This window comes from Hippopotamus amphibius, chromosome 1, assembly GCF_030028045.1.
Source record: "Hippopotamus amphibius kiboko isolate mHipAmp2 chromosome 1, mHipAmp2.hap2, whole genome shotgun sequence".
Classification (NCBI taxonomy): Eukaryota; Metazoa; Chordata; class Mammalia; order Artiodactyla; family Hippopotamidae; genus Hippopotamus; species Hippopotamus amphibius.
The window spans coordinates 218,548,804-218,620,892 of NC_080186.1; positions in this window are offsets into that span (position 1 = coordinate 218,548,804).

Consider the following 72,089-nt stretch of genomic DNA (forward strand, 5'->3'; position numbering starts at 1 on the left):
AGTAGTGCAATCAGGCAACAATTAGAGGAAACTATCAATTGGGCAGGATAACAAGTCAGACACCTTAACAGATAAATCAAGGAAAAAGCAGTCAAAGAGAGCCTTGCTTAGATGACTGCTGTCCTAGGGTGGCTGTGCACGACCAAGGCTCCACCCTCTGAGAGGTGACATCATAAGGTTCATACTATGGGGGAAAAGACTTCCCTGCAAGGGGCCAGTCAAATAAACAAGTAAACAACATCAAAAAACAAGCCCCAGAGAAGAGGAGGAGATCAGTATCCCAGAGGCGTTATTTTCTCCCTCCTAAAATGTCCAGTTTTCAACAAAAGATTACCAGACGTGGAAGGAAACAAAGTATGACCCACACCCAGGGAACAAAGAAAGAAACAGAAACTGCCTGTGAGAGAGCACAGATACTGGATTTAACAAAGACTTCAAAACAAGAAAGGAAACCAGGCTCTAAAGGGAGGTGTGGTAACAAAGTCTCATCGATAGAGAATGTTAATAAATTATTTGGATTCTTTTGCAATGGAGCTTTGCCTCTTCTTCCCAATTATTTATTTATTTAAGCGTTTCTTTGTATTTGTATGAACACGTGGATATTTAATTTACTCTAGGCTTTATAATCCAATACTCCTACACTTTGCTGCTCAAATTCTTACAGTTTTGTCCATTGGAAGCTCTTTCAGTTGACATGTCCCCATGAACGTAGGGTTTGGTGGGTTTTGGTTTTTTGTTTTGTTTTTGTTTGTTTGTTCATTTTAGGCTTTCTTTACTTCCTGACACTACAAGATGCTCCAGGTTCATCCTATATATTTCCTACCCAGCCCTAAAACCCGTCATTTTCCCAAGGAACTCTGGTTTCTTTTACTGCAGAATGGTGTTGGAAACCACACTCTGGGCGCTAGCTCTTTTTCAGAGAAATGAAGGTGTTCTAAAATTGATTGTGGTGATGGTTACACAATTTTGTGAATGTACTAAAAAACATTGAATTGCACACTTTAAATGGGTGAATTGCATGGTGTGCGAATCTCAATAAAGCTCTCATTAAAAAGAGGGGGAAAAAAGAAAATTAGTCTGGGGGAGTACTCTTTCACAAGCAGAAGAGAACCATATAGACAAAAACTGTGCATAATAATTCCTTTTCCAACTAGATTCCAGCATGTGGCCCCAGGGTGCCACATCAGGAATTACTGCCTGCAAATAAAAAAGTCTTAAAAATCTCCTGGGCACTTTTTAAAGAAAATTGGACCATCCCAAATCATTCAAATGACTTCTTTCTTAGGGTCTTGGGGAGTATTACATGTGGCATTGTTTAATTAGAGCCCTGAAACAATAGGATGGAAAGAACAACAGCGTCAAAAGCTCCTATGTTCCAGGAAATACTACGGAGTTTAAACTAGTTGGTCTTTAATGAGAAACACTGCAGTGGCTTCTAGGCAGCTGCCATGAACTTTTAATGCATCCTGGCTGGTAAGAAGCCCCTGCACCCACCGTACTCAAAACAAAGGCCTGGGGCCATATTAGGCCCCTAAAGCTGTCAGAAAGCATAAGCCTAAACAGGTGTGAGAGCTGCTTGTTTCCTGAACGCACTGGCAAGCCCAAGGCTCCCTTCTCCCATGTGTGGGGCGTGATTTACTGGTATGGAAAAGAGTGGGAGAAAGAGAAGGAGATGAGAATTCAGACCCAAGCAGTTACACAGCCACCTCTTATGTTTATTTTCATAGTTCCCAGAGAGAGGCCTCGCTGACCTCCTTTCTTGTCCTCACTTTATAATTCGCTCAAGAACCAACGCATGCTCTTGGTATGAGCACGTGTAGATAGAAGCACAAATGTGTACAAGGAGTTAGATAAGGACATAGGCACATCCGTGCAGGTATATACACGTGAGAGACTGAAATGGAGTGTAATGGGTAAGTGTGTCTCTCTAGAGTGAGACTCGGTGTCTGGCTCGGTCACGTACCAGCAGAGGACTGTGAGTGTGCTACGTCTGTGCCTCAGTGTCTTCATCTATAAATGGGAAGAAAATAATATCTACCTCTGTGATCACTGTAACGATTAAATGAGATAATGTATGGAGTTGGCATACAAAACACACACGCCTTATGTACGTCTCCTTATCACTCATCCTGCATCCTTATCAGCATCCAATTTCAAATGTGCACATGATGCCCAGAGAAAAACACTTCCGACTGAGATGATGTTTAATTTCTTTTGAATATTTCCTCTACTTTGTGATCTTACTCTTATTTGAAGTTCTATAGAAAAGTATTTACTCTGATTACAAGTCTTTCATGTTCAGTGTGGACACTTGAAAACAAAAGGACTCAAGAGAAGCTAAAAATCACCATTATTTTATGTCAGCAATACAAATTTACATTTTGATATTTTCCTCCCTTTATTTTTCTATGCTCTTTAACCTGCTTGAGGTCACTTTGTTCATACCGTTTTCTTGGTCCCTTTATTTTGTCCCTTTATTATAATCTCATCTACGTTATCAAAATTATACCTAGACTTCTCATTAAATGTGGCATATTGACCACATGTGTTTCTCTCCTCTCCCTTCTAAAACCTACTTTGAAAGTAAAAGAATTTTTAAAATATGCAATCCCAGGGACAAAGAGTATGAGAGCCAGGTGAGAGCAAGGAAAAGACTGACAATTTTTTGGCAGATAGAGGAGCAATGTCATAAATTTTTAGAACAGAGGGGGCTACAGTCCTAAGGCCTGTAAATAGCCCAAGAAAGACTCTTCACCCTACAGAGCTCAGGCAGCCCTAGGACTTGGTGGCAACAGGTGTCACTGACGGGCAGAGTGAGATGCAGAGCTGGAAACAGGAGGATGGATTGAAGTCTTAACATGGAGCGGCTCGATTCTCTGCCCTGCCCCTCTGCCCCTTCTCTCCACTCCTGCAGGTAAATCTGATGTTTCGTCTCTGCATAAAGTGAGCAGAGATCATCTGGACTCAGGGATACCAGACACAGCAGGGATGGAAGAGAGGCACGCACATCACTTCAGGAGAATCGGTACAATTCTGTGTTTGAATTGTGAGAACCCCCAGCTCTCTTTCCCTTCTGCTCCAAAAATTTAACACCCAGGCACATACCCTGAGACAGAAGAATGGAAGATTCTTTCCTGCAAAATAAACAACACAATGCCTTGGAAGAAAAGAACTTCAGACAATGGTATTTGAGGGCCCTAAACAAAAAAGCTGGGTTGCTACCACTTCACCTTCAGTTAAGGAATGACATGTTTTGCCTACACACACACGGCTTCCAACAAGTTTTCTGGTGTCTCACTCTTCAAAACAGAAAACCAAAGATCATCACAAAACAAGGAAATCCTCTCTGGAAGAGGTTTCTAATGTTCTCTTTTCCTCGACAGCTGCTGGAGCACACTATCCAGCCCCTTGCTACTCGTGGGGCCGTGTGATGATTCTTCCCATGTTTGCAGAGAGGTTGACGTCACTTCCAGGCCTAGGAGTTTAAAAACAGATGTGTTTTCTTCATAGCAAGAAGGTATGGTATCTGCAAATACAAACAGGAAGTAAGGGAAAGGAACAATCAAAGAACTGGGGGTTTAGAAATTAGAAATATGAGAGTTGAAATTAGATATATTAGAAATTCAATAGAAGGGTTCTACAATGAAGTCAAGGAATTATTATGGACTGAATGCTTCTGCCCCAAATGTATATATTGACACTCTAATCACCAATGTGATGGTATTAGGAGGTGGGGCCTTTAGGAAGTAATTACATTCAGATGAGGCCCTGAGGATGAAGCCCCAATGATGGGATTAGTGCCCTTATAAGAAGAGGAAAGGACACCAGGGTTTCCTCCCTCTGCCAAGATACAATGAGAAGGCAGCCACCTGCAAGCCAGGGAAGGAAATTTGCCGGGGAACCAAATCTGCCAGCAAGTTGATCTTGGACTTCCTAGCCTCTAGAATGATGAGAAATAAATTCCTATTGTTTAAGCCAGCAGTATATGGTATTTCATTACGGCTGTCCCAGCTAACTAAGACAAGAATCTCCCAGAAAGTCAAGTAAAAGGCAAATAAATAGAAGAGAAAGTAAAGAAAATTAGAACACCAATCCAAGAGATCCAACACTTAAGTTGTTGCACTTCCAGAAATAATAGGAAAACAAAGAGGAGAAAATGTTCAAAGAAGTAATAAAATAATGAGTCTCCAGATTTAAGGGGATTATCAAAACGCCAACACTATGAAAGCAAAACACTCACACGAAAGAAGATCCCTATGAATGTTGAGAACACTAGAGATAAAAAGAAAATACTGAAAGTTTCTATGGAGGGGAAAAAAACGTAGGAATCATATTTACATGATCAATTTCACAAGATCAGTATCTGAAGACAGAATACACAGAAGAAGGACTTAAAAACTCTGAGAAAAAATTATTCCCTTTCTAGAATTAATTATACAATTGTGTGAGAATAAAATAGACGTTTTCAGACATGCAAGGTCTCAAAATATTTACCTCCTTTCCTTTCTCAGGAAACTACTAGAGGTTCTCCACCAAAATGAGGGAGTACATCAAGAGAAAGGAAACATGGTATCCAGGGAACTTAGAGACCCAATACAAGAGCCCACCATGGGGAAGTCCCCAACTGACACTGTCCATCGGGCGCGGAGGGCACTGGGTACAGATCAGAGTGAGGTAGGAGGTAGATGGGTCCCTGCGCTGAGCAGCTAGAGTGTGTCAAGTGGGGTAAATGGGAGCTTTCTTTTCCCCAGATACTCCAAGGACAAAGTTAATGGCAGGAGCTGAGCTCTGCTGCAGTAAAGAGAGAAAATGACCACATCTAAAACTCCTGAAGTCAGGGAAAACTCCCCAACTGCACACGTGCAGGAAGTCTCCTCGGTCAAAAAGGGAGGGCGTGTCACCCCATAATAGGTGCTGCCAAACCTCCCACAGGCCTCTGCACTGAAATGCACCTTGGCCAAAAGTTGCCCACGTACTGGGGTGGGTCCTGGGGCTGGTCAGACATGGGAAAAGGAGTGAGATAATTGGTCCGAGGTAAACAAAGACCCGGAAGAACTGCCATATATAAGTGATTTAACTGCCTCTTTACTGCACTCCTCCTCATTAGGGAGGACACACACATCCTTTCTCTGCCTTGTCTCTATCTTAAGTAAATAAACTACTTCTCTGTGTGCTCTCCCACTTGCTGCGCCGTGTCTCTCATAATAAACTTTGTACCTGTTTTTACAGCTTTTGCCTCTTTGAGAAATTCGTTTTTCAAATGGGGCGAGAGTCAGGGGAACTTTGCTTCTAGCCTCTGATGGTGGACTAGCACCTAGGATTCCTGGTTCTCTTCCAGGCTACCCAGGTTCAATTCCTGGGCAGGGAACTAAGATGTCGCTTCAAGCCACTGCTCACTGCTGTCTCTCGGAGATCAAGAGCAGATGGATGAAGGATGAGGGACTAAGTGAGGAGGTCTCCTAGGTGAAAAATGACCTCAAATGGTTTGGGGTGTTTGGAAAATAAAATGACATTTGAAAGATATGTCGGAGTTTTATTTTTTTAAATATAAATAGGCACATAGAAAACTAAGCAAAAGGAAGACAACGTAATAAGCAAAAGACAAATATTGTAAGATTTCACTTATATATGGACTCTAAAAATCAAAACAAATGAACAACAACAGCGACAGCAAAAAACAGAAACAGATTCATAGATACAGAGAACAAATTGACGGTCACCAGAGAGGAGGGAGTGGGGGGATGGGCGAAATAGGTGAAGGAGATGAAGAAGTACAAACTTCCAGTTATAAAACAAATAAGGCATAGCAATAGACAGAACAGGGAATGCGATCAATAGTATAGTCAATAATAACTTAAATGGTGGTAGAGGGTAACTAGACTGATTGTGGTGACCGCCTTGCAATGTATATAAATTTTGGATCACTATGTTGTACACCTGAAACTAACATGACATTGTACGTCAATTACACTTCAGTTTAAAATAAATTGGGGCTTCCTAGGTGGCGCAGTGGTTAAGAATCCGCCTGCCAATACAGAGGACACGGGTTCGATCCCTGCTCCAGGAAGATCCCACATGCCTTGGAGCAACTAAGCCTGTGCACCAAAAATAAATAAAATAAAATAAAATAAATGAACAAATAAACAATAAATTAAAAACAAACCAATGTTTCATTTTTAAAAGGTAATTCAAATCCAGTAAAATATTTCACACATGAATTTAAAATTTCACTTTAATTTCACTAAATAAAAATATTATACCTTACAGTCTGGCCTCTATTCCTGTTTTAAATTTTAAACACAAATAAAAACTCCAAGTGGTCACATGGAATAACAGAATTCAAGTAAGTAAAGTTTTGTTTCTCTGACTTACAATCACTATGTTTTCATTGTTTATTTCAAATCTACTGTTTAAATAGAAGCATGTGTAGTTCATAGGAGTTGGAAACCAAAAAAAAAAATAAAAAATGTGCTCTGGAGGCGGCTGAAAAGATCTTGAACCTTAAGGGGCTTGTTCTCAAAACATGTGTAGCTGAGTGTGAGTGCATAGGAGACAGATATAACTGGGAGAAGTGGCCTCTACTTCATTAATATGCAGTGATTATTAAAGGATAAATAATAAAAAGGTGTTAATCTGAAGTTTACATGTACTTTATTAAAACTGAAGAGTAACAGCAGTTAGACCAACAAAAAGATATTTTCCAGGAAGAAGTGTTTTATCACTGATGTTGTTTAGAATTGCTGGCATATGTTGATAATAAAAAAGCAGGCTGACTTACAATCAATTTTATTATTGTTTTTAAATTATCTGCAGACAATGCACCCACCCGCTTATTGCCTGCACTCAGGATGGCCACTCCCTCCAGCTACCCTGGGCTCACCACTGCCCCCAGCCATTCGGGAAAGTTCCAGTAGTTTCACAGCCTTGTCAACATTTGGCATCATGTCTTTTAAAATTTTACACATTCTAGTGGGTGTGTAGCATCTCATTGTGGTTTAATCTGCATTTCCCTGTGGATTCATGATATTGAAAATTTTTCATGTCCTTGTTGGTCATGTATATATCTTTCTTTGTGAAGATTCTGTTGAGTTTTTGTTAGAGCTGTTTAGCTTTCTATTCTTGAGTTATAAGAGTTCTTTTTATATTCTGGATTCAAGTTCTTTGTCAGATACATGTTTTGCAAATGCTTTCTCCCAGACTCTGTCTTTCCTATTCATTCTCTTTAGGTTATCTCTAAATAATGTCATTGCTCTCTGTAGTAATTTCTTCCTTTTCATTCTGTGTGTGGTATACTTGCATATTTTTTTCTTGATCTTTTATTGTAGAAGTCAATCAACATTAGGAATACGTTTAAAGAAACAACTGTGAGCTTGGTGAACCTCTATTTCTCTTTTATGAGTGTGTAAGTGTGTTTATTATTTTATTCATTTCTATATTTGTTTTTATTATTCCCTTGCTTCTTTTTTCTTTGGATGCTTTGTTATGCTTTTTCCAACTCGTGAGTTAAACCCTTGGCTAATTTTTGCTTTTAACCAATCTTATTTCCTGATAAATCTACCAAAAGCTACATATACCTAAAACCTGCTTTATCTGAGTCCCTTTAAACTCTTAAAAAGAAGCAGGATTGTTAGAAGGCAGCTTTTTAAATATGGGAGTTCACCAAATTTGGGGATTTGGAAAAAAAGGGAGAGAATAGATGTCCTTTCATTAACTGCTCTTCCCAGTAGGTTTTTGCTGCCTTGATATCGCTGGGATGTCAGTGGCCTGAGCTATAGGGTCTGCTCCTGCAGCCCTGGGGCAGGTAAGGATGATTCTGAGACCACACAGGAAAGCAGAGCTTTGTCTCCCCAGCCTATCCTCTCCCAGCGGTCTCTGTGGCCCTGTGTCCTGCCTGCAGCCACCACCACCTCCTCTAGCCCTCCACTCACAGCATGCGTGCACATGCACACACCCCCCACAGTGGGTTCAGTCTCCCCAACGGTGTCTCACTTTTTTTTTTCTGGAACTAACCAGAAATCCCTGCTTCCTTCCTATTCCAGGAATTTCTCTAGGGTTAATACTAGAAGATGCAGCCACAGGTCATGGCCATCCCGTGTCTATGCAGGATCCAGAAATGTTCCTCATTTTCAACATTTTCTTAGCTATTCGTTACTCACTACACCTGCAGGTTACTTTAAAAATAATTTCGTCTGTTTTCCCCCCAAAACCCCTCTGGGATTGTAATTCTGATCATCTCACAACTATAAGTTCATTTGTGAGGAACTAATATGTTTATAACAGTCGATACTGCCATTTGGCCATCTAGTGTGTGACTTGGGATATTCAAGCATTAATTTATGTCTCTCAATAAAGTTTCATTATTTTATTCATATAGGCCTCACACCTTCCTTTTAAGGTTTTCTAACTGTTTTATGTCTTTTATTGCTTTGGTGGGTGGGATATTTTTCCATTTTATTTTGTAACATTATCGCTGATCTACAGAAACGTCTACTGAGTTTGTAGACATGTTAGCTCTTCATGGCTCTACCAACCTCTCCTCTCAATTCTAATAATCAGGGAGAAATTGGTTTTAAAATTTCCTCTCCAAAGCAAATAAAAACTATACACACTTCCTTTTCATAGTCAATCAGGGAAGCTCATTTGTGTATTTATTTGGGGCTTTGTCCTTTCCTCTGAGAGTATATGTCATGATACTTAATGTCTTTTTCCCATCGTAAATGAACTATACGGTGGAAACTAAAGAGGGAAAATTTATAAGTTTTTTCAGATCGAGAGGGATCATAGCACTTCATGATACCCAATGTTTATATTTTTGTTTGAACACACACACACACCCCTACGTATAAGGAGATTGAATTATACCTGGAAAGTGTTCACAACATAACTAGAGGTGTCCACTAGCCTGGTAGACAGCAGCCAGACAGGATGAGTGAGCTCTTTCACAGTCATTAGTGGGCACGCACTGAGCAGAAAAAAACATGTCACCCAATGAACACCACCCCATCTGGGGTGAGTCAAGAAGACGCTGTGCCTTGTTTCAGCTCTCACACAGAGATGAGAAGAGGATGGAAGATAACGGATAGTGTAGCGTGGGGAAGAAAGTGCCGGCCCTCGGGTCATTTGAAGGGGGTTTGAATCCCAGCTCCACGGTTGGGAGTGGGTGTCTCAGGCATGGCACATCACACTCTGAACCTCATTTTCTCTTTTGTAAAATAAAGAAAATAGAATCCACCAGATGTCTTGTTCTTGGGATTTAAGACTATACTCTGTTTGAAGTGGGGGGCATGTGTATTTTCTGTAGGAGCAGTGGTTCAGTATTTGCTAATTCAGTGTTACTGCAAGTTCACAGAGAACATATCCTTAAATGATATCTTGTTAAATTGGCTTGATTTGGGCTTTAGAAAAATGGTAACATACTATATGCAATCTTGTAACACTTATTTTTTCTCTGCTTTACACAATATTAGTGTAGATCTAATTTATGCATTTTCACTGCTGTGTGGTGCTCGACTATCACTATCTATGCTTAAATTTGCATATTGGTGAACTTTTCGAGTGTTTAGATAATTTTTGCTCTTACAAACAGTGTGCTGTGACCACTTGTAGATGTGCCAGAAGTTACCTAGAGGATAAGTCCAGGACTAGAATTCCTGGGTGAGTCGATTAAGCCAAATCATTTTCTAGGGTCCTGGGAACACACTCCAGAGTATACAAGCAATCCTTTCATCCAGACTTGTGTCAGCACTTGATATTGTCAAACTTCTCAGTTGTTTGCCAATCTGGTGGGTATAAAACAGGTTCTCATTTGGGTTTAATTTGCATTTCCTGCCTATTACTGAAATTGAGCATTTTTTCCCATGTGTATCCATCATTTGTGTTTCCTTTGCCGTAAGATGTCTATTTCTGTCATTTACCTAGCCTTTTGATCTGGTTATTTATTTTGTTGTTGTTGATTTCATACCTCTTTTAATTCTTTACCTATTCTTGATACTAAACACTTGCTGGTTTTTGTGTTGGAAATCTGCAAATTTAGATCTTATCTCTTTGCTTTCTTTATGGTCTCATTTGATAAACAGAAAATGTTACCTTTCCTTTTACTACTCTTTATTTCTATGGTCCCAGCAGTTTCTCCCCATTCTGTGGTTTCTGTGTAATTACAATACAAACCAATATTTCCACCTCTCCTGTACCCTCTGGGAACAAACTGGAAGACAGCCCTGTGTGGGGAGACTGTCACAGTCTCCCTGCTCAGAGGGAAGAAAAACTTACTGGGCCCCAATGTACCAGAACAACAGGAAAATACATTTTATCCCCCCCAGAATTTCGAATCAGATTAGCAAACCCAGTTGTCTAGCTACCGTTAATAACCCCAAGCCATGCTGCATGAATCCCCTAATTCAGCTTCCCCCGACCGGCTCTCCCCTTCAGACGGCCCCTGCTCCCCGCGCCCCTGCTCTCCGCCTGTGTGCGCCGTCCTTCCAATCTTCCTCTTCGGGCTTTACTAATGAGGAATAAATGTGGTGAGGGTGGCTCTTTTCACTTAAGTTCTTTATCATTGTTTTACCCACAAGCTTGACACCATGAAGTTTCCCGGTCCTGAGAACAAGAGCAGTATTCTTTTTCGCACTTAGGTAGCCCTTGTATCCAGTCCTTATGCGTGTCATGTATGTGTTAAAAGAGGAAATCAGATTATTTTCCCACCTACTTGGCTTACAGGTTTCCTAGAATCTATAAGCAAGCTGCCCTAAAAGAGAATAAAAAGGGGCTGGAAAAGTAGGCAGAATAGAGGGACGGACCCCCTAGAAAAGAAAAAAAAAAAAAAAAAAAAGCCCCTTACTTGTTTTGACCACCTCCTCCCTTTCTCAGTGCAACTTGCTAAGGCAAAGGGAGAGCCTCCTTTCAGACCATTCCTTGCCCGGGATACCTCTGTGGTTCCTGTCCACGCAGATGAGTGTCTAAGTTAACCTGAGAAAGCCCCTCAGGATCCCTGGGCTTCAGTGGTTTGGAAACAGTTTTGCACAGAGCACTAAGGATGCTGAGAACGCGGGGGGGAAAGGTACAAAAACTAGTTCACCTTCTCCAAGGAAACCCACCATCTGAGAGGACGCGTCTCTTCTGGCTGCTCAGTGAGCTTGTGTTTTTAGAGGCACAGCCCTTGTTCCCCAGAAGAACAGACCATCCCCAGTCCTCTAATGGCCTCTCTCTTTGGAAACTCTTATTTATGGTCTGATGTGTCGAAACAATAAACAGGGGCGCCCGCGTCTGGGGCTGGGGCTGGGGGAGGCGGGAGCGGGGTTTCCCAGCTTTGTGTGAGACGTGAAAATGAGGTGGCAGCTTTAGCAGCCCCGTTCCGGGCCCTTTTCTTCCTGCCAGAGTGCAAGTGCCAGCTGAGGCCCGGCACCTTGGTTTATTGTGTGAAGACAGGAAAGAGATCTCTCAATTACCTTCAAATTAACTGCCTCTTGCCATTATCTGTTCCCCGAGGACCAATCAGAGCATGTGTTTGAAAAAGCTGGGAGTCAGCCTCCCACTTCACCCACGCCCCGGGATCCCTGCCCACAGACCCCCTCCCGGACACACGCCCAGCCACAGTCATCTTGGCTGCCATTTCTCATGACGGACTTGAATGCTTTAATTAGGAAGCATCTGTGTGTCCACTCTTCCCAAGCACCATATGGTGCTCCGTGCGAAGCCTGGTTCATTTTCATGAAGGCAAAGCCTGAGGAAAGGGCAGTATTTTGAATAGCGGTTGCTGTTCCCACACTGGGTGAAGAGCTCATCTGCGGTGCTTCAAACGGGGCAACGGTGTCTGGGAGAAGGAAGGGCTTGTTCTCTACCTGACAAAACCTGGAGGAAAAGAGGTCTCGTGTGAGAACACAGCAGAACTCTACTTTCAAGGCTCAGAAACTGAAAGCCCTTTACAAGTATATTCCAAGAATCCGCTCAACAGTCTAAAGATTTCAGATAAAAGATGTCCTGTTCTCACATGTCTGCATCTCTTATGTGATGAATCCAGAAAATCTGGGACCCAGTCCGAGAATGTCAAAAAGGCACCCACTTACCCCGCAGTCTGCCCGTTCTGCTCAGAAGAATGGCTCTCCAAGGGTGTCCTGTGTGGTGGGGAAAAGCAACTACTTTGCTTCTCTGACAGCCATAGACCAACTTGGGAAACATGACCCAACGGGATATGGTCTTTAGGTTTATTTTCTTTTCAAATATTGCATCCTTGAAATAACACATCTAAGCTTTCCAAAGTTCATACTTTTTAAAATTCAAGAGCTAAAACAAGGCCACGCTTCGAGATCTTTGCTCCAGTGAGAAACGGGGAGATACAGGCCAAATTCCAACATGGGCCTTTTCCTGCCTTTATGCAAATCTCTCAACATGCAAATGATTAAATAATTAAACCATTCTGGTGTTTCAATAAGCCATTTGTATTTTCTTCCCTGTGCCGTCAGCTCCCATTCTTTTGTAGGAGGTGACAGGAAAGGGTTAGCAAAATCCCACTGGAGGGTGAGGGATTGGACTGGGAAGGGCTATCATTACTCATTTTTGTTTTAAAATAAACAAAGCAGTGGATGCTGTGGAGTGAATGCCACCCCCCGGTGCCCCAGTGAGGGGACTGGTTTCTTTCTTCCTTGTCACAAGGGCCCCTGGTCCTCACTCCAGCACGGGTGTCAGTCACCTCAGTTTCCTCTTAGACTCGACTACATAATTATGAGCTACCACATGTGGCTTCTGAGACACAACTTTAATTATCCAAACTCAGAGCACACAACAGACTCTGAATTGACTGAACAAAAGCCTATTAGAAGGTGATCCCCTGTGGTCACATTGTAATTACTGTCAGGGGCGATGGCGGCTGTGGAATTATCTCAGCAATATCTCCCGAACCTTCTATGCCAGAGTCACGTGAATGATGATTTGTGCCATAATCTCATTTCCTTTAATGGTGTGACAGTGAACATAAAGGAGAGGCTGCCTGGCTCTGGCTCGAAACTCAATTCAGAAGGCCACCGCAGATGTGCAAACACAGCACATCCAGCCATTACTGCCATGATAGCATCTATCTTTACACCCGGTGAGCCTGGAGCTGGGAACCAAGGGGCTTTGCCATTCACAGAGTAGCCACCCAGGCACCCAGCAAGAGCAGCAGACGGCCCCTATAAAGAGAAATAAGCAGGAACCACCCGGCAATGTGGTTCAGTGCGTCTTTTCCAAGATGTTCAGAGAAACTTAAAGAGGTACTCCACTGCAGTGCAAAGCCTTGGAATACAGAACATCAATGTGATGCTCACGAGCCTTCTTTGCTGTCACTAAGAACTCTTTGCCCCCATGAGATGCTCATATTTTATCCTTGGGACACCATGAGAAGAAGTACACGACGCAATGCAACACATATTTTTCACTTCTTAAAAATGTGATGTCGGCTGTTCAGCTTCTGTTCAGAAACCCCAGGTCAGCTTAATCACACAGTTTTTAATGTAACACATAAAGAAAAGGCATTAAGTTCAAAGACTACTACTGTTTTAATTGCTTATTAACAAAACTGCATTAACGGCTTTCTCTGCACGTTATTGGCAGGGCAGATAGACTGACTTAGAGCACGGACTCCTATGTTACAAACGTAGGAGAATTCTGATTTGTCATCACAGAACTTAAAGACAAATTATATCATCATATTATCACAAGTTCTTTTTTCTTTCCTGTACTTCCAACTGTTCCCTTAGAACTATCATGTTTTTGGAAGATGGGCTTAAGCAAACCTATCTCACAGCCCCCATGGCAAGCCAGCTTCTCCTCAGGATTTGTCTGTGATCACTTCCAAATTAGCAAACCCAGGCATCGAAAGACCCATACAATGTGGACCCAGCATGTGAATCTTGTTTATTTTCCCTTCCTGACCCGCACACGCCACATAAACTACCCAAACTCAGCTCCTCAAACTGCTCATGATTTTCCACCTGGCCGCGTCTATCCACTCTGTTCTCTCAGGCTGGAATGTCCTCACTTATTTCCTATCCCATCCATGCTTGTGACATCCTATCCCTCCTCCTGCACAATCTCAAGTACTACTTACTTCTGCTTCCATTCCCAGGACTTGCCATTCATACCTAAACCTAAACAGTGCTTTCACTTAGCAGGCTCACCTCTGACGGTCCTTACCTCATTCCCCACTGGTCGTGATCATTTGTGTGCGTGCTCCTCTCTGCCTCTTTGCAGAATGTAATCTCCTCAAGGGAGTGATTAGGAATCACTCATCTATAAACTCATGCATTCATTCCTTCAACCATCTCTCCAACAGTTATTTGTCGGGGCTTCCCTGGTGGCGCAGTGGTTAAGAATCCTCCTGCCAGTGCAGAAGGTGCGACCCCTGGTTCAGAAAGATCCCACACGCCCAGGAAAAAGCTAAGCCCGTGCGCCACAACTACTGAGGCTGCTTTCTAGAGCCCACGAGCCACAAGTACTGAAGCCCTTGTGCCTAGAGCCCGAGCTCCGCTTTCTGAAAGCATATGAGTTAGCAAAGACTGGGAGCAGGGGGTGGCTAGAAGGAGAGAGGGGAAGTTGTAATAATTTCTCCTTGAACATTCGGGTCCTGTCACACTTTCAGCTGGCAGTTGAGTGTCTATTAGTGCCAGGCGATGCAACGAGGAAGGTTTTATAGAGCTTTGTCCTCCAATGTGAACACTAACTACTGCCATAAAATCGGAGAAGACTTCTTGAAGAAAGTCGCTTTGATCTGACTTGAATAATGCAAGTTCATGTGCATGTCCCTGCTGGGAAGCTGAGTCATCCTTCATGTCTATCCCTCTTCTGTCCAAAATAGTTTTTTTTTTTTCTAATTAGACCGAAAGGTGCTTTGATATTTCATTTTTTTACACAATTCTTCCTGCTGAGATTTTTTTTAAAAGTCCATGCAAAATCTGGGATTTAACTAATAGTAAAGTGTCAGTGTTGATTTTTTAGTTTTGCCAAGTGCACCGTGGTAATGTAAGCAGAAATTGGGTGAGGGAATTCTCTGTATGATCTTTGCAACTGTTCAGTAAATTTAAAATTATTCCAAAATTAAAATATATTTAAACAACTGATGAGATAAAAACTGATGTGCTAAGGCAAGTTAAGGAAAATTTGAACATAAAAATTTTTCTCTGCCCTCTGGCTTCCTCTCTTGCCTCTACTGTGCAGTGCATATTTACATTGTGCATGGACCAAACCTCCCCCAACGGCAGAAAAAACCTGCTCAACCGTAAAGAGCAATACTTTCCTAGCATCAACAAGACAACTCCTTAGGAGATAACCTTTCTGCTTAATCTTGTATGGGACCACAATGACCTGCGCTTTATATGTGTAGACCTCGATTGTGTAAACTGTCAATAATATGTCATTGAATGTACATATGATGTACATTTAATGTCTGTCTCGAAATCTTAAATAACCGTGCTTTGACCACTACCAGGCAGAACAGTTCTCAGAGCTATCTGAGAGGCTGTTCCCAAGTTATAATCCTCAGTTGGGCTTGAATAAAACTTTCCATTGCTTTCTTAGGTCGACATGAAATTTTTTGTGGATACAGTAAACAAACAAATACACCTTCCCTAAAACAGTCACTAATAAACAGGAATATCATTTGGAAGCAGAAATAAAATGCCTTGCCCTTGCCCACATCCATCTCTATTTCTGCTCTCATACATCCTCTTCTCAACTGACACGAAGATGCAAAGCTTGGATCCACTCACTCCCATCTGTAACCTCTTGAGCTCTTGAACTCTGCATGCAATTATAGGTCAAAGTCTTCTTGACCGGATTGGACGAGGTGGACCAAGTGACATTTTGCCTTCAGGCGCTAATGGTGACATTGGCTATCCCTGGGGTTCTGACCATGGCTCTGTCATTAGCCAGCTACCATTGTTTTGTTAATCTAATGAACGGTTCCATAGGAAATAACAGAGAAAAGGTTTATTAAAGGTGAAGGCTTCACCCATGAAAATGCTCTTTGTCCTTAATGAAGGTCACCGGAAGACTGATTGCAGGAGGAAATCTTGCTTAATACTCACCCATATATCTTAATTAATCGCCCCATCAAGCAAGTCATCAGACTGGATTTGCGTTTGCTTTTATTCTTTAAAAACTGTTGGCGAGGGGATTACTGAAACAATCTTGGTACGTTTTGCTGTTAGAGAACTGTGTGTGGCATACAGCATTCCCCAAGTTACGTGAGTTTATTTTCAGAGATAAAATATTTTCAAGTATGTATTTTTCCTTTAATCTCTAATCTCACTAAAACTTTGAGATTTCCAATGTCCCATATAGTAACCACTAGTCACATGTGGTTATTGATCACTTAAAATATGTCTGGGATGAATTGAGATGGACTGGAAGTGTAAAATGTTCACACGAGATTTCAAAAACTTTGTACAAAAAGTGTAATATACCTCATTGAAAAATTGTATATTAATGACATGTTGAAGTGGTGATTTTTTAAAAATTAATGTACTTTTTGGAGTAGCTTTAGGTTTACAGGGAATTTGAGGGGAAGGTACAGCATTCCCATTAATCCCCTCATCCCCCACCCACACCCAGTTTCCCCTACTATTGACATCTTGCATTATTGCAATACATTTGTTACAATTGGTAAGACAATATTGATACATTGTTACTAATTAAATTCCACAGTTTACATTAGGATTCATGCTTTGAGTTAGACATTCTATGGATTTTGACAAATTTGTAATGACATGTACCCACTAGTCATACAGAACAGTCAAACTATTCTAAAAATCCCGTTCTCCATCTAGTCATCCCTCCCTCCTCCCAAATCCCTGATCTTTTTGCTGTATCTAGAGTTTTGTCTTTTCCAGAATGTCATATAGTTGGAATAATACAGGACATAGCCTTTCAGACTGACCTCTTTCACTTGGCAATATGCATTTAGGCTTCCTCCATGTTTTATGTTTTTATTTTTACCTTTATTTCTTGTGGTCTGATAGCTCATTTCTGTTTATCACTACATAATATTCCCTTGTATGAATGTACCACAGTTTTTTATCCATCCCTATTGAAGAGTATCTTAGTTGCTTCCAAGTTTTAGCAGTTATAGACCAAGCTGCTGTAAACATTCGTATGCAGGTTTTTGGGTGGACATACGTTTTCAACTCATTTGGGTAAATACTAAGGAGCACAATTGCTGGATGTACGGGACGAAAATGTTTCTTTTGTAAGAAACTGCCTGCCTTCCAAAGTGGCTGAACCATTTTGCATTCCCACCAGCAATGAATGAGAGTTTTGAATCCTCACCAGCATTGGTGTTGTCAAAGTTTGGGACTTTGGCCATTTTAATAGGTATGTAGTAGTATCTCACTGTTGTAATTTGCAGTGCCCTGATGACATGTAATGTTGAGTATCTTTTCATTTGTTTATTTGCCATCTGTATGTTTTCTTTGGTGATATTTTTACTTTTATTTTAATTTGTAATTTTGAGTTAAAGTGTTTTATTACATTTTATTTCACCTTTTTCTTTTGCCCTTTTTTATGTGGCCAGCAGAAAATTTGAAATGGCATTTGCAGCTCAGACTACATTTCTATCAGATAGTGCTGCCTTAGAGGATCAAAAAAATATGTTCAGTGATTACCTGAGCCTATCTTCTCCTCAAATATACACTTTATATATATATTTTTTCTTTTTTTATTTGAAATATAGTTGTACAATATTATGTCAGATTCAGGTGAATTACATAATGATTTCACATTTGCATACATTATCAAACAATCGTTAAGTATAGCAACCATCTGTCTCTACACAAAGTCATTACAGTATTATTGACTATATTACTTATGCTGTATATTACATCCCCGTGGCTTAGTTATTTTATAACCAGAAATTTGTACCTCTTAATCCCCTGCATCTAATTTGCCCAACCCCCACACCACCTTTCCGGCAACCACCCATTTGTTCTCTGTATCTATGAGTCTGTTTTCATTTTGTTTTGTTTTGTTTTTTAGATTCCACATATAAGTGAGATCAAACAGTGATGGTCTTTCTCTGTCTGACTTATTTCACTCAGCATAATACCCTCTAGATCCATCCATGCCGTCACAAATGGCAAGATTTCTTTTTCTTTTTTTTCTTTTTTTCTTTTTTTGGCTGAGTAGTAACCCATTATATATAACCATCCTCTTTGTCCATTCACCTATTGATGGACACTAAGGTTGCATCCATGTCTTGGCTATTGCAAATAATGCTGTAATGAACATAGGTGTGCATATATATTGTCTAATGAGCATTTTTGTTTTCAAAAAACATATTCCACTTCCATACCCAGAAGTGGAATTGCTGGATATACGGCAGTTCTATTTTTAATTTGGGGGGGTATCTCCATACTGTTTTCCCTAGTGGCTGCACCAATTTACGCTCCCACCAATAGTGCACCAGGTTTCTCTTTTCTCCACATCCTCACCAACCCTTGTTATTTGTTGTCTACTTGATGATAGCCATTCTGACAGGGGTGAGGTGATAGCTCATTGTGGTTTTGATTTGCATTTCTCTGATGATTAGTGACGTGGAGGATCTTTTTCTGTGTCTGTTGGCCATCTGTATGTCCTCTTTGGAAAATTCTCTATTCAGGGCCTCTGCCCATTTTTAAAATTCAGTTGTTTGTTTTTTTGAGGTTCAGTTGTATGAGTTCTTTATATGTTTTGGATATTAACCTCTTACTGTATATATTATTTGCAGAAATCTTCTCCCATTTGGTAGGCTGCCTTTTTGTTTTGTTGATGGTTTCCTTCACTGTGCAAAAGCTTTTTAGTTTCATGTGATCCCATTTGTTTATTTTTGCGTTTGTTTCCCTTGCCTGAGGAGACAGATCCAGAAAAATATTGCTAAGACTGAGGTCAAAGAGTATACTGCCTATGTTTTCCTCTGGGAGTTTTATGGTTTCAGGTCTTACATTTAAGTCTTTAATCCACTTGGAGTTTATTTTTGTATATGGTGTGAGAATGTAGTCTAGTTTGATGGAACTAGTTTTAAACCCAGGGAGTGTCGTTGTACAATCAGAGAGAGGTGGCCTCAAGCAATTTAAAAACTGACTCCGTAAGGGTGGAGATACCATGCTCAGCCATCAGTGAAAGTGTAGAAAGGGTAAAACTGGCTGTGGGGTCTCCTTCCAACAAGAGCACTGGTCCTTAGAAATAAAAGACCATGTTCCAGCCTCTCCATCTACTACTCGATTCTGGGAAGATGGTCAGATGAACACTAAGTTATTTTAACGTAGGTAACAATCGGTCCCGTACATCCAGATGTTGCTGGCATGCTCTGGTGAGACCCCTGAACAGGGCAGCCCCATGCTCTGTGGCGGGAACAGGTGGAGTCCTCACCCATGCTTGTGCACAAAGTGCTAATCAGCCAGGTCAGCCAGGTCAGCTCACCCTCTCATCAGCCATCCTGTCAGGGGAGCGCCACGGCGTTGTTCTCTAGGGAGCATTACGACTTCCCTTTCCTTGCAGCCGTAGGTTGAAGCTTCCACAGCACCTGACACCTTGGAGGAACATTTGGGAAAAGCCAATGATCACAGACACATGGCATTACAGAAATGTTTCTTCTTTTGAGAAGCGATAGGCAAAAGGTGGGTAGTGGTGGAGGATCGAGGGGCTTGACAGGGGACTGACAGAGGGCCAGGATGAGTCGGGCAAGAGCATCAAGGGGAAATGAACAAATACCTGGCTGGTGTCTCAGGTGACTGACTGTGATATTAACTAGAGAATATTAACCATTGTATGACCTTAAACAATTCACCTTAGTCAGGACCTCATTTTGTTTGTTCATCATTGAATGAATGAGGTAATATTGTCCCTAGAGTTTATCAAACACAGTAGATCGGTATAGTAAATGATATTTCCATTTTTTTAAAAAGGCAAGCACATACATTGAATTTACTTCTTCTAACACCCCGCCCCCCAACCCTGCCCTGGCCCCAGCCCCAATAAATGGTACATGGAGCAAATTATTGCCAGGGAAACTCATTGGAGGTTTAGAACAAGTAGTGTACACGGGTTTAAACTTCAGTCACCTGCTGTAAGAAGACACTGACACAGTGGTTGGTTCGATCTTCTGAACTGTAGAAATGGTTTCCCACTTGCTCTTAAGCTATAGTGTGAAACCGTCTCCTGAATGATTCTCGGCCTCCAAGAGCTTGGCTTGTCATTCTCAACACCAGCTTTTGAAAATTTCTTTTTCGGGTTAGCAATTAAATTTTATACTGTGCATCTTTTGTGACATATTTTCTTTTCATAGTTGAAACCTACTAATCGTGAAACACAAAAGATCTGAAATAAGGATGCAAGGCAGATGTCCCAAACTATTACAAATGTGCTTGTAAGGGGTATTTACACAATGTTTTTTTCCTGTCTACATAATGTTTCAATGCGTATTTTCTGAAGAGTGTACATTTCTAGGTCTCAGGGGAGTCCGTACTCCCTGAGTGTGGGGAATACATAACACAAAGCACTACATGGGACTTGTCTGGGAGAGTCAATCCTTTCACCCAAGGTTGCTATGTATGGATGTTTGCATCTGTCTAATTTTAAATTGTAAACCCTTTGGGCATCAACCACGACTAATTGTATGTTTTGAAGAGCGCTTAGCGCATGGCTGGTGCTCAGTAAATGTTAAATAATCGAAAATGTTAACAATAACTATATTTGGAAGCACATTGAGCAGGACTGTTTTGAAATATGTTTCAGCGGAGAGCCCAGTGTGTTGTTGGCAGGCAAACAACGTGGGATGATAATAACACCAAATGGTCCTCTTGTTTTTTCCAGAAAAAAACAGGGAATTTAGTGGCACTCAAACTGATTTTAAGGTCTATAGTAGGCAGAATAATGGCCTCTCAAAACGTCCGTGCCCCAAGCCCTGGAATATGTAAATAAGTTATATGACAAAGGAGAATCTCCAGGTTTAGTGAGACCACCATCTAGGAGGGAGTGTGGACAGTTTTTTGTCCAGTAAAATGTGAATTTTTTCTTTTTCAAAATTCCCTTCACTGCTGTTCTAATAGCTTTAGTAATACTTAAAAATATTTTTTAAAGAACGAAAAGAACCCCTTTTTATAAACAAACATGTAAACCAGTGATTTTTCACACGTTTTTCAAGGGCTATGTGATCACGTACAGTTCTGAGATTTTTTTTTTCCCCAGATCTTCTTTTCTGCCTGTATTTTTTCCTAAAATTAATCTGGTCTGAGACTAACATGCCTATGTTCCCAAAAGCCCTTCTCTGGTTTTTAAAGAAGAAAGGCAATGATGACCACATTTCAATGATTCTAAGAGACAATTTTTTCACATTTTCATATCTCTGAAATTAGGGTATGTCTTACAATGATGGTAGGTCATAGCTTGATAGTATTTTTTCTTCCTTAACTGCATGTAGTATAACACAGCATGTGAGTATGATGCCTACTAGTTTGCAATCAATGAACATACTCATAGTCTATGATATATGATATATACACTGAAAATAGAAATTTTAGATGTCAACTTGAAAACGTGTGGGGATACGTAGTTTTTCAAAATTCTGCAACAATGTGAGCAAAAAACATTTGTAGATCACTGATGCAGACGATTTTCTGCTGAAATTCAGTGTGTTAATCACAGAACAGAGAGGATTGCTTAAGCTAGGCAAGGAAGGGCTGGCACTGGAGGGTGATAAAGAATCTGGAGCTCTCAGGAATTCGAGCACAGAGTGCTTGGCACAGGCTGGTCTCAGGAACCAGAAAACTCATTATCCCAGGCTTCGCACTGTTTCTTATGGGCCATGTAGTTTCTCCTCTCTGCTCTTCTCTCATGTCTGTGGCCACTTTCCTGCTTCTCTTAGCAGAAAAGCTTTCTCTGTCCACCTATCAGGGCTCAGATAATGGCCTCAGACCTGAGTCTACGCAACCTCTCAGCTCAGCAACCCACAGCTCACTGGCTCCATTACTCACAGGTCCCAAACCAAGGAGAGGGTTCTGATTTGTCCAACTCACATAAGACGTCCACTCCTAATCCAAACAACTGTGACCTGTAATGCAAACATCACTGGGGGCAGAAGGGGTAGTGGGTGGTGGCAGTCCCCGAGGATGGGGACTGTGAGTAAGCAGGTGGCCACAAACCTGTCTACTGGAGTCAGCAATGGTGATAAACACAGAGTTCTTACAACTGCCAGGTACCCTGCTATCGCTTCCAATACATGGACTCAATCCTCAGTGCAGTGCAAGGAGGTGGGTATTGATATCCACATTTTACGGGTGAGGAAACTGAGGCACAGAGAGCTTAAGGAAATGGCCCGAAGTCACACGTTTGGTAAGTGGCAGAGCCTGGCTTCAAACTCTTTGGACTAAACTGCCCTGGAAATTTTCTCTCTTCGTATCCGGACTTGCTTGTGGCACTAAGCGTGGACTATTCTGTACCAGGAAGTAGTCGCTTGCAGGGAAGAGGTAGCAACTGATATTTATCACATAACTAAAAACCACTGTGTATTTTGGGAATTAGGAGGCAAGGAGAGAGGAACTATTGCATTTTTAACACCTACTTCATTTCAGGCACTTTGTATACATTGTGACATTTCATACACACTATAATCCAAAGAAATAAGTATTAAAATCCCATTTTACTTTTGGAGAAATGGAAGTTCAGAGGATTGAGTAACTTGCCCCAGGTTTTACCACTACAAGGGAGCAAAGCAGGAGTCCTGTCCCAGGCCTGACACCTGGGTGTGTGGCATTTTCTCTGCCTCCCCCTGCCAGGTTATTTTCAAAACAAACCAGTTGGCCTACAAGGGAGAGAGTAAATCAGTCAATCACACAACAAACCAACACAAGAATCAGCTTTCTTGTAAAGTCCCTGTTCAAAATCCACTTACAGATATGTGTTAGATGAATCTGATGAAGCATATTTACTATTTCCTTTTGCCTGTACAAGCATTAATCTAGCTGTCCCCTAACTGTCTGTTGCAGTTATCGAAGTTTTGACTGAAACAAGGAAAAGCCCTGGCCAATTCTTCACCTAAGATACAATTGCATAAGAAAGTTGATTTTCACTCTGCCCTTCCTTGTAGCTAGTTCTGTGCTCACTGACTTCAGATGAATTTCCAGGGGCTCACAGTATACGAAGAATTTTAACTTTTCTAACGCAAATCCCAAAGGCAGGGACAAATCTTTCGCAAGTCGATTGGTTAACACTGGTATGCTATGGGAGGTTGGCCAAATGACAGGTAGACCCTGTTAGACCCTTCTCAGCACCAAGAAAACATCTCGTCAGAGTTGGCCCAGTAGTGATAGCAAAAATAACAGGTCATCCTTGAATGGAAGAGCACAAGCCACTTGAGCTCGGGGTGCTCAAAGCTTTTCTTAAGTTTTCCTGATGTGCTGGGTTTTCTATTTGTTCGATCTTGCATTCACCCAACTCAACTGCTCAATTGCCATTAAGAAGGAGCCGTCTCACCAATAAAGTCAGGATGGGGATTCAGACACTGGGTTTCAATGTAAAATCAGAAAGTGACTGTGCCCATTTGTTAGAAACAGTCAAAGGAGAGGCAGCTCCTGACCAGCTGGGCTTTCTCTCAACCAACAGCTTTAGGGTAACCTCCTGAAAGCAGGGAGGCAATTGATGTGTAACCGGGCTTACTGTGTGCCGGATGCCATGCGAGGGTCTTTATCTATGTCATCCCAGTGAATGTCCCCTTCACAGCAAATGTTGGAGGGAGGCCTTATCAAGCCACGTGTTCCTGATGAGGAAACAGAGGCTGAGAAGGTAAATGCACTGCTGGGGGTGACACAGCTAGAAGTGACCCAGCCAGGAGTCAGATCCAGGCCTGAACAACTCCCCAGACCACATTCCCCCACTTCACCGTGAGACTCCCTACCAATGCTACCCTAATGGGCTGTACAGGGTAAAAAAGCAATGAGGAATCATTAGTTAGGCCTCCTAGAAGCACCTGCTTGTCAGTGTTGAGTTGTATTTCGCTGGCGGAGCTGCCGCTCACTGCTGGTCCCCTGCTTCCAGGCCAAGAGTCACAAACGCATCTGGAACACAGCTGCCCGGCATTCCTCCCCAAATGCCATTGTCATTGTGTTCCTCCCCTACTAAGACCCTATCACCTGTATGATAATGTTCTAGAGCCTTCCCCCCAACTTGCGCAGGAGAGGAAAGAGAGGGGGAAGGCTTGAGAGAGAGGCTCTGTGGGAGGTCAAGAAGGGTCATGACCGGTCAGAGGTACAGGAGGGCAATTCACCTGACAAAGGAGAAGGGAACTTCCTTCCTCTGAGATACAGGAAAGATGCGACAACAAATTCCAAGTCACATCAGAGGTGGAGCCTTCTTAAAAGGGAATCTCAGAGGAGAGAGAATCTACTAGGAAAACTTTTAAAAAGATCCTCCACAGACATAGATCTTTGGGCGTCCGCCAAGAGTCATAAAAGGAACTCTGGCTCAAGAGATGAAAGTAACATTGTGTAACAATGAGAAAACTGGACATGCTGGGCTCCTGGGCTGCAAAACACTCCTTCTCAAGTGCGGTTCCTAAGGAGGATCCCAGGATACACCCCTCAGATCTCCCGGCGACATAAGACCTGCTGTCCCAGCTTCCGGGCATCTGTCAGTGGACAGCCTTCAGCTGGCGGCCCCTTCAGGGAAAGCCTCACTGCAGTGAGCCTTCTCCATTAGGTCCTGCCCCTCCCCGGGCAGCCCCTCCCTAGCAGCCTGGTCCCTACGGAGTGTGAAGACCTGACCAACCGGCTCAACTCAAGAGCCACCCCAACTCAAGCGCTCGCCGTGGGGATGGTCCAGGCTCTCACGGGCCCTGCATCACATCTTCCGCCTCTATCCCCACCTGCTGCAGGCCCCTCCCAACCACAGGTGTGGATGTCAAGGACACCCCTTAATAAATATCCTGCCTTCTGAATACAACCTCGGGGCTTGGATTCTGCAGCAATCCAACCTGCAATAGAACTTTTATGAGCAAGGAGCCTAGAGCAAGCTAGACTACTGGTATCCCTTTGGCCTCATCCCAAGTCCATTCGGACTGTCACAAAGCAACACAAAATCTCTCACCTTGGGGCCTGGGCAACTGCTTGAGCAGATCTGTTGGTTAGCTGCAACCAAAATAGCCTCCTATGCTACAATGATCTTATTTTCAAAGAACTCACGGTGATTTATTCTTATTGGTAAAACTTTTTAAGGTTAAGTAGTTGTTTCACCTTTACTACCCATGTATTCACTCAAATAAAGACTTATTAAACACCTACCCAGGCGCTGTACTAGGGGGTGCGAAAGTGAAAAAAAGTCCCAGGCCTTGCAGGACTCCCAGGTGGGTAGAGGACAAGGTGTCTGAAACAACATGAAGAGGGCTACCGTGGAGGAACAAACACAATCTTTTTTCCAGTCCAAAGGAGGGTGTGATTGGAGTCTCAAGACGGCAGAAAGAGGAGAGGCTAGAACACATGGAGACTGTGGCCTTTATCCCAGGCGATCAACCACAGTGGAGACTATAGACCCTGGAGCCAGATTAAGTGGGTTTGAATCCTGCCTTTGTCATATTTTATTTCTTAGAGGTAAGTTACTTAACCTCTCTTGGTCTCAATTTCCTCTTCCGTAAAATGGTGATTGTATTAGCTTAGGCTGCCATAACAAAATACCACAGACTGGGTGGTTTAGACGGGAGGTTATTTCTCATGGTTCTGCAGGATGAGAAGTTCAAGATCAAGGTGCTGGCTGATTTGGTTCCCTGGCAAGGGCCCTTTTCTTAGCTCACAGCTGGCCACTGACCCACCATGCCCTCACCTGGAACAGAGAGAAGAAGAAAGCTCTCTGGTGTCTCTTCTTATAAGGACACCAATCCCATCATGAGGACCTCCTGACCTCCTGAAACCCAATTACTTCCTGAAGGCTCCATCTTCAAATACCTAGACATTGTGGGATTACAGGGAGTCTAAGTATATGAACGTGTGGGGCACAGAATTCGGTCCATAGCGGTGGCATGAATCGTGCTTTTCTCACAGGGTTGTACTGAAGATAAAATGAGCCAATATATGTCGGGTGCCTGGGCCAGTGACTGTCACTTGTTAATTCAGTTCTGTTTATAGGTGTTAGCTCTTTTTATGATTAAAGTCACAGAAACTGAATCAAAAACTGGGAAATGTCAAATGCATCAAGACTTTCCTAGCTGGAGCTCAGTGCCTTTGGGCACATTGTCTCTTAAAGGAAGAGAGAAAATGAGCCTATTCTTGGGAATTAGGAACAGGCCTATTTTCATGCAAATACTGGCTTGGAGAGCCCCTTTGCAATCAGTTATTACTAAGGTGAAAATCTCCAACCTCTCCATGTTCTTCACTTTCATACCTCTCTCTTCTTTCCTTTGTGGTCAAATGCCTAACAATCTCAGAAGCATGTCCACTTAGGGGATTACTCCTAATAAAGAGTGTTTAGCTCTTAATCCCGCAGGGCACAAGCAGGTTGAAATATAAGACATCATAGGAAAAGAAGAATTTAGCAGGGTTAAGCTAGAGGTGAGAGGTGAAAAGGGATGAAATGGAATCTCTAGGAAACCCATCTTGATGAAAATACCAGTTAGAGATGGGCAATGGTTAATGTTTCAGCCTGACTTTCAGTAGCTCTGGAATTGGGTTCAAACATAATAGTTTTTATTTGGCTTCCAAACCTTCTGTACTTCCACAGGGCTTCAAGTATATTTTCTACTGGAGACAGGTTGTTGGATGAAGTTCTGCATTAAGGAGATGTGGCATTAGCGTCTTTAGTTAAGTAAACAAAAGGAGATCTCAAAACTATTTAGACTGAGAGAAATGGGTCCTTTATCCTTTCTGGAATTTTCTTTTTACAGTCTCATTCCTACGGGACTGCCAATTTCACTGACAACGTGGTTATTCTGAGAGTTGCCATCTCGGTCGTTTCCACTATTGTTAGACGGTAAAGGTGACAGCCCAAATCCTTACATCCCTGGCTGGTCCTTTAGATCTTTCTACTTTTTTCCCGCTTGGTCCACCTCATTGGAAGAATGGAGAAAGACTGTTATAATTAGAATGAAGGATGATGGAAAAATTTGAATATACACTGTAGAGGGTGAGGGGGAAAGAGATGCCTTCATTCATTTCTTTAAAATAACAACTTTATTGAGATATAATTTACATAAGATTCATTCTTTTACAGGGTATAATGAAGTGGATTGTACAACTAGCACCACTATCTAAGTTCAGAACATTTTCATCAGCCCAACAAGAAAACTTGTACCCATTAGCAGTCACTACATGTTGTCTCCTCCCCTCAGCCCCTGGCAACCAGCAATCCACTTTCTATCTCTATGCATTTGCCTATTCTGGACATTTCACTATAAATGGACTTATATAATACGTGGCCTTGTGGTTACCTGCTTCTTTTATTTAACATAATATTCTCAAGGTCTCATATATTCTTGATAAGGTGGAAATTAGCTCAATATTTGTATAAAAATGTGTCACTATCAACCATAATTTTAAATGCATTACTCTGATTCAGAAATTTTATGTCCAAGAATTAACCCCTCAGAAATATTCCCACATAAAGGCAGTTGTGCAAAGACATTGGTTGAAGCATTAACAAAGGTTAAAACAAAAACTCTTTAAGTCTGTCAGTTAGGGATCTGGCTGAATACAGTCCAATTCTACAGTGGACTGATGTGCAGACATTCACAGAATGAGTAGGTCCTGTATGGAATGGTGTGGAATCATCTCCAGAAGCTATTGACAAGTGGACATAAGGGAACATAGCGAGACAGAGAACTGTGTAAAGTCAACTTTCACTTGCGTAAAAAAAAACTGTGCATATATATTTATATGTGTGTGTATGTATGTGTGTGTGTGTGTGTGTATATCTATATACATACACACATACAGAGAAAGAGGATGGGGAGGGAGGGAAAAGACGAAGGAGGCGGCACAGGAGGAGGAGGAGGAAAATATCTCTGGTAGGATGTCTAAAAATGACTAACAGTGGTTGTCTCCAGGGTAGGGATGTGGGAAAGGGGGTCTAGGGGACGGGGAAGGGAACAGAGAGAGACTTACTCCTTATCGTATACCTTTCAGTGTTGTTTGACTTTTATTTATATCTTTAAAAATTAAAATGGAGATGATGTCAATATAGTTTATGAAGTTGCTCCATGGGCATATTAGGACTTGAGCCTCTGCCCTCAGGGTTCTGTGGTCAGTTCCAGCTGGGACCGACACCCCAGGGAGAGGGGACCAGTTTTAGTGAAGCAGAAAGATCAATGATTGAAGCTCAGCGATTTCTGTCCTTATCTTCCCAGAGGCCTGCTGTCACCTGCACAGCACTTTCACCTGCCAATTAAGGCAGACACATGCCCTTTGATGTCAAAGACTGCCTGGGAGGGGAACTTCAGAGCTGCTCACAGATTCTCCCATCCCCTCTTCTCACCTGTCTCTCTCCCTGATGCTCCTGACCTCATCGTGCCTTTGGGGATCCGTTCTGAGTCTGTATTTACACCACTTTGAAGAGGGCTGTCAGCATTGGATCTGCGACGTAGCCCATTATCTTAATCCTCCCTTGACCTTCGGTGGGAGCACTGCCATTTCCTGCCCTGTTTCCTCAGCCTCTCTGGCATCTACCGAAACACTGACCCCAAGCGGGAGAGAAGATATAGTCAAGTTCTCTGCCTCAACACTGTTGCTCCCTGCGAAGTCAAAATCACTTTCAAGTTTGACTCCAACCAGAGCTCATTTCCTCCCACTAGTGTTGGAATGAAAGTCAAAGATGAAGTGAAAGACAGGTTGTGTAACTTTTATTTTTAAAGGGGGTGTTTAATTATGGAAGGCATGATTAATATTTCAATACTCTATATAATGGCTTCATTTATTTTTTTTAGCCAATAAGAAGTGAGAAATCCTGTATCCATAGCCAAAATCTGATTTAATTCCTCTCCAGCCATACAAAAGTCTCTCTGTTGCTACCTAGAATAAAAATGTCAGTGCATATCATGTACTAAAAGTCACCTGTATTTACCTGACAGCTTTTAAGGTATCTCTCCAAATTGCCTCAGTAACCTCTCACATCAAAGACTGGTGAGAATATGTAGAGTTTTCCTTCCTGTTTGAGTAACGCCTATTCAGAAGGGTAGTAATTAAAAGCAAATCATAATTTATAAACCTTGAGGGAAGCTATTGCATGCAGTGTTGCTGGAAACAGTTGTTGGAAAGTTAGCTAACACCTACATAAACTGCAATTAGTAATGAAATGCCAACTCCAGCGAGCTTTAAAACAAAACCTCCCTCCCTCAAAAAAATCATCATGTAAGTAACAGTCCCATTCACGTATACACATGAAATGTCATCCTTTCTCTGCATTGTTCAGGTCTCTGTGTTGCCAGCACTCCGGTGCCCTGACGGCTCATGTGCAGGCACGAGGAAGATGAGTGGTTTGTTCCTGCAGCAGTGTTGCACTCCACATGTGTATAACTGGATGCAGCCTCCAATCTGCAATGCCAGAGGCAGCTTAGCCCGGAGAGATTAACAGAGACCATTTTTCAGTGCCCCTGCATTCCTCAGCAATACACTTGAGCTTGAAAGCTGTATAGAATGAAAGGAAACCTACTAAATCTAGCTTCATGGGTGTCTTTCGATTAATATCCTTTTCAGAAATCCCACCCACGAAACATCAAATCCTTCTCTCCCTTCCAACTGCCACTGCCCTAGAGAGTGGTGGTCTTATTTCTGGCTGTACATTATAGTCACTTGGAAGGGGTCAGGGGGTTGGGGGAGCAGAGGTTAAAACATACCCCACGCCAGAGACTCTAATTTAATTAGTCTGTGTTGTGCCCTGGAATTAGTATTTTTTAATACCTCCCTAGGTGATTCTGAAGAACAGCCAGGGCTGGAAACCACTGGAGCCCAGCACAGACCTTTCTCATTTTCTTACTTGGATCATGGCAAAGGCCTCCTCAGAGCCACCAGGCTTTTGCACCTGAGTTGTCTTACTGTGTTGCAGTAACCATTTTATTTCTTTCATTAATTCGTGTTTCCAAAAGCACCATGAGGAAATAAAGATGGGCATGATAGAAAAAAAATAACAACTGTGATCAGAAATAACATTCAACATTTTGTTGCCTTTCTTCCCAGATTTTTCCTGTGTACATGTATATAAAATATATATTTATAAAAATGAGATCCTGCTACAATAGTTCTCCATGATCTTCTATTCTTCTTTAGTGATGTATCGTGGGCAAGTTTCCCTGACAGTGAATATAGAGCCATAGTCTTTCTCTTGGTCACATGGCACATGGCTGGGCTATTGCATTTTCAACCAATCCTTTATTTTAGGGTGGAGCATTTACATTGTTTCCTTGTGGGGTTTTTTTTTAGTTGTTTCTGATGTTAAGTTTTGTTTCGTTTTCGCTATTATAAATGACATTGGAATGAATCATTTGGAACAAAGATTTTTGTGAATGAACCTATTTACTTAAGATGTATTTCTAAAAGGAAATTTGCTGACTCACTGTATCTATTCATTGTAACACATGTTACAAATTGCTCTTCCAAACCACCCAGAAGCCGCTGGTACTTTAAAGTGCCTGTTTCTCTAGTCCTTCGACTCACGCTGGGCATTAGCTTCTTTAAAAAACCTTTGTTCAATCTGGTAAATGAAAAATGGCATCTAATATGTTTAGACTGCTAGTACACTGGAACATTTTTTATCTGGTTTATTGGACATTTGAATTTCTTCTTTTGCCCATTTTCTAGGAGGTGTTCTTTGTCTTACTTGTATCTAAGAGCCATTTTTATATTAAGGCTATTAAATTCTCCCCAGTTTGTCCTTTTTAACATTTTTAAAGTTTTTTTTTCCTTTGTTTTTAACTTTTCTCCTCTTAATAGTGATTTGGTGGTATACAACTTTTATTTTTATTTTTTCAATTTATTTATTTATTAATTTATTTATTTTTGGCTGCGTTGGGTCTGTTGCTATGCACGGGCTTTCTCTAGTTGCGGCTAGCAGGGACTACTCTTTGTTGTGGTGCACGGGCTCTTCATTGCAGTGGCTTCTCTTGTTGCGGAGCTCATGTTCTAGGTGCGCAGGCTTCAGTAGTTGTGGCCCTTGGGCTCAGTAGTTGTGGCTCAGAAGCTCTAGAGCACAGGCTCAGTAGTTGTGGCACATGGGCTTGGTTGCTCCGCAGCATGTGGGATCTTCCCAGACTAGGGCTCGAACTGCGTCCCCTGCATTGGCAGGTGGATTCTTAACCACTGCACCACCAGGTAAGTCCCTGTATACAACTTTTAAATCTTTATCTGTTTGAATCTTTTACTGTATGGTTTTAACTTTTTCATGTCATACGTTGACATAGCTTTCCCCCAAGTTAAAATTACATAAATATTTACCTGTGTCTTTTTCTAGTACTTCCATAGTTTTGTTTTTCAAATAATTAAATCTTTGTGACTAATTAACTTTGAAAGCATAAATCTGATCATGCCACTCCCCTCCTTAAATCCTTCCCTGCCTCCCCATTGCCTATAGGATTAAGTTCAAGTTCAAGTTCCTTCATGCCCCTCACATTACCTGGTCACCCTTTAACTTCTATGCCCTTTTCATATTTGTTCATAAGGTTCCTTTTTTCTAGAATACAATCTAGGAGTCCCCTTCTCCCTCTATAGATAGGGGACCAAGACTGTTTTGATCATCTCAGCACCCAACACAACCTCAGGAAGAAAATAGACATTCATTAATTATTTGTTGAAAGAATGAATAAAATGTTATCTTCCCTGGGAAGCCTCTTCCCATGCCCCTGGGTAGAATCTGTTCTTCTATTGTGTTCCTAAAACATGCCATTCTGGTCACTGTTCCATTATATCATGCCGTATTGTGTCATTATATTGTATTATAAGTCATCAGACTCACATCTGTCTATCCATCAGGCGCAACTCACATCTTATCCCTTGCTCCTCAACAGGAGTGGGACATGCAGTAGGTACTCAGTTGGATTTCAGATAAATGGCTTCTGATGAGCTCTCCGTGCTGGAAGTTCTGCCTTTGATGTGCCCAGATGTGTCCTTGTGTTTAGAAGTAAAGACCCTAACAGTCTCTAAAAGGACAACTAAGTTTTTAGGTGACAATATAAGCTCCCAGATAAAAGCTATAGGGGGATCAAAATAGTGTACCATGAACATAGTGCCTCAGAATAATGGTGAAGCATGGTAGAAATGCCTTCGGGCACCCCCTCTTGGGCACGTTCCCTTCATGCCAGTAAGGAGCAGAGCATCAGTGCTGGCTCCAGAGCCAGCACTGAATTCCTAGGTGGATTAAAAAGAAAACAAAACAAACAAAAAATCTCTGCAATGGGTGGGGAGTGGTAAGGTAACCAGCTAACTTTTCTCTAAGAATGTTATACCTGAAGAATTAATATATTTCAACAGATGATGAGAATTGAGTTACTCATAGTGTTCCCCTTGGCAGCCTTTAACTTAGAAGTTTAATATGGGGTTATTCACTGTCCTTCCATATATAATGTTTTTTAATTTTAACAGCTTTATTAGATGCCTCCCTTTCATTATAAGCCACCACAACCCCCCTTAGACAGTTAGCAGAGTCCTCATTATAAATAATAAAAACCCTTTCCTCTGCCTCAATTTCCTCTGCACAGCGGGCTCCACACATGAACAACAAAAATGGAGGCTTTTTACCAAGAAATAGCATTGAAGACTTTTAAGAAAGCTATCTTACAACTTGGTTCCACTTCGTAGCTTGGGACAAGAATTGGGATTTTCTTTGGATGACATCCATGATTGTAATCTCTGACATTAAACTGACCTGGGGCATGTCATTTTACCACTGCAAGATTCAGTGTTCTTATCTGCAAAGCAGCAATGCAGGTGGGTCTATGTGATCTCAAGGTTCTTTCCTAACCCGGAGCTATATCTAATCATCTTTTCTAGGAAGATAGGAACAAAGAGACCACCCAGGCAGAGAAGAGAGAGCCCTCTCGCCTTCTGTCTGGCCCTGTAACCCTACCTACTGGCAGTCACCCTGCTACAGATAAGGGGTAGGGGAGTAAATTCCCAACCCAGCCACACAAATACACGAGGACTGCTGAGGGCACCTGCGCTGTGCCAACCACACGGCTTCCCCCAGCAAGGTAGCCAGACTCTAAGCCACTGAGTGTCTGCTAACTGGATAGATGCTCCGCTGGGCTGCTTTTTAACAACACTATGCTTTCATTATGTGCCTTAGAGGCTACTAGCAACAGGATAATTTGGTGCTTCTACAAAGGAAAGCCCTTTTTCCCTTTTATTTTCAAACTGTATCTTGTGTTTTAATTGCAAGATACGGGGCTTTAAAGCAGAATTGTTTTGGAGCTGGGAGCCTGTTTACCCTTACTCAAGGGGACTGGGGAACCAGGCTGGACCCTACCAGAGACAATTTTCTATTCTAAGGGACATCACATACCCTCCAGCCTTCACCAGTTGTTGGTTCCCCCAAGTCCACCAAAGAGCCAAAAAAGAGTGAGCTAGCAGGACTGGGACCATCTATCCTGGCTTCCCCTGGGGAGGTCTAGATCTGGACCAAGGAGAGGTTGTCGAGGGGCAGGTGGTGGGTATGGCAGTGGGTGGAGTAGCTTCTCTCCGCTTCACATCTGGTGGACACATGAAGCCCAGGTGAGGGAAGAATGGATGTGAGCATCCCAGTGACTGCTCAGCTTACCTTCTATCTTCTGGATGACTCGTGACACATGGTACAGGGCTCACTTCCTACATTCTGAGGCTTTCACATAGCTCCAGGGACCAGCTTACCCTAGCAGGCTGTACTCAGGATGGAGCCCAACTGGTACCCAAGCAGACATAAGACACAAATAGGGAAGCAGTTAGCCTCATGGGTAAAGGTACAGGCTGCAGCCCTAGACTGCTTGATTTTGTAGCCTGGTTATGTGAACTTGGGGAGATTGCTTAACCTCTCCCAGCCACAGTTTCCTCATCAGAAAAACACAGCTGCTCTGTGACAATTAAAGGAGTAAATACAGAGTGTAGAATGCAGTGTCTGGCACAGACTAAACCCTCTAAAAGTTAGTTACTTTATAGACATCAAATAAGCCTCTATCACCCTTTGTCCCCCTAGATGAAGCTCATAGAATAATTCACACAAATGTTCATATTTAACCCTTTGGATTTTTGTTCTCCTTCTGAGACTTCCTTTGGTGGTGTTCATTTTCATGGTTTCTACTAGACCATAATGTTGACAATAGGTGGATTTGGAAGGGCAGGTAGTGAAGAGGGGATAGGTAACAACCATTAACTCCCTACGAGATATCTCCAAAAGAACACATGACTATTGAACAATGATTAGATTTTACTCATAAAGCACAGGTAATACTGCCTCATATCCTTTTTGCCTCAAGGTGAGGCAGGCAAGTCATCAGGCTTGAGAGTGAACTCATTACCGAAAAACGCAGACTGTTAAGTTTGGGGGGGGTTGGTTTGTTTGCTCGGTTTTGCATATACCTGACCCAACTCTTGTGTTATTTCAAATGGTGGGATATTTACATGTATTTGCCCATTGAATAACATCAATATATGCAAAACTGATGCATTTTTTTTCCTAGGGGGGACATTATCTCCCAAAGCAGGACCGTTTATGGTCCTGACTCAATTTTTTGTTTTTTTTTAAATCAAGATACTTGGGTAGACTTGGTGATTCAGAAGGGTTGACTACTACATATAACGAACCCAGTTATGTTTAACTAGTCCTTGAACCATGAATGCATGAATTTTGATTTGTAAGCCTCCTCCTCTGTAGCTAACCACGTTTAGGGATGTTATGAGGCTGAGTAAAGTGCCACACTCATGAGGAGGAAAGGCTTTATTTACAAGAAGCTACTAATTCGTCAGTGAACCACTGTAGAGCTCTCCACCACATTCCGTCTGGGAGATCCATGTTCATCACACTTTCTCCACCTCCAAGCTGCACTGTCCACAGATGCATGTGGGCATTGAGTACTAGAAGTGTAGTTAGTGCTACCAAAATCTGGAAATTTTCCTTTGATCTCATTTTAATGAGTTTAAATTCAAATAGCACATGTGGCTAGTGGCTACCATATTACACAGTGCAGACATAAGAACGTTTCCACTCAAATCTCCATACTGACATAAAAGCCTGCAACTAATCCTTGATGATCTAAAAGTCAAAAATTGCAAATACTATAAGTTAATATTCCTGCCACAAATCTTTATCAGATTTTTTTTAGTAGGCAGTGAGCTTATCACCCAAGATACTCAGCCTTCAGCCTCTTCTTCAAGACCACAAAAATATTAGAGAAAGAGATAAGCTTAGAGAATTTTTATTTTCAAGTGTCTACAATTCTCAGATGTTAAACTGACTTCCTCCAAGGACTGGTTTTTAGATCAAAGTGTCCAAAGATGAATATGCAAATACATTGTCAGTGATTTCAACTCAGGATGAAGCTGCAACCGAATCTCATTACTCTGAATGACACGGAAGAATCCTTTACACGCTGGCCATTCCCTATCTCACTCTTTTCGGCTGTAAGCACCGCGAATCCCATTAACAGATTTTCCTTCAGTCGCCTGAACAATCTGTGAGTGACTCACCGTTTGGAACATTTTGCTGCTGAACTACTTTGAAGGGCAGAAGACGGGACTGTGGCAAGCATGGGTCGAAAATGGGAGGAAGAGCTCATATGTGCCTTGTTTGCAGCTTTTCATTTCAGTAGTTTAAAAAGCAATTAAGGAAAGGAATGGGGTCCTGACTAGATAGGATTCAATTCCCCCCTTTTAATGGAGTCAGAGCATGAGGGAACAGAAGGGCAATCCATGATTGCTTTACTGCTATCACCAGAGCTGTCTGTGTTTCAGAGAACGTTCATTTCCTGCACCAAGAGGACACAGGCCTCTGTGTGCTGATTTGGATGTCAAGAACTACAGAAAAAAAAAAAAAAAAGAGAGAGAGAATTGGAAGCAGCAACTCTCAGATCAACATCGAAAATGTCTGCTCTGTGTTCTGTGGGTCTTTCTTCTTGCCGGTCCAGACATCTGTCGTTGGACTGGGAGGCTGTGGGTGGCCCTATTTGTAGGATTTCCAAACTCATCTGACCCTAGATAAACCTTGGTGCTTATCAAGGAAGGGCCAGCTTAGGTGCTGGACTGAAGAGTGAAAAATTGCTTTCTGACTAATTAATGAGCCAGGGTCCTTTGATGTTATGAGACTGTGGTTGGAGCTTAGCGTGGCTGTTTCGTGAGGAACACTGCATCATTGACAGATGTGGCAAACTACTCGGGAACTGCTTACAAAGAGTTGAACCATCCATAAGGAGATGGTTTTGTAGCTGAGGTTATGAGTCATTGATGTGGATGCCAGGTAGAGGCCGGTGCTGGGCCTCAATGACCCAAATATAAAGAGGATGTTTATAAGTGTGGATTTTAGGATATTTCCACAAAATCATAGCAACCATGTATTGAGCATGGGATGTGCTTTCCACACATTATCTCTAATCCTCACCACGACCATTTCTGATGGGTTCCATCATTTCCCCTTTTTCCCAGATGAAGGAATCCAGGCCCAGAGAAGATAAAAACCTCACCGAAGATGACAGATAAGAAGTGATCAAGCCAAGGTTAGAACTCTGGTCTTTCTGGCCCCAGAGCCTGTGCTTTTTCTATTTCTCTGAGGCAGGTCGCAGATGGCTGCCTATCTCAGTTCTGTTTCCCAGTACGATATGTCCAAGGGCAAGAGAAGGAACTTCAAGGATATATCAGCTTCCTTGCTTTATAACTGGCACAGAAGAAAAAGGGAACTAAAGGCCAAAGTCTGGGTATCCTTGGCTGCAGTGAGTGGTCAGGGTGCCCACCCAGTACTTAATCCTCAGAAGGAACTCAGCTGGGGTCCTCGTTAGCTGGGTGTGTCCTTGGCAAACTCACTACTTGAAACCATGGTATGCAAGTGCGTTGTGTCTCACTTTGGCCTTATCAAAGTTTCTGATGAGTAGCCACAAAAAAATACAAATACATCCATTTTTCCTCAGCAATTCTACTTCTAGCAATTTAACTGACAGATGCACTTGTGTATGTGCTAAAGGATGAATGTACAAGTTACTCCTTGAAGCATTTTCTAATAGAAAAAAAATAAGGAACAACACAAATTTTCATCAGTAATTTCCATAAATTACAGGATGCCCATATAAAAGGAAACAATACAATTGTAAAAGAGGTTGAGGAAGCTCCTGTAAAATGATATGGAAGGATCTCTAGGAAGGCGAGTTAATTGAAAAAAGGATTAAACAATGTTTTTAATATGCTAACTTTCATGTGAAAGCAGAAAGAAGAAAAGAATCTCATTTCCTATTAGGACATAAGGAGACCCTGGAAGAACATATAGGAAACTAACACCAGAAGGTACCTGTGGTTCTGGAAGGAAGAACTGGGCAGATGAGGGACCAGGATGGTAGAGAGAGTTGTATCATTTTTGGGTTTTCATATATGTGAATGTAATAGTCATCAAGAGATAAGTCAAAAGAGGAAAGTGGCACGTCCTAGGCTACAAGACGAACTATCTCTCAGAACGTATTTACAGCAGGGCTGTGCTCTTTTCTCTAATAAAGAGAAATACCAGACTCAGAAATACCAGGCAGACGGCCAAGGTCCAAATGCTGACTTTCCACTTCTTAACTGGGTTAATTTTCTGAACCTCCGTTTTCTCTCTTAAAATTAAAAAGGGAGGAAATAACAATATCACTGTTTTGAGAGTGAAGACTGCGTAAAAGTGCAAAGTTCAGCCTAAAATTGTCCCAATACATAGTAGCCGTTAACCGTTCTAATACCGTGAACCCTGAGGGCCTGGGGCCTGGGCTGTGCTGGGTGTGAACCCAAGCTCCAGAGCACCCCCTTTCCTCCTCTTTTGGCTTTGAATTTCACCTTCTCTAAGAAGTCTCACTAGGATGGACTTGAGACACTTAGCAGTGCTTCTCCTGTACCTCCTATCCTAACGATGCAGCCAGCCTTACCTTCTTGCCGCCTGGGGAACCCGTCTTTACTCGGTCACATGAGTGATCCTGGGAGTAAAACAAATCACTATCTGATGGTAAGTCCCAGGAGGCCAGGTTTTTACCTAATGTGGGTGTCTCGAGATTATCTGCTGTCACTGATGTTGGTGACAACGGCACATCTTCCAGGAGAAAAAGCCAGTGGCTGGCAATGAATGAAATTAGATGTGTACACCTGCAAATTGCTGCCCAGGTCTCAGCTTTCCTGACCGTGGGATGGTAAATGGAAAAGCACTTCTTCAAGATTGCATTTGGATTCAGGAACCTAAAATTCCCAGGCTCAGCAACCCATTTTGACTGTCACTTCTGGCCCTTAGGTGGCTGTGGCCCAGCATCACTGGGGGGGCTAGGCTCCTGCAGCACACCCCCCTGAGCTCTTTGCAATGGCTTTTCTCCTCCATAGCAACACATTCCAGGAGAGACTACCGCCTGCCTTTCAACACAGACTTAGCAGTTAAGCTGACTCAAAATACTCTGTCCCCTGTCCTAAATATAGAAAATGCCTTTCCCTCCCCTGCAATGCAAGAAAGGCCACCACCTTCTGGCAGCTAAAGCTCCCTTCTTTCCTCTCCTTTTTGCCTTGGCTTTTCCCTCTTCCCTCTCAATGCTGAGAGGAGTTTCCTCTGCCCTGATGATTTGAACAAAACAGTACATCCGGCCTGGTTACTCCCCCCTAAAAAGAAAAATTGAGCCCCAGATTCAAACCTATCCCATATCTCTCAAGAAATGAGCAAGTACTGGACCATTTCTCCTTTCTAGTCACTGCTGTTTTGCCTCTTGTCCGGCTACATCCCTTCTCTCCTGTTACTCCCTGGGACGCTGAAACCTAGGACACCCGAGACTCCACCCACTCATCACTTATGGAGCTGGGCCTGGAGATCCCCCATGGTGCTCCTTCACCTTCATGCCTTGGCTGACCACCCCTACAGCTCTGGCATTTGTCTTTTTTAGGCACTCAAGCGCAGTCACTAGAAGAAACATCCTTTAAAAGACAATTGATTGTGGAAGCACTTTTTTTTCAGCTCCGATGACAAATTTGCAGGCCACTCAGTTCTAAGCGATAAGGTCTTCCCCAGGTCACACACCTGACGGAGACCAAAAATTTGATTATTTTCAGTCCTTAATCATTGCCAACATTTATTGAATGAGTACTAAGTGCCAAGCGCTCATCTCAGGTCACGTTCCCTAGCAGAGCCTGAGATGGGGATCCCTAGGCCCACCAGGGAGGACTTTTATTGAGGAGAAACCAGTAAAGGCAGGGTAAGTGAGAGAGGCAGGGCAGGGCAAGGAGAGAAGCCAGGCAAAGTGTGTTTTCTAGAGAAGTCCAGCTCAGCCAGATTCCACGGGAGCTCCGGGTGAGTGGTATCCCAGGGTCGATACCTTCCAGAAGCAACAGTGCTAGCTCTTCTATCCCTGGACCAGAAGGTCATTAGCTCTGGGCCACCCCCAGTGGGGATGGGTGGGGAGGGCACTTAGCAAGGGTGGCCAGGAAGACAGCTCCCATCAGCCCAGGGCAAGTCTCTCAGGGAGGGTGCGGGAGTGAGCAGCCCAGACCCACAGAAGATGGGATGCGTGTGGGTACCTGGAGGAGGGGTCTGTGCGGAGTAGGAACAGCATCTGTTACCACGTCACAGATGATCAAATGATTTCGTCTCCACACCGTTGGAGGTAGATTACTATTATTACCATCCCTATTTTACAGAAGAGGAATCTGAGACGTAGAGAGCAGTAAATTGGTGAAGGCCACACAGAGCCATGATTTAAACCAGGATGGTCTGCCTTGACCGCCTGTGCCTAGCCTCCATACGGAGCTGCTCTTTACACGGGGGGATTTGAAGCAGCATAAATGGGCAAATCCTTTTCCTTACATAGTCAATGAGTCACTTAGGTTAGCAGTCTCACCCACTCAGGCAGAATGACTACAACCTTTCACGAAGAGATAATTAATATTTTTCATGACTGCAACACATAAAGATTGACCAAGACCAACACTGCAGAAAATAAAAGAAGAAAGACTTCCTAGCAAGGCTATTGCACCAAAACATACATCTCTCATGCAATGATGTGTATTTCTTACTCCATTTCTAACTTTAAAGCACAGCTCATTATATTTTACTAACTATAGTTCATCAATATCTTATTTTTAAAGGCCAAAACAAAAATTATAGACAGTAGGAAACAAACTCCTATACATGTTATAACAAAGTTTTTAAAATATGGCTTCGAGCAGAAGTTCATATCCCACTTTCTGTGTTTATAATCATGTTCAGCTATTTTTTTTCTCCTGACATCTTCAATTTAACATGAAAGATCAGACAGAGTTACAATTTCCAGTGCTAGGGCCATGTAAATGTATGAAACAGAACTGGATGTTCAAGAAAGTGTTTGAAGAACAGAGATTAATGTATTTCTATGAAGGGTGCAGAACAGGGCTCTGTAGCTCAAACCAACGACGTGCCTCTAAAAAAGCATGAGCACATGGAGCAAGGCCAAGGTGAGGAGGCCACGCCCTCCAGGCAAACAAAAGGGGAAAACACCTTTGATAATATCATTTTGCCCAACAGCTCCTGGCTCATTTCATAATTAATAATGCTGTGATACTATCTGAAAATAATACAAACTCTAAGAAACACAGACACATTTCATCCCTTTCTCCTGCCATTAATTAGGAAGCTATTCCCTGTCCTAAAAGTTTTTAGGAAAAAGAGAGATTTTTAAAATAAAACCTTAAAGCCTCCTAGTGCAGACAGCTTTGTACACTGTCTGTTTAGCATTATTCTTTGAGATCTAGACAATCTCTCTGGGAACCCCAGCCCATGTGTTTCCTGCAGTGCCTTGGCTGAGCTCGGCAAAGCCTAGGATTTCACTAGGTGTTAGGTAGTAAGATCTACTGTGACAGTGTGGACTTCCCCTCTGGGGACCTATCAATAGGTCAGAATACCTAGCAAACCTTCCTAAAAATGGTCCCGGAGGGGCCAAGAAGGTTAACCCAGAGTCGGTATGGCTGTGAGGGACCAGCTGAAATAAATCAGCTGAAAGCTCCCGTGGGGCCCTTAGTTTAGATAAGCAAAAGCTAGGAAGGGAAGGAGAGAAATGAGGTCTCTGTTCTGACTCTCAGAGGGAAGGAGGAAGTTGGCTAATTAAATTTGGGAGCCCAGGTGAGGGAAAAAACTCCATGATTTGGCTAACCCAGGGAGGAAATAAATTTGTTGGAAAATTAGAATACTGAAGCTCTCATTTAACCTTTGGTCCTTTCTGAACGCTTGAAAGTGGAGAGGTTGGTCTTGGGAAAAAGCAGACACCTCTGGATCTGAGATTCCCAGGGCTGCACTGGTGCCGCCATGCTGTTTGTTTTAGTAAAAGGAAAGTCTTGTTTGGAGCCCATCCAAGGCAGTCTCATTGCCAGAACACCCAGAGGACCTTGTTATAAAGTGGTCCTTTGTCCCAGGGCTTTCCCTCCCACCCTCTCATCTCCTCTCAAACCCTGCAGCATCAATCATCTCCTCTTTTCTTACCTCTTTAATCTTTCCCTTTCCACCGGCTCCTTCCACTTGGCCTACACACTTACTCTGGGCCCCCAGATCCTGAAACAACAACAAAACCCGCCCACGAACTTGTTTCCCTCTCAAGTTACTGTCCCACTTTCTTCTTGTCACCACTCAACTCCCACTTCCTCTACTTCCTCACCTCCCATTTATTCCTCCACTCTCTGCCGCCTGGATCCTGCCCCACCTTGGACAGCACACTCTTGAGGGTCCCAATTGACACATCCAATGGCCTCTTCCTCTCTAGCAGTTAACACTGTGAGCCACTCCCTTCCTAAATCTTCATTGTCTTTCAGTGCTTTCATTGACAGCATTCAACTACCCCCTCAGTGCTTCCTGGGCCACAATTTCTGAGTCTTCTTTGCTAGCTCTTCTTTGCCAACCACTTTAGACATTCGCTAAGGTTCTGTTCCTTACACCCTTCTCTCCTTGTATTCTCCCTCGGTGAAGATCTACTCTCCCAGTTTCCATAATCTTCTATATGCAATGCACTCAGATAGAAATGCTCAGACCCAGCCTCTCTACTGAACCCAGGCTTGCATTGCAAACTACTAGATAACTTGTAGGCACTTCAAATTCAAGAGGTACAAACCAAAGTCATTATCTTCCCTGTTAAATCTTTCTTCTTCCTAAAACCCCTAAGTCTTCTGCTGGTATTGGTACTCAGGCTCTGTTCCTTAGGACCACATTTGACTTGTTTCTCTCCCTCATCAACCACATGCGATTTAATTTTACAACCCCAATGATATTCCCTACACTTTGTCTTTCATGGTGGAATCCTTTCCATCCCCACTGGCCTAGTTTAGACTTCCAGATGACCTTCTATCACTTAGAGAATTTTAAAAGTCAGCCAGCCAACTGGTTTTCCCATCACTTCCTCAAGTCTGTCTCTCACGCAGACGTAAAACGTTAGGTCATCGCGTTGATGAGATCGTTCCCATCACTGGAAACATTAGGTCATCGCGTTGATGACATCGTTCCCATCACTGGAAACATTAGGTCATCGCGTTGATGACATCGTTCCCATCACTGGAAACATTTGGCAGCACCCCCTCACCCCTGCCCCGGTTATTCACAGAATAAGTCCAACCTCCTCAGCCTGAGCACCCAGGTCTTCTAGAAACCAAGGTCCAACATATCCTCCTATTACCCTTCCTTCTCCAGTACATACACCCTGGTATTTTTTCAGCTTGCTGAAGGTACTCTGCATTTTCCCTGACTTTTTAGTTCTTTTTTCTCCACAAAAACACTTCTTCTAATTGCAGCTTACTAAAGACGTATCCATACTTCTAGGCTTTGCTTAAATACTGCTTCCTCTATGAAGTCACCCCAGAGAGCACCCCCGCCCCACCAAATAATTCATTATTCTCTTTCTCCACTATAAACAACCCCGTAACTTTCGACTTCCATACGACAGTGCTCCACAAAGGATCCGCATCACCTGGGACTTCGTTAGGAATGTACATCCATGGGCCTGATCCCTAACCTACTGAATTAGAGTCAGTGGGGATGGAGTCCAGGCTTTGTTTTAACAAGCTTGTCAGGTGATGGTGAGACAGGCTAGTTCAAGCACAACTCTCTTAGAACCCATGCCCTAGTGCCAACGTTACATGTTTGCACATGTCCCCTCACATAGACTGTGACCTTCCTCATGGCAGGGCTTATCGTAACACTTGGCCCATCTTATAAGCATAGGAGTTTAATGCAAGCTTGTCGAGTAGCCACTGGTTGTATCTTGGCGCGGCCTGGAGTACTGCTTAAGTACAGTGATTCTGTGAAGAATTTTGCTGCACACCAGGAAAAGAATCAACGGGCCAGTTGCAATGTATATATTGTATTTGTCTCTCTTTGTTTGCTGGATTTGATATCAGTGGTGGGAAGAGAGGAACATGTGTCATTTAATACAAATATTCCAAGTGAGTTTCTTGCCCAACCGTCAGCTTCACCTTGGCTTCCTGCTGAGTGTTGAGGAAGAAAGTGAGCGTTAATCAGACCGTTATTATGTACCAGGCACTATGCTAGTTTGTTTAATCCTCACAACAACCTACGTAGTATATACTGTCATTATCTCCATTTGAATGATGAGCAAATGAAGGCTAAGGTAGGTCATAATCACATAGCTAGAAGCTCAGCTGGGAGGTCTGAGGCTGTAAGTTCCACTCTAAGTGATCACAGTAAGTCCCCTCTTTGGCTTCACGCCTGCTGGCTAGGACTGGGCTTTTCATGGAAGCCACGGGATTCTCCACTGGTCTCCTGAGTTCATTTGATTTCCCAACCCGGTTGTGAAACCAGGTTTTACTCTGTCTCCATATGACTTGGCTTTGCCTCCACTCTTCTCAAGCACTGAAAACTCCATGGCTACAACAGCATTTTTCTTGCCAGTTTTTACTAGACTCAGGGTCAAGGCAATTATCACCTGGGCAGAGCCTCCCTCCCATCTTCAGACAGCAGTGAGAAGAGATGCTTATGAAACACATTAAAACCTGCCCGGGAGCGCTCTGAGCCATCAGCCCTGTGAGTCATGGAACCCTCTGAGCTGGAGTAGGCAGCAAGGCCGATGGTTTTTCTGGCCATGTGCTTGGTACACCCAGGGTATTGTTGATTAGCTTTTAAGGCCCTGGAAATCTCTAGTTTTGGCACAGGGATGGTTATTCACACTTATCCCCCAGGTAGAGGGAGATGGATTTCGGACAAATCCTGTGGTCTGGAAGGCTCTGCTTGCTGTAGCTTATGCCCCAAACACCCAGCACACACCCCTGTCTAGAGCTCTGGGTCTGGTTTTACAGACTTGGACTTGAGAGCTGAGTGAAAAGAAAGGTCAGACTCACAGTCCATCCCCCCATGGGCTTTTCTAAGACACAGGTTCACCAGAGGACCAGGTGAAAGACGTGTGTTTGGAGCTCGGAGCTCAGCAGGCTGGCTTGGACCCTTCACTGAGATCCCAGGTTATCTTTTATTGTGAGGGCAGGGGAGGGAACAGGGGGAATGACTTGACTTTGGTACCTACTCCCATTCAGCATCTAGAAAGAAAAGCTCAACTACCTGCTTGGTAAGCCAGCGTGTGAGCACTTTTACCACAGTGTTTAAAGAGAAAGTAAACCCAAAACACCAACTGTCTTCATTCTTCATACATTCATTCACTCCACAACCATCCCTTTAGCACCCACATTTATATCAGGTGTTGTACGTCATCTGGGATGGAGTTATGAAGAAGACACCACAGCCCCTTCCCTCACAGAATTCCCAACCTAACAGGGTACCTATATTATGTATCTAGTGACTCCCTAGTCTCTTGGGGTCATCCCCTGCAGGCAACCCCTTGGCTCACAACCCCAGAAGGAGCAGGAAGGAAAATTCTTTGCCGCCTCAGGCCCAAGTGCTTCTGCTTCACCCCCCACCCCTCACCCCTTCCCCCCACCTCACCCCTCCCAACCCCTCCCCCCACCCCTCACAAGGAGGCTCAGGCACAGACTCCTAGCACCTGGCCCCCTCTGGCTCCTCCCTCACAAGCCCTTCCGGTGTCCTCCTTAGGCAGCCGCAACCTCACTCAGCTGCTCAGCTCCTCCTGAAGCCCCTCTCAGCCTCAGCCAAGAGAGTTCTGTATTTTTCCCTAGCCCTCCTGAGACCCCTGCTCTAACTGTATTAGAGCCCCTCCGTTCTTTTTTTTTTTTATAAAATTTATTTATTTATTTTATTGGCTGTGTTGGGTCTCTTTTTGCTGTGTGCGGGCTTTCTTTAGTTGCAGTGAATGGGGGCTACTCTTCGTTGTGGTGCGCGGGCTCCTCATTGCCGTGGCTTCTCTTGTTGCGGAGCATGGGCTCTAGGCACCTGGGCTTCAGTAGTTGCAGCACATGGGCTCAATAGTTGTGGCTCACGGGCTCTAAAGCGCAGGCTCAACAGTTGTGGCGCCCGGGCTTCGTTGCTCCGCGGCATGTGGACTCTTCCTAGAGCAGGGATGGAACCTGTGTCCCCTGCATTGGCAGGCGGATTCTCAACCACTGCGCCACGTAGGAAGCCCAGAGCCCCCCATTTCGTTCTTTCCAGACAGCTGCAGAGAAAAATATCTCCTCCACAAATGCAGTTGCTCGCCCGAGGTTCCAGTCTTACCCACAAGTTAGAGACTGGAAAGTTCAAAAGAGATTGCGGTCAGCCACATTCTTATCCTGAAACTGCCCCCAGAGGTACTTTAAGAACCGGAGAAATAAGAGAATCCCATCTACCTCCCCCTTACTTTGCTATCTCCCGACTGTGGAGAAACGAAAGACACAGAGAAGAAATGGTGGTGAGCAGCCAGGGTTGGGGGAAGGGGCGCCTCAAGCCGAAGGAGTCCCGAGCACACCTTCTGACAGTGTGCTCGTCTCGCTGCTTCTGGTGACAGTCAGTGAGGGGAACACCAGAGGGAAGGGACCGGTGAGCCGGGGCCAAGGGGATCCGTAGGGGAGCGTGTGCGGAGGGCGCCCCTGCTGGCCTCCTCCCGCACTGCAGACCCTGCGTACCGAGTGTGAGGCCTCCTCTAGCCTGCCTCCCTGCCGACTCACAACCTTCAGTGCTGTTTTGTACCCTTTCAAGGTGGGGGTGAGGTTTCAGGCCAAGGAGGGGATGGGTGGACCCCAAATGGTATAGTCCCTGAGGTAATTAGCCGTGCGTGGCAGCAGAGAGCTAAGCTGTAAGCTCTTCCAAACCGGCCAGATTCTTCTCCTTCACAATGAGAAGGGGGATCCCTTAGAAATACCTGAGGAGGTGTGGCAGGTGGTAAGGGAAAGAATGGGGTGCCAGCAGCTGTGAGGCCCAAGGAGCAAATGTGATGTCAGTAGAGACAAGAGTGATTACCTCTCAGCAATGAGGGGCGGGGATGGGCAGGCGGGAGTCAAAACACCTGCAAGCCGCTGCTTCTCTTTCCTGCAATAGAGCAGCCGGACACGTACAGTCATTTCTGCTGTCTGCCCTTACTTTTAAGCTGGTTATAAACTGCCTAGAGTTTGGTACGTTTTTCACTTGAAATAAGTACAGCAGAACTACTTTAAACTACATCAGGTTATTACTGATAAAGACAATATCCAGGGGGCTTTCCTCGTGGGGCAGCGGTTAAGAATCCGCCTGCCAATTCAGGGGACACGGGTTCGAGCCCTGGTCTGGGAAGATCCCACACGCCATGGAGCAACTAAGCCTACGAGCCACAACTACTGAAGCTCGTGCGCCACAACAAGAGAAGCCCGCACATCACAACAAAGAGTGGCCCCTGCTTGCTGCTACTAAAGACAGTCCGTGTGCAGCAATGAAGACCCAACCCAGCCAATGAATAAGTAAATAAATTCATTAAAAATAAAAAGACGACATCCAGTTATTTCCTCTGCTCCCTGTAATATGACATCATCCAGTCTGTTGTGCTGATTTTTCTGTTTAATCTTCCTTCCCCAGATGCGTCTCCACCTTTACCCCCTGACTCTGAACTGGGGTCGGGGGGGTAATCCCTGTGTATGGCGTCACTGGGGCCCCACTACCTCTGGCTTCCAGTCGGTGGGTCAGTGGGAGGCATCGGAGGGAGACTGGAGGGCAGGCGAGAGATCAAAGCATTTCTTCTGTGCTCCTGTTTCTTCAGCAGCATCCTTCTGGCGGTGCCTCCATACTTCTCCAGCTAGAGCTCCTATTGGGCAGCCCCTCTTCTGGGCTCCAACCCTCAACATGGTTCGGGAACATGGTCTCTAAGACTTGGAGGATAATGGGTTCCTGGGAGCCTCAACACCCCTTACTGGTTCCCTTCATTCTGCACAAGCCTCTGTAAATAGTCGTTACCTTCAGCTGCCTACAGAATCTCAGCTGGGTGTGCCTCCTGGTTCTTGCCAGGATCCTGTCTGATACTCCCATATTCTGTGCAAATGTCCTTCTGTTCCGACCATAGTGCCATCCGATGGTTAATCTAGTTTTTTTATTAGGTGTTTGCTAGGGGTTTTGAGAGCTTACATTTGTAAATAAGGAGAATCTGGCTAGCTCTCCAGTGTTGTATCTTCACTGGCTATTGAGAGAAGAGACTAGAAAATATAATGGAGAGGGGGAACCAAAAGGTCTTCTGTGTAAAAATAATAATAATTTACTTTTTTCCCCTTTTTTCCATGAAGGCTTTATGTGCTGGGCACTGCGCTAAGTCTTGGGATGCAAAAACGCCTAGGACAAAATCTCTGCCCTCCAGTTGCTCACAGCTTAGTGGGGGAGAAAGAAGCATAAAGAAATAATTATAATAGCATGTGCTGAGGGCTACGTCAGAGCCATGCTCAGGTCTGAGACAAGTACAGAAGAGAACACCTAACCAGAGGATTAGGGAGGGGTCCCAGGGGAGGTGACCTTAAATCTGAACCTTACTAGCGGGTAGGAATTAGTCAGGAGAGGGACTCATGGAGGGAAAACTTCTAAACAAGGATATTCCAGGCAGAGCTGGCCGGATTACCATGTGCTTTCACACTCATCCTCACTTAGGATTCAGACCCCACCTCAAGATGCTCACACTGCAATTGTGCAAGTTGGAATCACTTGGGGAGCATTTATGACTTACTGATGCCTGGGCACCCCTAGATTTACTCTGAAGCAGTAGGTTAACCTTCAAGGACACTCACTTGCACAGACCCCTCTGGAGACCCTGGGAGGAGAGGGGGTGTTCACAAGGTCACATTTTTATAACATTTGCAAAAGTAAAATACTGTTTTCTTCTTCCTCTTGACAGGACACCTCAAACTGTATGCTCTTCCAGACCCACAAACCTAGATCCACTCCCATACCGAGGCCCTACCCACCCCAACTCAATCAGAGTCTCTGGGCTGCGGCATGCTTTAAAGCTGCCCGAGTGAATTTAACATTGGGCTAGAGTTGAAAACACTGTATGTTTTCAGAACTGGAAGAGGTCTTAGCATTGTGGGTAAAACTCCCTAACTTTAAACCTGAAGTAACCCTGAGCCAGGAGGGGTTGTAAGTCCCACAGTTGCTCACCACTGAAAAGCAGAATTCAAACCTAGTTCCCGAGTCCCACATCCATGCCCCTCCTGCTTAGATAACTGGAAACAAGCACCAGGTACCAAAACACATGTGCTGGCCCTCCCTTCCTTTAAAATCTGGGTCCCAGGGCTCTGGGTTGGTTGGCATCTCGTGGCGCCTGCTGATTCAAGGAGGCCCAGCAAGACAAGCAGAGGGTAGGGGAGCAGGCCCAGGGCTTGGGGAGGTTCCTGCAAGGCTGGAGCCCACAGGGAATGCCTTTGGCTAGTCTGGTCCAAGTTCAGAGAGAAGAGGTGCAAAACTGTGGCTGTTCAAGCCAGAACATCTTGCAAGAGGCTTTTCTGGAGCCAGTTTTTACCACACTCACAGTCTATGCAGTGATCACCTGGGCAGAGCCTCCCCTTTTCAAACAATTCTGTATTGTGAGAAGCCCGGGAAACCCACTAACATGCGCCCACTGAGTCAGGCAGAAGGTTTTCCCCCAGGTCTGTAAGACCATTTCCTAATAGTGCACATCCCAAGGTATTCTTAATTTGTCTTTAAATTAGGCTTCAAAGTGCCTCTTCAAAAGTAGTCTCGTATATTCAGAAATCACCAGGGATATGGAAAGGATGGGACAATTTGGGGAAACTAGGATAATTTTGCTGGGAAGTATGTCAGCCCCCTGGGCATCTTCAGCTTGCGAGCAACAGGAAAGACAGAACTTCAGGTCTGTGTGATGGAGGAGGTAGCAAGAAGCTTTGACCATCACAAGGAGGCTGTGTTACAAAAGCCTGCCTATTGAGGCAGGAGGTGGAGAAGTTTTGAGTTGCTTCGAAAGAGGCAGAATTGCACCAGGAGAAAGGAAAAGAAATACACTAGCCAACACACATGATGACAAGCATTTCCCACCATCCTTCAACAGACAGCCGGAAAACTGCAGGATGTTGGATAATGTCTCTTGGATGCTAATTTACTCTTTACAAGATTTAATGGGTATTATTACTACGATGTTAATGAGACATGGATGTCTAGTAATTATGCTTGTAAATGCCTGGGACTTCTGCTTTTTCCCACCCACCACTTCCACGGGCCCCCTTCCTGCTCCTGACAGTCATGTGACTGGTTCAGGCAGTGCCGGAGTGCCTGGGTCCAGGGATGATCAGCTGGTCAGGGCTTCAGCTCTGGGTCTCTCAGCTCCCACAGCTTCAGACCCATAGTCAGGAGGAATGATGCTTGCTTGTGTACATGGGGAAAGAGAAGAGAAGTTGCTTTCTTGAAGAGACATTTACAGGAAACTGCTATCCAGTGAAAAGTCAATTAAAATTTTTCAGAAGAAAGGATCTCGGCCATGGAGTGTTAGGTGATTTGGTGGTATGTGTTTACAGAATTTGCTAGTGAACCAAACGTTGGAATTCAAATAGGATGGATTTGAGGAGAAATACTGAATACCTTAGCTTCCAAAAATTTGGGTCGTCTGTGCTCCTTTGGTGTGGGAATAAATCAGTCCGTGATGCATCTAAATTGTGTGTTTCCATTGCTGTAGCTTGACTGACAAAATGTATGTATACACTTCCATAAGATGAGGAACAATTTCAGGCCATAAGAAACACCTGATGTCAGCAGGGGAGAGAGAGAACCTCACGGGGAGTGCCCAGAGAACCAAGCGGGCAGCGTGCACTTAGACAAACCTCCATGAAGCACGTGAGTTCAGAGAACAGGAGATTCAGGCTCTTCTTTTTGGGGGTTGCAAAGGAAGAGAATGAAATGAATTTAGGGAACTACGGTCAGTTTGAAGTTACTTTTTTCACTCTTAAGTTTGTCATTCTGACTTTCTGTTTAAGAAAGGCATTTACAAATATCAATACATGCATTAACTTCTAGTGTATTTCCAAAATTAATTACAATGATCTTTTATTTCTCTTCCTGCTGTTGTAACAGAAGTCAGTCAATGTACACTGTGCCAGGTAGAATTAATATTTATGTCTTTGATTCCATAAGAAGGAAATGCAATGTGCCAGAAAATATTTGGGGTATGGGGTCTCAGTTATTCAATGTAGAACATTCAAATTTTCAAAGCATATGATGTCTTGAATAATGACCAGCATCTATTGAAAGCTTATCATGCACCAGGCACTCTAATGAGTATTATCTCTTTTCATCTTCACCGTAACTCCACTAGCTAGGTACTGTTGTTAGCCTTTACCACAGATACACACATACGTTACAGATGAGGAAACTGAAGTTTGGAGAGGTTAAGGAAATTACCACAGTCAGAGCCAGACTCTGACCCAAGCCTCTCAGTTCCCAAAAGTGATAAGATGAACCCTTAAGCCTATGGTTCTTGTGGAGCTACACCACCCCAGTCTATCTTCAAGGAGAAATGTGCTGCCCAGCTGGAGGAGTGTGGTCCAGCCTTCAGCTTCAGCAAGCCCAGGGGCTGCCTCACTTGCACTGAGCCCCCACCCATCCCCAAGGTCACGTCCTTCCTGGGGTTGGCAACATAAAGGCCAGCCACTTTGAGCCAATGCTGGATGACTCTGATGGGCGCTACTTACCCCAAACTGACCAAGATTTTGTCAGGTCCTAACCACAGAACACCCTTTTACTTTTTCCAGTCCTGCTCCCTCAAGTTTCCTTTCACAGGTGTTGATCCCTGATAAACATCTGGCAAACACCATCTCAGTGTCTGCTCCTGGAGAGCCCGGCCTGCAGCAATGCCATTCCCTCCCAAGATTTCCATGTGTGAATACATACTTACTCGAAAGCCTATGCAGGGACTTCCTAGGTGGCACAGTGGTTAAGAATCCACCTGCCAATGCAGGGGACACGGGTTCGATCCCTGCTCCAGGAAGATCCCACATGCTGCGGAGCAACTAAGCCCATGCGCCACAACTATTGAGCCCATGTGCCTCAACAACTGAAGCCCATGTGCCTAGAGCCCATGCTCCACAACAAGAGAAGAGACCCCCATGAGGAGCCTGCACACAACAATGAAGAGTAATCCCTGCTCTCTGCAACCAGAGAAAGCCCTTGTGCAGCATCGAAGACCCAATGCAGCCAATACATAAACAAATTGAAAAAAAAAAGCCTATGCAGGCATACATGGTGTCCTGCTTCTTGGGCCATGGCTTCCTCACAAAATCTCCTGAGATCTGACGGTTTCAGTTCAATTTCTCTGGCTGCTTAGGGGAGGCAGTGGAGCTTAATGGTCAAAAGCATAATTTGAGGGTTAAACTCAGCTTGAAATCACAGCCCTCTCCTTGTCCATGAGTTCCAAGTGTGATAACGTACATGAAGCTCTTACGCAGAGCCTGGCCCCTAGTAAACCTTCAATGACAGGCAGCTACTGCTGTTGCCAAGACCTGGGTCCAGGCCAAACAAGCACTAAGGAACAATTCCTTCCTCTCACAGTGAGATGATCTCTGCTCCCAGCTTCTCCTTCTTACTCTCTGCTGATTTACAAGGGATAATTAAACTTTCCTCCTCACAAGAAAAAAACATAAAATAAGAACAACCAAAAAACCATTAGTTCAAACTTTCATTATCATCCCCTCGAACTGTTGCAATAGCTTCCAAATTGGTTTCCTGCCTCTTACTCATTTCCAACTCATTCTCCACGTTGCCCATAGTGATGTTGCAAAAATGTTGATAATCGTCTGCTTAAAATCCTTGAATAATTTCCATTTCCTGCACAGAAAAGTATGTAAAATATGTGAGCTACTGAACACAGCCCCTGCCTTCTCTCTGACTACTCTATTATCCTAAGACTCATCAACCACAAAACAACTTGAGCAGTTTCCTAAACTGGCCATGTTGTACATGCTGTTTTAAGTTTCCTTGTCTTTCAGTACTAATTCCTCAGCCTTCACTCTCCACGCTGCATTCCCAGACCCTCTGGGAAAATCCTATTTATTATTCAAACTCTTTTTATGGGCTGAACATCTGTGCCTCTCCAAAATTCATATGTTGAGGCCCTAAACCTCAATGTAATGGTATTTGGAGGTGAGGTCTTTGGGAAGTAATTAGGTTTAGATGAGGTCATAAGGATTGATCCCCCTATGGGATTAGTGCCCTCATAAGAAAAGACAAGAGAAAAATCTTGACTCTAAGTTACACGAGGATACAGCAAAAACACGGCCATCTGCAAACCAGGAAGAGGGTCCTCACCAGACACCAAATCTACTGGCACTTTGATCTTGGACTTCCCAACCTCCAGAACTGAGAAAAATAAATGTTTGTTGTTTAAGCCACCCAGTCTGTAGTATTTTTTATAGCAGCCTGAACTGACTAAGATACTCCTCAAGCAGTGTCTTCTCAATGCCCTTCATCCTTCATTCATTCATTATACCTCAACTGAGTACCAAGCATGTAGCAGAGTTTTGCTACATCCTAGGGACATAAAAATTATATCTACCCTCAAGATGTATCTAGTCTAGATGGAGAGAGACAAGTGAGCTGACAATTCCAGTAAAACTACATGGGATGCTGTCAGGGCACAGATGAGGTACACCTAAAGGGACCAGACGAGATGTTTAGAGAAGGCTCTCCATTGGAGTGATGCTTAAATTTAGCCCTCCTTATCTCAGGTCATTCCTAAGCTGACACTATGGAGACAATCACTCTCCTCACTATAAAACTTCTGTGACTTTGTACGTGATCTTATTGTCACTTCCTCTCTGGTTGTACTGTAATTTAATTATGCATCTGTCTTCACCCTAGAAGAAAAAGTTAAGGACAAGAACATTGTTTTGTTTATCTCAGAATTCCTAGATACTTTTAATGTCTAATACATAGGAGATACTCTGTTACTATTTAAGGAATAAATGGATGGATGGATGAGTGGATGGATGGATGGATGAATGCATGGATGGATGCATGGATGAATGCCCGATGACCGTTTTCACGTATTTAGTGTTTTCATTCCCCAAGCCTAATTGAAGCTGGGGAAAGAATCCTTTAGGTAAATTCACTTAAAATATAAATGACAAAGAAAAACTTAACTGGAATTTTATGTTAAAAATAAAATTTAAATTCTTAAAATAAGTTGTTTTATTAAGAAATTTAGAATATGTTTAGGCACTATTTTTTAGAAATATATTGGGGGATGAAATTTCTCAAAAAACTGACAGCATTTATGAGGACATTGTAATTTCAGGTTGGATTGCTGTGCTTCAAGTTAAAAAAAAGATACTTTTGAAAAAAATAATCAAGATTTTATCATTTTCACTAGGGCCTCCCTCTCCTATATTTTGATATATAACTCTTTGTTCATTTTCCTTCTTTAGCTGATAGCTCATTAAACTCTCTCCCATCTTTATTTGCCAACAGCTATGTGTGTGTTGTGGACAGTAGCACAACATCACTTTCAACAATGTCATAAAATCTAACATCCTTCGTAGGATATTGAGTTTCACTCTGTCTTTTATTTACACTGAATTTTTATTTTGAACAATAGGCAATAAATAGTCCAGCAATGGCATTGATTCAAAGAGCATGAATCAATCCAATAATTTGCTGGTAAATCTTGAACAATCAGTTCTCAGAAAAACAAAGAGCACTGATTTAGGGTGTTTTCCAATTGCCTAGTATAGATAGTGCACCATGGTCAATTCCAAGTGACCCATGTGATGTCACTGAATGTGGAATTGAGAAGATATGTGTCCACTGCTTCTGAGAGCCTGTATGAGCCAGCTCCAGCGCCCCACTGAATAAATACCAGGGTTAAGCAGAAAGTGAGGTTTGAGTGGTCACTAATTTTTAAATTGGTTAGCTTTTAGTGGATATTTCCATGCTATGATGACTTTTGTCTTCCTAGTTAAACTTGTGATATAAGCGATAGGATTCAATAATTAAGAATTTCATGTACATCAGATAAAACTCCCTAGAGTTGCCCTAAGAAAGTAAATAAAATCTTAATACTATTTCATAATATCTGTAGAAAAGACTCTGATTCACTGTCCCTTCCCTATATCTTGGTGAGTTCTCTTTTTTTTCCAAAAATAATATTCCCCTCAAACCCACCACCACTCTTACATCCAGGGGTTGAATAGCAGGTCCCTCACACCTTTTTAGCAGTATTCTTCAGAAACATCATGAGACCTGAAACTAAGCCTAAATGCTTCTGTATTTCTTCCACCTCCCCAAGTGTGCAGGAGTTCACTTGCAAATTGTTAGGGACTGAACTTTGCACCCACCCACCCCACCTAGTTCATATGTTGAAGTCCCTAAACCCCATGTGACTTTGTTTTGAGACAGGGCCTTTAAAGAGGTAATTTTGGTTAAATGAGGTCATAAGTGTGGGGTCTTAATCCAATATGACTACTGTCCTCACAACAAGAGGAAGTGACACCAGGGAGGCACACACACAGAAAACAGGCCACTTGAGGACACAGCAAGAAGGCAGCTGTCTGCAAGCCAGGAAGAGAGGTCTCACCAGAAACCCCAGCACCTTGATCTTGCTTGACTTCCAGACTCCAGAATGGTAAGAAAATAAATGTCTGTTGTTTAAGCCACCCAATCTGTGGTATTTTGTTATGGCAGCGATAGCAGTCTAATACACAAATGAATTGCTGGAATAATCTTGAACATCTCCTAGTTCATCATGGTAAATGTACAATTTAATAATGGCCCTGGGATATGTACAAACGTGTTTGTATGAGTAAATTTACGTATGACTCTTTTTAATTTGGGGCACAGGTTACTCATTTAAAGATGGTTGAGAAGGTTGATCTTGGACAATCTGTAGGTAATTATAACTTGATCTGCCGGATGAAATGTAACTGTCAGTTTCATTCAAAAAATTTATTCATTTGGGGAATTGCCATGATTAAAATAAAACATTCTTGCACATACTTGTATTCGACCAGTGTAATCAAAGACATGTAGGCAATTAAAAAGAACTTTCAAAGTTTGCTGAGCTAAACCTGGAGTTTCAGATAACAGTTTCTCACTTACCTTTGATCTATTACCTGCTGCTGAATTAAGATGATAAGGGAAATGAACTGAATTATGAACTTTATTTTATGAAATGGGCCAAAGAGGAGCAAAATTTTGTTGTAAATAAGGAGTATTATTCAGCCTGTGTAGACATTACAGACCAGGGACTGAGTAATCTCGGACCTGACCAGCTCTGTTTGCCAGCCACCACCACCGCCCCGTCCCCCACCTCCCGCTCTGAGTCATTTCTCTACGGTCGCCAGTAATTCCAGATCTCTGGCTCTACCACCTGCAAACACACAAGGCAGTTCACTGTTGAAGGAACTGTGAACAGAGTTTGGTTCTTGGAGTTTAATTACACCTCTGTTTTCCGCTAACAAAGATCTGGTTAATGTTCTGGGTTAGGTAAAAGGCTCTCTCTGGCTTTCAAAGCATCTTGGCTTAGCTTCTCCTTCCTACTCCACCCCTCCTCTTGTTCCACAGCCTGTCTGCACACAGAGCAACTTTCTGGAACAGGAATCTGAAGTGTTTGGCCTCTCTGCCCTTGGTGTTGACTCAGATCCTGTGAGTGGTCCTTGAAACTAATGAAAATAAGATAAAGGCCATGAAGAGTCAAACTCACTGATGAGGAAATGCAAATGGCTAAAAAAGAAAGTACATTATATTTCAATGGTGATTAAAAGAATGGCATGTGAGAACATAATCTCTCCCACTGACCAAATTGGCACATTTTGAATAAAAGAATGACCATTGAAGATACATAAACTTTGTTCAATTGCTTTGCCACTTATCATCTGATGTTACTGGAAAGGAATTTGGCAATATGTATGAAAAAAAATCTATAAATGACAAAAAAAAACCTATAAATGTTAATGCATTTTCTGCTTCCAGCCAAGATGAAATAAAAGTACCAGATTTACTCTCCTGCCTGAAATTACCAAAGAAAATTAGAAAAAAACTAGACAAAATATATTAAACAGTGGTTTTCAAGATACTTCCTGTAAGACAGAAAACAAATGCAGTGAGCCCTATAAAATTGTTTCTTCTTGCTCCCTGGTGAGTTCCCAGACCATGAAGCAGGGAGAGCATTCCCTGGTGGATCCCAGAAGGTTCCTTGAGTTGAGGAGAGGTGGCTGAGAATCTGGGGAAACCAAGGCAACGAGAATTCTCAGAAGAAAGTACTGGGGAGGAAAGAGCCATACAGAGAGTTCTGCTGAGCTTCCCGTGCAGGGATCAGCACATGTACATGAGAAAAGCTACCCATGGATGGGCAACGACCAGTTAACAGTTAGAGGCAGCAGTGCCAAGCACTCATGCAGGGCTGGATGCAGGGCATGTTCCTACAGGCAGACTGGAAATCGTCACAGTTCATTAGACAGGTTCACAGAAAGATCTTGTTCCAGTGATGGGGAATAAGCCCTAGACTAAGCACGACTCCAGTCTAGCCTAACAAATCTTAAAAGCAAGACTAGAAGAGATACTAAAAAGGACCAAACTATTTCTGATCAACTTAACTGCATCCCAGCACAAAGCTCATGAATATTGATAGGGATAAAAAAAATATCCAGTACCCAACAAGGTAAAATTCACAATGTCTAGAATATAATAAAAAAAAATTAGCTGTCATGCAAAGGAGCAGGAAAATATGACCTATGATGAGGTGGGTAATCAATCAAGACTGGATGAGAACTGACAGAGATGGTAGCATTATCAGGCAAAACACGAAAGGCATCATAACTGTATTTCATGTGTTCCAAAATTAAGTAAAGGCACTGGAGATTTTTTTCTTTTCAGCTTTATTGAGATATTGAAAGACTTTTAAAAGACTTAAACTTCTAAAGCTAAACCCTATAATATGTGAAGTGAAAAATACACTTAATGGTATTAATGGCAGATTAGACATTGCAGAAGAAATTGCAGTGGATTTGAAGATACAGAGATAGAAACCATCAAAAGAAAAAAAAATTTTTTTTTAAATGAACAAAGCATCAGTGAGCTGTAGGACTTCAAGTAACCTGATATAGATATAATCAGAGTCCCCCAAGGCAGGAGAATGGGGGCAGGAAAAAAAGGTTTGAAGAAATAATGGCCAAAATTTTACCAAAGAATGCTATAAACCCCAAATTCCAAGAAGCTTGACAAACTTCAAGCCCAAGAGTTAAATAAGCACAAGTAATCAAAACTAGTGATAAAGAGAAAAATCTTCAAAGCAGCAAGAGAAAAAGGACATATTTATAGAACAAAGGGATGACATCTGTTTTCTCATAGTGAAACAGAACAGTGGAGCAACATCTATTAAATACTAAAAGAAACAAAACTGTCAACTTCGAATTCTATATCCAGGGAAAATATCTTTGAAAAGCCAAGTCAAGATACATGCTTTTTCAGACATACAAAATCTAAAAGAATTCATCACCATTAAATCTCCATTAAAAGAAATATTAAAGGATGTCAATCAGAGAAAAGGAAAATGATATCAGACACAGCTCTACACAAAGGAAACAAGAGAACAAGAAATGGTAACTGCATGGGTAAATATATAAGATGACTTTCTTATTAACAAAGTATCTTTAAATAATTCACAGTTTAAACAAAAATTATAACAATGAAGTGTGGAGTTGTAGCAGATGTACATGTTAAGTTGTATGACACTAGTACCACAAAGTTTGAGAGAGAAGAAATGAAAGTATTCTATTGTAAGATTCTTGTACTACACTGTGAAACCATATAATATTACCTGAAGTCACATAATATCACATATTGCATGTGAAGTCACCTAGAGTGTGTTAAGTTAAAGATGTATCCTATATGCCCTAAAGCAACCACTTGAATAACAAAAGATTTTAACTACTAAGCCAGAGGAGACAAAATAGAATCATTACAAATATTTAACTAATCCAAAATAAGACATAAAAAAGAGGAAAAGGGGAACCAAGAACAGCTGAGACAAATACAAAATATTGCTGAGATAAATTAAAGATCCAAATAAATGGAGAGAGTTACCATGCACGAGACAAAAGATTTAATATTAGCATGTCAATACTCCCCAAATTGATCTGTGGATTGAACGCAATCCCAATCAAAATCCCAGCACCATTTTTGTAAAAATGGACAGGTTCTCAAATTCACATAGAGACAAAAATGGCATAGAACAGTCTAAACAACTTTGAAAAAGAATAAGAAAGTTAGAGGATTAACACTACACATATCAAGACTTATTATAAGGCTACACCAATCATCACAATGTGGAGTAGGGATCTGAAGGACAAATGATCAGAGTCAATCAGAGTCAAGAAATAGACACCCACATAACAGACAAGTGATTTGACAAAGGTGCAAAGGCAACTCAGTAGAGAAAGGATAGTATTTGCAATAAATGTGATGGAACAATTAGATATCCATATGCAAAAAAATTTTTTGAACTTTCATCCATACCTCGTACAACATCGAAAAATTTATTCAAAATATCAAATATTCAACCCAAAGTAGATCGCAGGGGGAGGTAAAGGTAGTTAACGCCAGGAGGTCTTCAGTCGTTATTTTGCCTGGGTTCATTTGCATCAGGACTGGAGTTGCTGGGAGTAGCTGATTTTAAGCACACTGGCCTCCCCCAAAGAGATAGGAATGCAGAACCTAAAATGCAGCGGTGGAGGGGGCAGGGGTTATACTCCCTACTGAGCAGGCCATATGGAGGCCCAGGGAGGCTACAGGGTCTCTGGACACCATGAATATTTTGCACACGCAAGGTCTCAGGAGACAGCACGCTGGACAAGGAAGCCGGGCTCCTCTCACAGAGGCTCCTACTGGGATGACTACGTGTCTCCCTCAAGGCTCTGTGATCAGGGGACATCACAGAACAAAACAGGAGAGCGTGAGTATGTGGAATGCTGAGCTACCCCAGGTACCCCAGAAATGACTGGGGGAGACTGGGGCAGCACAGGAGATCCCACAGGCTTCAGCTGGCAGGGAAGAGCCAGTAAATGTACTATTTTTTAAGTATTTATTATTTTATTTATTGTATTTATTTTTTTAATTTTTTTTTTTTTTTTTTTTTGGGTGCGTCAGGTCTTCGTTGAGACTCCTGAGATCTTTGTCAAGGTATGAGGGATCTTGCCTGTGGCATGAGGCTCCTCTCCGGGCTTAGTTGCCCTGAGACATGTGGGATCTTAGTTCCCCGGTCAGGGATCAAACCCGCATCCCCTGCACTGCACCATTGGACTGCTAGGGAAGTCCCTAAATGTACTCATTTTTAAGAGGCTTCATATAAACCCCTGAGTTAGTGAGACATGGAGACTTTGGGGTGGCAAGGGCACCATAGAAAATACTCTGGAAGAAAATACATTAATATTATCAGTTTTTATCTTTGGATGCTGGAGTTCCGGGTGATTTTTATTTTCATCTTTGTAATTTCTGCGTTGTCTGAAAGTTTTACGATAAACATGTATTATTTTATAGTTATAAAATAGCAATAAAGCTATTTATTAAAAATCCCCAAAGCAAAATCCTGAATTAAAAAAGAATAGTATGAACCCATTTTAGTAAAATATAAACTCAATATAAATGTATAGAAAAGAAGGATGGGTGGCAATACACCAAAATATTAATGGAACGATCATTTGAGCGGTAGAATTGTGAGGGTTTTTTCTCACTTTGCTCCCATGAGTGTTTGTGACTTCTATAATCATCATAAAATGATGATTATTTTTTAAATCTAGTGAACAGAAATGAAGGCTCTCTGGACATACAACTATACACAAGTCTATTCAGCTCCCTGGTCTCTCTCCCTTTCAGCTTATAAAATGAGGAGAGGTTGGACTAGATGAATTTTAAAGCCCTTTTCACCATAATCTGCTTTAAATTTTTAGAGATTTCATGTGAGGAACTTTGTACTCATGTTAAAGCTTAAAAAGAAAAATAACTAATAGGAGAGGTTTTTAATTTCTCCAAAAGCTTTCCCCACCTCAGATTGTCTACTGAGCTGGGTATTCTGCCCTAGATTTCCTTCTTTGAAACTGAGTCCCTTACTGCTTCAGTTGAGATTAATTCTGAAGTTCAAGATTGCTAGGCCTTCATGTTTATTTATAAGCCCCTTATTGAGGCCCATAACTCGTACTTGCTCGGAAACTGATGTAGCCTTTTCCATGCCATACTGCCCATAAATTATCCAAATACCAAGTTCCCAGACTGATTTTTTTCCTTTCCCTCCCCCATTAAATCATCATATTAATCACTCCAACATTTTCCTTCATTGAGGATGTTGATGAATGGGAAGTAAATTATCTGTCAATTGCATAGTCACCAAAGTATGTAAGATTATTCCAGACTTCTTAAAAAGTAGCTATCCAACACTGCCCACTAGAAATACCAGGAGTCCGATTTCTATTGAGTTACAGCAGCAGATGTGCTGGGCTCTCCCTGGAAAGGTTAACACTCAAGGAATCACATTGGTACACATGAATTTGATTTCATTAGTTGCCATTATTATTTATGCTTTGCTGAGGAGCAGTGATGCATAGCTCACTGTGGGCTCACAATTTAGATCACTTACCATGGAAATACTGGGCCCCGGATATATTTTTCCTCTACTAGTGTCTCTTCCTTAAAGGCATTGGTTCACAAATTCAAGACTGAAGTGAAGATCTAGAGCAACTGTAGTATAAGATCTGATGTGTCCCAGTTCCTCGTATAGCTGATGACCTCCTTTGGAAGGACACAATTTTATTACCTTTCCAATACGGGTACCCTAGAGCCTCATGGGATGTACCACTCACTGATGTGGGAGGCAGATGGCACCATGGTCCTAAGTGTGAGCTTCAGAGTCATATAGATCTGGATTCAATCCCGGCTCTGCCACTTATTATCTGCCATCGACAGAAAGTTGCTTAACTTCTGGGGGCTTCTCTTTGCTTAACTGTAAAGTGGAAGGACTAATATACCTACCCCACTGGGTTATTAATGAGGATTAAAAGAGATAAGACGTTGTAGCGTAGAGCACAGATAATAGCCAATAAATTTTGGCAGATGTGATTAGAAGAAGAGGACCACGGCTGCAGTGTAGGTTCACATTGAATTGCAGCTTTCTTTTACCTGTTCCAGAGAGGCAATCTGACTTCCCCAGGCAGCCACTCCAGTATTTTGTGTCTATTTAGTTTCTTTTTTCCTGGGTAGGCTGTTTTGGCTGCCTACTGTGTTTTCTGCTATTGTTTGGACAAAGATCTCACATATTCCTTTGTGTCATGTTCTTACTGCCTGCTTAGTGCTTCTCTGCGATGGGACCTTCTTGGACACAGGCTGTGGTGCTGAGTAAATGACTGAATGATCTGGCTTAACCCAATAAACCCTAAAGGCGCCTCTCGCACTTCCAAACATTGTGAGGCTATTTTTTAAAAAAAGGACAGTAAAAGAAAGGAAACATAGTCCATTTCACTTGTGTTGGTGACAGGGGAAAAAAAAAATGTGAGTACCTTCACGGCTGAAAAGAAAAGCACGATGATCACTTGCGTTTTTCTTGCCAAAGTGCTTTGCAAAAATTATTCCATCTTTGTGGAAAACCAAGGAGATGGGCAGAGGTACAATACTTTAAACTTGTTTCATCAACTAGGAGATGGAGGCAAAGGGGAAGTTAAGCAACATGCTTTCTGCTGCAGCCCGTCCGTAATTCCAAAACCGGCAGTTCATGGTACCTTCTCATTTAATATCCTCCTTTCCTTTGGGCAGACCAGAGGCTTTCATCTGCAGTTTACTGGAGCCACTCTGATTATCTAATGGCTAACATTATTGAGCCCTTATTACATAAGCAGATGGTGTTCTGAGTTTTTTACATGTATTAACTCATTCAATCCTTCAGCAACTCTATGGGGTAGGGACAATAATTATTCCCATACTAATGGGAGAATAATGTGGTACTTGTCAGAGGCCACACAACTGGTGTGTAGTAAAGTATTATGGCCAAGAGCCTGGGGTTGGCAGAGTTAACCCTGAGGAGAAGCTCTCTGGACCTGTCACTTCTCTCTTCATACATCCATCTTCCCATCCACGCTTCTCTGCAGTGTAAACAGTAAGCATGGCGCTCTTCCAAAGGCAGCCACGTCTGGATCCACGAGTTGACTTCCTTAAATAAGGAAGCTCTAGGGACTTCCCTGGTGGCACAGTGGTTAAGAATCCATCTGCCAATGCAGGAGACACAGTTTCAATCCCTGGTCCGAGAAGATCCCACATGCTGCAGAACAACTAAGCCCATGCACCACAACTACTGAGCCCACGTGCCACAACTACTGAAGCCTGTGTGCCTAGAGCCCATGCTCCACAACCAGAGAAGTCACCGCAATGAGAAGGCCGTGTGCTGCAACAAAGAGTAGCCCCTGCTCAAGACAAGTAGAGAAATCACAGCAACAAAGACTGCAGCAATGAAGACCCAATGCAGCCAATTAAGAAACAAAAGAGAGAGAGAGAGAAAGCTGTAAAGAAAGGAAAGTTTGGGGCATTGGCTCAAACCTCAGTTTCCTTTTTCAAACTTCTACCATATCTTATCCTCAGTCATGGGTGATGAGAAGAAGAAAGAGGCAGCATGAATAACTCTATCGCTATGGTCAACCTGAATAATGAACGATACAACATCTGGGGGACTGCCTGTTCAACCCCAAACAAACTGCACTTTGAACACCATCCCTTACAAGCTGGACTCTCCTAACTTCCAGACTTAGAATGTCCACATCCAAAAGGGTGTGTTGGATGTCTTACAGCTGCACAGAAACCACCCTAAGTCTGTGGCTGTCCCATCACTAAGAGGTGGCCAGCTTTCAACAAATGCATGCTGAGGTGAAAGCCAGGAGAGAGATGGCTCTACTTCACTGATAGTCACAGGCTGGAGTGGTTAAAATCATGAGTCATTATCAAACCCCAAAGCCTGGCATGTATTTGTGAAATCAGGCCCCTCTAGAAGGGCTCCCTTAAACCTCTTGAGGTAGAATGCATCATGTTCTGACTTGCAAAAATAAAATCGGTAAGTTAAAGATTTGCCTTCGAACAAGTCCTCAAATGATGAACTCACTGGTTCATGCTGGGAGTAGGGAGAGAAAGAAACTGGGAGGCTCCTTTGTCTTCAGGCCAAGCAAAGGGCTCACTGTAACCTCAACTCCTTTTTTTAAGCCGGAGGAAAAAAATAGGTTGGTGGGAGGGAGTCCAAGTAGGTGAGAAGAACATCACCAATAGGAAGTTGACTGTCCATCCAGATCCCCTGGGCCATAGAACCACAGATACTCTCCAGTGAGTCTGCCGCTGTGTGGACCTCACAACACCACGCTGGAATATGCCGCATGGGCAACATAAAGGATGTGGAAAGAATAAAATGAGGTGAAGAGACTGGCTTCCAAGTTTGCTGAGTATTTGGGTTTCCTTGGGGAAGTCATTCAAGCATGCACTCTGCTCTGCCAAACAGATGGGCTGTTTATGTTGCTCGTCTCCCATAAGGATTCTAAATGTACGTTGGGACATGAGGAAGAGAAGACAAAGAAGGGGAGAAGACTTTCTAATGCCTAAAGAAAGCGGTTGGGTATTAGGTGTATCCCACCTTTGCAGAAACAGAATATATTTTGCCCTGCAAGAGTCCTGCACCCCCACCCAGTCCAGAAGACCAACCACTCTGAGAGGTCATGAGGGGCTCATAGAGGCAGAGGGGCAACTGGCACGAGGCGGTCACAGCGAGCACGACAGCTGGACAGAGAGAAATCCCAGGGCTGTACCTGGCGTCTGACAGGTACTTAGTGTCGCTCACACGCATCACATCCCCGAGGATCTGCCCCACAGTTTTAACATCGTTCCTATGCTCATGGATTATTAGGTATTCTGCTGGCACTTATTCCTTCCACACGGACTAAGAGCCTAGTGTATAAGTGGAAAACTCATAAAAGAGAAAAACACAATTAAGTTAAAAAAGCTTGTAACATGTCAAGAATCAGACATTCAAATTAAAAACCACCGTGAAATATTTGTCACTTCCAAAATTAGTAAAGTGTTTTAAATGGCAATACCCAGTTTTGGCAAGAGTGTTGTGAAAGGAAGCCTCTGTGGATGATGGTGATCCTGCTGGTGACTGAGCCTGGTAGCTAGCCGGTGCTGAATAAGAGGTTGGTGAATGCACGAGACGTTTAAGAACTTCTGCCTTCCAGTTCACCTTGGACTTAGCCTGGCCCACCCACGCGTGTGGTGCTTTTCCCCTGCAGAACATCAACGTCGCTGCAAAGCCTCCAACAGACAGCTATTTTATGAGGTCCTATCTGCCCTGGAATAGCTTCTTTATCATTCTGACAAACGGCCTCAGGGTAAATGACCATATCTCCCTCCACACTGAAAATTCTCCTTGGCCCTGGTGGAAAATGTGATGAGTTTTGCAATGGACTGGAAGTGTGATTCATGTTCTTTGCAAGTAATCTGTCAGGAGGGCATTCAACAGTATAAACTGTTCTTTCCAGGAAGGCTCGGCTAGTGGTGTGTGGGTTTAATGCAAACCTACTTGGTTCTCGAAATACCTTGGGAAGCCACAGAAGTGGTAGTGGGCTACCACTATTTGTTCATCTTGTGAGGTCTTCAACTGGCGGTGGGCTGCCTCCCTTAACGGAGTCCTCAGAATACACTGTGGGTCAGAAAGAGATAAAGGAAGCAGAGGATTCTAGAACCATTAGGACTTAACTCACTCTTATTGCAGGTGAGAAAACTGAGACTCAGAGAGGTGAACTAAATGCCCGAAGACAAACAGCCACAACTGGAACCCCGAGAAACTAATTCCCAATCTTGGGCTTTTTCCACTTGAACAGTGTGGGTCACAGAATATTTCATGGAGCACCAGCTCTAAAAGAGTTTCTAGGAGAGGAAGGCAGGAGGGGGTTTTATGATGAGATGAGTTTTTGAAGCAGTACATGCCCTATACTCTCTCCAGCCGAGTCCCCCATCGCATCGCCAATTTTGCCTGGAGGTTCACCGTGCACCTCAGAATTTAAAAGGCTCTGAGAAACCATGCAGCAAGGAAAGCTTTTAAGGTTGTTTAAATCATCTTTTCCAAGTTTGTACGACCACAGAATTGCTCTTACATTCAATGACATTCTGGTAAGGAAAGCTTTTGAAGTTAAGTCAGTGTTCTCAAGTTCGTATGATCACAGAATCTCTACTACATTCAATGACAAATTTTATAGAACGTGTATTCCTCAGAGCACACTTTCAGATATGCTGCACTCTAACTTCCACAAGTCTTTCCTTGCTTGAAACTGGCCTCAAACAGGTGATGAAAATGACTGCTGGGCCAAAGACGAGACTCAGAAATAAATGTCTATTGTTCACCCAGGAAACCTCCTGGTCTGAAACACTGGGAGGGACTAACAGATTTTCCCCTGTATTTTCATTCCTAAACCCTAATCCTTCAGGAATACTGTGAACTGGCCTATTTCTTGCCCACATGAAGTCTAAATTTTACCAGCACTGTAGTTATGTCATCTCCAAAGCACCTGATGTGCCTTGTGTTCAGCCTGGTTACACTGGAGGATGTGGTGTGTTTATTCCACAATCCCAGCCCAGGAAGGTGGACCCTTTTAGTCAATCACTACTTGGTTGTTTTTTAACCAATGCTTCCTCTTCAAATAGAGCAAGTTTTTGCATTTTCTGCTTTGTAGAACTTTTCCTTAGCTTTAACTATAATAGGAATAATTAAATAACTTTTTGAGGGCTCTTTATTGGCACAAACTATAGTGGGAAAAAAGTTGGCACTCCCCAAATGATGTCTTCCAATAGCAGAGAATCAGAGGACTTGCTCTAGGTGAGCTGTTGCAGAGTTCCAAGTGTACTTTCTGAAATACTAGCCTTTCTCAGACCTTCTCTCTCAGTTCAATTCTAAGATTCCAGAAAGCATTTAGCTCTTTTTGTTTTGTTAAGAAGCACCAGATCGGGTAAGTTTCATTCATTCTTTTTGGTATAATCGCTTCCCACACTGGGAAGTCTCCTGATGGGTCTTCCTCAAGCTAACTTAGAGGTTCTTGCAGTCCGTTCCTGCCTCTGCTGTTTGACCACCTAGAACGATTCTGAAAAGGATACTTATTCAGAACTGAGCATGGCTGTAAACCAAGCAATTGAGTTTCTTTAAGAATCTTGTTCCTGCCTCAGAGAAACACACCCAGGGCACGGCTGAAACACCTGCAAAGAGAGATGGGATGACAGCTGGGGGTGGGCACAGCTTGCACATCCGGGCATCTGAAAGGCCTCAGTGGATCCTCTCAGGGGAACTGAACTGCAACACGTGAACCGAAGCTTAGCTTAGGGAGGTGGAGGGGAGGTAGGGTAGAGGGGTAGGTGGTTTCTGTCCCAAGCACATTTTCCAAAAGTGGTTCCCTCTCCTACATATTTTAAGGTAAGGGATAGACAAGCAGTTAATAAGATGTGAACCTTTGTGAAGCATGTGATTTAATCACCCGTGGACAGATTTGGGGACAGAGAAACTGAAAAATGTGGGGCCTTCCTCACGTGCTCTCTCCCCCATCAACCACAGACACAAAGCCCCTCACACTCCAGCCGCCTCAGACATGTTCCTCAGATGTTAAAACCAGCGAAGCCTCTGTCTGGAAAAGCCTGAAGGGTTCTTATGGGTTTTGCTTGACCATTCAGGATGGAAATGTCTCTTTTGAGTTAAATAGGCACTTGAGTCTAAAGCATCAGGAGAAAGGCCCCTGCTCTTAAAGATTTCAGGCCCATTTCTGATACATACTAAACTATGTGGGACGCTGACATAATCTGAGAGCAGATTTAGACAATTCCACCCTCCACTCTGGGCACCTGAGAAATGAGGAAAAGATGATAGATTAGAATGGAAAAGGAAGAGACATCGAGTGATTTACGAAGAAAGATTAAAGCAGTTAAAAGATAGTTTGGCCATGACATGTCTAAGATTAGAGGGCAAGGTTAAAAAGTCCATAAATATTTGTATCATAAAAAATTGTCTGTCTCACAGGTACACCCACACACATACACCAACACCCCACAGAGGGGGTTAAATGCCTCCTCTTTTAGGGGTTTAAAATCAGCTAGTAGAAGATTTACTGCACACCTGAAAGGGTCTAGCGGCTTCTCACAGGGGAACTGAACCAGAAGTTTAGCTTTGGGGAGGCAGACGGGAATTCAGGGGGTGATTTCTATCCCAAACGTATTCTCTGAAAGTGGTGTTTTTCTCTTTTGTGGGCAGGAGTAATGGCAAGGAGGGTAGTGGAGGTGAACTTTGGAGTTTATAATCATCTCTCCTTCCTGTAATTGGATGCTTTCGGTGCAATAAGACATGGAAGAAGAAACAACTTGAGAAAATAAATTGTTGTCATTGCTGTCTGCAATGTTGGCTTCCACTGTTGCCAGTCATGATGAAGCCAGAAGACTTGATGCGCACTTTGTTGTTTCATTTGAGATTTGACGAGCTGTGCACAAAGGGCTTCTGGTAACTTCGTTGTGTGCTCACCTTAGAATACAGTGGCTGGCTGCCATTCTTGCTCATAGTATTATATTCCTCAGAAAATCATGGAGCATTCCAAGTTATTCTCCCAACGTAAATGAACTCTCTGAACACAGAGTTTGATGAGAGAAGATGAGGACTTCAAGGTTGTCCAAAGAGTAGACAAACTATTCTCAGGCATGTCCTAAAGACGTTGGTGGAGACTTTGACTGGCACTGTGAAATTAGAGATGATCCACAAGCCAGTAGATTGGAGCTGAGTCAGAGAAGCACTAAACAAAGCACCATGGCTCCCATCTTTTTGCAGTGTTGCCCATTATAAAATAAGATGTTTATGTTGTAAGTAATACATATTCACAGTGGGGGAAATTAGAAAACCCATTTCTAATTGTGATAAATTAGAATAAATCTAGTTGTGATAAATAGCATTATAGTTACCACATTTCACCACCACCTGTATCCTTGCCCTTTGCAAAGACTTTGCAGATCCTTCCACTAAAAAACAAAGTCTATTTCCCTCCCCTATTGGCTTAGGCTTGTCCCTGTGGGCAGAGCAGACAGTGTACCAACTCCAAGACCAAAGATTTAAGAGAGAGTACGTGTTTCCACTTGCTCCTTTGCTCTTCTGTCATTGCCCTTGTTGGCCCGCAGTCCAAGGACGATGAAACATGTAGAGTAGACCTGGACCCAGGCTGCAGCTTGAAGCCATGGGCCAGCTAAGCTGACCTCCACCTGGATCAGCTGACCATAGATGCATGCTTGTGAGTCAGGGAAAAGTGATTTTTATCCTAAGGCACTAAATTTGGGGGTGGTTTGTTACACAGCATTACTGTGGCAAAAGCTAAGTGCTGTAAGTATAAAGAGGAAATTTAAAAAAAAATACCCGTGATCCCGTTATTGATTGTCCCAGAGATAACCAATATTGTGTGAGTTTCTTTCCTAGCATTTATTCATGTATACATGTGTTTGTGCTATGTGTATGCTAACTTTCATAAAGCTATGTATAGGACATACGGCTTTGAAACTTTTCCCCCACTTAATCGGAAAATTTTTTCCAAATCAATAAATATATTTTCAAATATATTTTAGCACATTTTAATGACCCTGTAGCATTCTGCAATATTGATATAACATATATTTTCTTAAATTTTAGTTCCTGAATTTGGGTAGTAGCTGGATATGCTTTCTTTGTGCACAAGACAATAATATGCAGATTCAAAGGTAAACCCTCCTTTAACACATACCCTCCCCAATAGATATCCCTCCGTTCCCCAGAGGTAATCACTGTTACAAGTTTGATTTGTCTTCATTTAGATCTTTTGTCCACACACGTAGTGCATCTACCAATACACCGATACACGTATGAGATTTTTAAAGTGAATGGTATTATAGTGGTTTTATGATCTGCAGCTCTTCTTGTTCACGAAACAGCTCCTTTTAGAGATTATGACATGCCAGTCACGTAGGTTTACCTCATGATGTTTAATTGCTGAATCATGTACCACAATGAGGACGTGCTACAATTTACTGACATACTCCATCATTAGTAGACATGTGCGTCGTATCCAAGTTTTTGGGCTATTCAGTGAACATCCCTCTTCCTGCCTCTTTGAGCACACACGCAAACGTTTCTCCAGAATTAGTACCTTGAGGGGAATTCACAATTTTAGCAGACGCTGTCAAAGTGCTCTCCAACAGGCTGTGTGTACGTCACCCTCCCCAACAGTGTACCAGAGGACACGTGGGCCCCAACACCAACCAAGGCATCTGCGTTTATCTCCAACTAACCTTGCAGCTTGTTTCAGAAGCTCCGCTTCCTAATCTTTAAAATGGCTGTGATAATTCTTTCCTGATGATTATTAAGGGAAATTATTCAAGGAGAGAACGTACCACTGTGGGCAATAGCATTGCGCTCATCTTATTGCTGCCTGCTCGCCTTGCTCCGTGTGGCCCTTTGCTTCACCAGCCCAGCCCACTCTCTTTCTCACATTCACACATTTGCCTAGGCCTCCGCATCCTTCACACTTTCCAAAACCCACATCCTCGCCATCTTTCAAGGTTAATTGCCGGTCCCTCCTTCATCATGCGGTTTGCTGGCCACTCTGCTGAACTCCCACACATGTCCTTGCTGTGCTGCTTTTTTTTTTTTTTTTTTTTTTTACTTTTCTTAGAATTACCAGCCACTTAATAATTATGTTAAAATGGATGCTATTTATTGATTCCTGACTCTGTAGGAACCATTGTGCCAAATGCTTTTGTAGAAGTTACCTCATTTATCATCACTCTGCTGTTATTATTCTCATCTTACAAAAGAAATTCTCAGAGGCTCCGAGAGTTTAAACGACCTACTCAAGGCCACTCATCGGTGGTCTAGCAGAGATTCAAAGCCACATATGCAGGCTGCAAATTCTGCCATCAACCACTGCAAGGCGGTCCTTACACCCTCAAGTTCCTGACGGCAAGGGCAGAATCCTGCCTTTCTTGGCCTTGTTTTCATAACATAACACAATGCGCTGCAAGTGGAGCCTACTCGGTTACTGGGTTGCCTGGTTGAAGTTTCTCTCCTTCCAGGCCACATTCCAGGCATGGACAATCACTCATTCCTGCTGTGGCATATCCCATCATAGAAGTCTTAGGGAGAGAGCTAAGATTTTGTTAAGTACACACTGTGCAGCCAGCCCTTATGCAAGAGCTATCTGGGCTACATAAGAAATAGATTACACAGCCCCCTTGGCTTAAGGAACTTCTACTCCGTATTTGAAGGATAAGATGTAAACAATTGGAACAAATTGTTAGGAATCAAAATGCCCCAAAACACCTACCTAGAAGAAAAAAGGACCTGAGCTCAATCAAGAATCATAGCATTGTGACAAGCCACTGGAAAGAGGAGAATCTCCATCAGGCTGAGGTCACATGAGAAATGGGTGAAAAGAGGCGGGTGGGAGGACATTACCGAGGTGAGGAACAGGCAGAATGAGGTCGTGGGTCCAGATGTCCAACGTCTCCTCCTCCTTTCCCACGCCCTGGACTTCCCTGTTCCTCCATTTCCCTCTCTACAAAGCGGGGATAATGATATAGCACATCACTTGTACTTAACAAAAGTAATAAAAATGATCTAATTAGACCACGCCTATAATTCTCTTACAGAAGGGAAGTGACTATACAAAGGAAAGTTATTATTGGTATGAATGTGGGATAACCCTTTTTGTAAAAACCAGAGCACTTCTCCTTTCATAATTAATTTCAGTCCTAGAAAGCAGTGGCCTTACAGGTTCCTGCATCAAGAAACTTCTCCAACTCTAGGTTTCAGACAAAGACATTAGACTGAAGATAACAATTCCATCTGGAAAATGGAAACAGTCGAAAATAATCAGGCCCCACTGGTACCTGAATGGGTCAAAGATTTCATATATAGGGAACAACCTGAACAAGCCAGCTGATAAAGGTGATTCCATTGGAAGCCTGAAACGTGGCCAGTCTAGCCCTGGGCTGAAATGACCAAATCTCATACTTAAGCCCATGAGAAGACATTTGCACAAAACTGTTAAGCAATGCTGGTTGGTTGTGTCCAAATAACAGTCCACACAGTCAGTGCATTGTTGCCAGTGTAATACTCAATACTAACACCTGATTTCCAAGATTGGAGCATGTTCCCCCAGAAAACAAACCTTGAAAAAGGACAGAATTGCCACTACCTAAGCTACAGGTTTATGGGCTACCTCCCTCCTGTGGAAGAGGATATGGGGTGCTCCGTGTTGAACACAGTGGGACTGCAGTCGATTTGTCAATGTGGTTGGCGGGAGGCAGATGCCAGACTAACCCAGAAAGGAATGTGTAACACTAAGAGCTCGTGAAGAGTGATACAGATGTCCTCCTGAGGTGCTGAGCCCCCCAACCCTGGAGGTATTCAAATGCCAAGAGAGACACTAGAGAAGGGGTTTCTGAAACAGAGAAAGTTGAACTAGAGGACTTCCAGTTGCCTAGTTAAGCCTGTGATCAGCGTGTTCCCTCATCATCCCAGGTGGTGCTTCTGACTGTAAAATGAACCTGGACCCAGGAATGGAGCAGGGGCAGATTCAAAGCCCCCCTTTGCAAGACGT